Genomic DNA, 72,089 nt, shown 5'->3' on the forward strand with positions numbered 1-72,089 from the left:
GTGTCTCACTTCCACTCTTTATAAAATAATCTTTGTTTACAGAAAAACATCCCTCGCAATCCCAAACTTTCAAATTGTTCTTACTTCTAAATGCTCAAAACTAATCATCCTCAGCATTGCATTGTTGCAGATGTACTGAGAACTTTGCATAAGCAAATGATGTTGACTATACCGTCTGATATTTGATGCTCCGAACTGGAAATGGGCGGATATTTAAATCCATGCCTTCCAGCCAGTATGATAGTTTCACTATTGTTTTTCATTAAGAATGAAACAATTGAATGCTACAGAATAAAACATTAAATAAATGTATAAGATACGATGCAAACCTCAGGCGCCATCCAAAAAGCAGTTCCTTTGGAAGATTTCACATCATTTAATTTGGTTGTCTGAAGGCATATAACGATAAGTAAGCTGAGACTTTAGCAACAGCTTCAGGAAAAAAAAAATGAAGGATCTAACACGCTGAGGGAAAAAGAACCTTTGCCAATCCGAAATCCGCAAGCTTTACCGACCCATTTGCATCCACCAGTATATTGGCACATTTAATATCCCTAGGAGATGACAAAGAAGGCAGGATGCGTCAAAATGGTATCACAGAAGGTCCTTATCAAAGCTACTAAGTAAGTTGTGATTTTTTGTTTTCTTTACATTTCATGTAATCAGACAAAATAAAACTATGGTCCAGAAATGTTGATAAAGACAGCAGGACGAGTTAGAAATATGAATGAAAATTATCTTTATAGGTTCGTCTTATGACAATCAGAATACTTATCATCAGCAGGTACCGAATAGATTCAAATTCTTCAAATTTCCATTTAGTAAAAACATCCGAGCACTAGAAACTACATTTTGACAAGGTCGGTAACTTAAAGGTGAAATATAAACAGATTGTCAAAAATGTTCAAAGAAAAACTGGCTACAAGGACAGTTGTCATTTTGTGTTGGCTTTAAGGACATCATGCCTTTTCTTTCTTTTTTCCAGGACAAGTTCAAAGTAATATTTTGATCCAAGGAAACATGACTACAAATGTATGGCTAATATGCATACCACAAGCCTTAACATACCGTCTAGTGTGTATAATTTGCTCAAACTAAACGGGCTTAACTTTATGCTTTGCTGTGCATATGCCTGCATCAAAAAACCTCTTACACGCAAACTAAATCTTACACGTTAAATTTGCTCGTCACCACACAAACAACACTGTATATCCAAGAGAGCGTCAACCTTTTGTTGTCCTCCAGACCAATTCTCTCAAATTTAACTGGAATCACCTGTGGTGTTCGTCGATATCAATAGGGGATCTCTACTGGTTTGACATACAATGAGAAATTGTATATATAAAGAAGCCCACTTTAAATGGTAAGCCCGTGTTCTGCGGAGGACTTCTTATGAAGCCTGTGTGAAGGCTAGATAGGATTATGCCTGGTGGATGTAGTCTACTACTCTCGCGTACCCTAAGAAGATATTGGGAAGGTCCTCAAGCACGAACTCTCAAGGCCTTTTGACAGTAATCGCACACCCAACCCAGACCTTAAGTCGCAAAATTGTGCATAGCTAGATAGGGTTTTACAAATAATGATCACGGGGAAAACTGCAGAAGATTCTTAAGAAACAACTTCAAACAGCCAATACTTTCATACAAAGGATTCAAAATAGAATGTTAAGACTCTGAGTCTAACCAGATCTTCGAACTATCAACACTGAAGGCTGCAGCTTACTAAGACTAATCATAAACATATGGTTTTGGCAATGGACCAACATTAGAATGTGCACCTCAGGTTCAACTACAAATCAGTAGCTCAAGCACTACACTAAGGATTCGAAAGAGAATGTTAAGAGTCTGAGTCTAAAAAAGATCTTCGAAGTATCAACACTGAAGGCTGCAGTTAACTTAAATTAATCATAAACAGATGGTCTTGGCAATAAACCAACATAAGAATGTTCACCTCAGGTTCAACGACAAATCAGTAGCTAAGCACTACACTAAACAGTTAAGATGTATCACCTGTGAACCACGTCTCGATCATGCAGATACTTCAAACCATGGAGAATCTGCCTTGTGTATGAAGAGACTTGAGAATCTCTTAAATCATACTTTTGATACAACTGTGCAAGCGAACCTTTTGTAACTAGCTCGAGGAAGATATAAAGTTTACCTTCAGCCTGAAAAATTAGTATGTAAAAATTGCAACCAATTAACTATTTCTGGAAACGTAAAGGAGCATTTGGAATACCCTTATCCTCAATTATTTATAGCATTAGTTTTAAAATCTAGTTGACATATGTGAATATGTGTCTCTGCTAAGAATATCTATAGATACGTGGGATTGACGAGAAAGGTAGCTTGTTGCAACAGTTCTAAGACTGACAGATGACAAACAAACTTTAAAGTTATGCATGCAACAATATATGAGGTGTATAATGCACCCGGCAGGTGAGGTGATGTCACACCACCTTCCGAATTATTTTCCTAAAAAGAATTTAATATGAAGACCGACTATCACTACTTTGCTAATGCACCCGGCAGGTGAGGTGATGTTTATTAGTCTACTTAAGTTTATTTTTTAAGCAAAGGTGGGGTGTCTAATTAGAACAGAGTTTTTAGTTCCTTGGTACTTCAGTCTATCATTGCCTAGTACAACAGTATATCACATTCTCCTTAAAATAAATTAGTAAGTGCAAAACCTCGTTCAGGATGCCAGCTTTGTACAAATATATATGAAATAAAAGATCAGAAGCCAAAAACCAATTCAAATATATAAGAAGCATTACCTTGTCTGTTCCAAGATATTGAACAATGTTCTCATGCTCAAAATTACTTAGCAGTGCGATCTCCTGAAGCAATAAGCGAGAAGCTAGAGTGAGAAGGCGTTTAATGCGAGTAAAATTATCAGTTAAGTATCTTAAGCAGCAAGTACAGCCTGTATAGTGGCAAGGACTCTTCCCTTCATGAATGCAAGAGGCATGACAGCATAAGCTAATCCAAAAGTTTATCTTGTTAGAATTATCAAAATGTCTAACCTGCTCTAGCTGATATACACTTTTCTTTCCCTGGTTTCCTTGATCAAGTAAAGAGACCTCCTTCACAGCAAAAAATAACCCGTCACTGCAGACAAAAATTGGTGAGATGAGCTCTAGTTGCAAAACTCCTTCGGAATCATATGTTGAACGACCTTTTTCTTTTTCAGAGTAACGAAAATTATTTCAGAAAAACCTGGGTTAGAGAAGATAATGACTCTTGCTGCATCATTATTATTGCCTCTTTAATAAGGGTAAGAAAGGTACAAATGATGTGTGTGCGCGTAGAACTTAGACAGCTGTTCGAACTCTGTTAAATGGGGTCATGACTTAAGTCGTACCTAAAGAACAGAAATAGCCATTCAAGAACCTTTTAACTTTTAGGCATGGTGCAATTTGCCCGGTGTAAGCTTGGGGTGGCATGTTAAGAGTCATATGTACCTGGTGTTGAAAGCATAATATTATAGAATTGGCTACAAATGGGTCTTGAGCTGCACATGTAGAATGCCATGCTTAGCACCACATGAACTTATGCAAGTTGACACACGCAAGGTGGAGAGATATCTATCAAGTTATACAGTTACCTATTCAATGAAATCTAGTTTCCTTTTTGACTTTTTCTTATAGTTTATTTGTACTAGACTTTGACTTTCACATAGTATCTTCCGGTTTCTTCTTTACAATCAGATTCACTGCATTCTTTTTCGCTTTATGTTACATTAAACTTTACTGGCCTAGCTGATTTAGTAGAATAAATACTTATTTTCAGAACCTCTTTATAATAAAGAGGCTTGTTACCTACAGACCGCCGGTAGTTATGCGAAGAAATAAAAATAGAAAACTCCAACTCTGATGCAAGAAGGATTCCAATCCCAGACCTCTTTACTCTACTTCTCATAACTTCTTCCATTAAAAGAGCGAAAAAGAAGCAGAAGCCCAATGTTCTATCAGACGTCTACATAGATAACAGTGTCTAATGGCAATGCAGGCTATGCAGCAAATCTACTTGGTAAGCATATGCTACACATTATCTCATGTCAGGCTTCAATAAAATGTACATACATACTGAAGACCATTACAAAGGTCTTGTTAAGGGTAGAATAAAAAGAAGGAAAGAAGAGAACAGTCTACTAACTTGAGGGAACTGAAGTATTCTCAGAGCTACAAAGTGCTTAAAATTTGGAGGTATAAAGTGAGATTTAAGAAAATCAAGCAAAATGCAATTTTTATTAAAATAATGCACTATCTTCCTTAGCAAGCTGCGACGTCCATACACAAGTGCATTATCCCTTGTGAAATTACCATGGTACTGTAAATAAGCTTTTTGCAAGTATAGACAATGCATTTTATTTAAACAATGCATTTCGTATTCAAAATTCATATATGCCAGAGCAAACTATAGAATGACAACTATGTACGAGATAGTAAAAAAAAGAAAGAAAAAAAATAAAATTAGTTGCTAATAGCAGAATACTCACTCACTGAATCCTTCATACACTGTTCCCCAAGAACCGCTTCCTAGAAAAGTGCCTTTGGTCCACGACCTAATGTTTCGTCCGAACCTGCCATTAGGTGAAATAATGTCGTGAAATCCAATTTCCAAGTCTTCTTGTTCAACTCCAGAAGACGATGTTGTGTTGCCAATATTGTAGGTACTATCTTTGGGAGCAAAAGAACTAATCAGATCCCAAGTTGATCCTGAATTATCAAGAACAGGGCGGGACAACGAAGGTGGCGGAGGAGCGAGAAGAGGTGCCCGAACACCCTTAGTTCCTCCTCCTCCTCCACCTACTATTACTGCTACAGAAGCAGAACCAGGAGCAATAACAGTAGAAGAAGAACAAATCACATCATCAGTAACCCTAACCCTAGCTTGAAATTCACTATTAACTACATCATCAACAACCACATCAACCTTATTTATTTCCAATTGGGCATCAATACTATTACTACTACTAATTCTATTACTTACAAGAGAATTATTACGATAGAAATGAGAATTCGAACTAGAAAGAAGATCAGATGAAGAATTAGCTTCACTCTCCTTCCAATCGCTAGGAGAAATTGCAAAATCCTCAGGACCAGAAAGCCCTAAACTCAAACAAATCCTATCAATTTCACCAGCATGAAGAATATCAAGTGAATGAGTTTTTAGAATAGAATAATCTTCTTCTTCCAGTAAGGAAGAAGAAAATGTTGTAGAAGCATCTCTTCCTCTTTCAACGTCATACTCATCATCATCATTACTATGTTTTTCTTTACTATAGTTTTCTACAATTGTTCGATCTAGTCTTGGCCTTGCTTTTCTCTGTTGCCTCTGCTGCTGCTGTTTCCGATCCATTTTGTTTCTAGATAAATGATTTATATCTTCTTCTTCTGGTAAGGAAAGAGGTGTACGAACACCCTTAATTTCCACCACTTTTTGTTCGTCTTCATTAGATTTCACTTCTTCAGGAGCAGCAATTTCCTCATTGTTATCATCTGAATGACAATAACCAAAAAGAGACATGAAATCATTCAGAAAAAAATTCCAATTCTAAAGTAGAGAATCCAAAGGTAATCAGGTGGTAGAGGTTGCCACCTGCTGAGTCCAACTCCAAGGACTGGATGCTTTTTTGGATGTCGCCTACGGAATCTGGTAACAATTAAAACTTGCATAATCAATCAGCCTTAAATGAGAGAAGAGAAACATTTCAAATTAAAAAGACGGAATTAGAAACCCCCAAATCTGGATAACAAGCAAAAGAATCGGCTGAAAACAAGGAATTGAACAGGGAAAAACATAGATAGTGGTATCTTCTTACTCATCGTTGTTCAGAAATTCTTCTCTCTGCTTTCGCGATGAGGAAATATAGCGTGGTGGTGGAGCTCTGTAATATACCAATAGCGTGGAGGTGGTTACTGTTAGAGTCTTGTACTCTTGTAGATATTTTCCTTCAGAACAATGGTAGAGATTGGGACAGCCAGTGTTGTTCCTTTTTTGCTAGTTTGATAAAGGGTGTTCTAGGAAGTAAGAAAAAAATATAGTATTGTAGTGAAATAGAGAAAGATGAGAAGAAGACTCAAAGTAGAGGGGAGAAAGAAGGTAAAATCTCTAGATGTAAACGAAGCCTCAATGTATAGGGGTTAGACACAAGGATATCATGGTAATAAACGAGACTTAAAAAGGAAAAAAAATAATAATAATATGAGCGTCCAACTCAAAACCAATTGACAATCACTGAAGTGGCTTTAAAGATCATAAATTGTAGGATCTTAGATAACTCAAATAATGTGGGACTAATAATAATAATCTTAACACGCTCCCTCACGTGTAGCCTCATTGGGTCTAACAAGTGGATCCCCACTCACGTGCAACCTCGTTGGGTCTAACACGTGGACAATAAATCGGGTGACGCGGAGTAAAGGTGCGGTCAAATGACTCGGCACAAATAACCTGCTCTAATACCACTGATAACCACTGTGTCTAAGCAAATTGCCTCGTTAAAATCTTGTCAAGAAATCCCGACGATACCTGATCGAATAAAAAAAAATACAATTGTACACTTAGAACATAGTCGTACATGCATATGTTGCCTCATTAAAACGTTGACAAGGAAAATCTAATGGGACAAAAGCTTGACGAAGGAAAAAGAGTACAACGAGATAGTCAAGTAAAATACCTTTTATTATGAAGCTCCCCCTGATAAGTACTTCGGTTAAATCTTGATTTGCAAATCTTAAGTCGAGACTTCCCAATTTCGATGAACCAAACTTCTTGAGTGCAGAAGATTGTTGTCCTATCATGAAAAAAATTGCTAGTTGATGAAGTCTTCTTTTATGTTAATCTCTAACAGTAATGTTCTCGAGTCTTCATGCTTTTTGAGATATATTAAGGACTTATGTCATGGATTGTTAGCTTCTCGGAAATGATTTGTAAAAGTAGTTGATGTAGTTTTTTCAACATAGTGCCAAGATACGAATATATTATCATACGTGAACAAAAAACGTATTTGTAACTAAACCTTATGTGGTTTAGTAGAACATCCAAATTCCTAGGGAATGGTTATGTTGATTTTGTCTAATCAAATGTGGACATCCACAAAATAACCAAATTATACAACTCCCCCTTGGATGACCACATGTTGAATAAAATTGCTTCACCAAAACATCGACAGTATAATCCAAAGGGAAAATTTGGATGAAGGAAAAACAACACAACATCAACATTTTGAATGAAAATTCAACGTGAACGAGATGTTTCCTCTTTAAAACCTTGTCAGGAAAGTCAGACGAGACAAAACCTAATACAGAGGTAAAAAAGTACTACTTTTGATGATTTATGGATGCTAACTCAACTATATGAGTATTATAGAAAACAAGTACCAAAATCATAACTCTAGTCTATTTATAGACAAGTTTTAAGCAAGCATAATATTTAAACTGCATATTTAAAAAAGAAAGAAAAAAAATGCAGCTAAAACGTGGATTTTGATGTTTTTAAGTACTCCTAAAGCGACCTATAAAGTTGATATCATCAACTAATTAGTCCGTATTTTTGGATTGGTACCAAATTGCTAATGGCACATAAAGGATTGTTAACATGACATAATCAAGTCAGGTTTCTACCTGAATATAATTTGAATCCTCCAAGGATTACAAATTCGAATATGTTACCCTGCCACATTTCTTCCGTGAATGCAATATGAATCCTTTAAGGACTACCGCGCCAAACGCATCATATATGGTGAAGTATTATTGAACCAATCTTAAGGCTTGAGAAATAAAAAACCCTCGAATCATTTCAAAACAATCATATTTCTCGTAAAACGCATTATGACTATACCAACCTGTAATTAGTAGGCTTGGCAATCTTAAAGTGTTAAGTCTTGGATCCAGAATTGCATCAATCGGGAGATTAATCCAAGCTAATTTGGATTATATATTAACCAATACATATGTCAATATTCTCTGCAAAAGGGTTAACAACCATCGTTTTTTATTTCTAGTAGCTAATGTGAATAATCGATAATCATATTAGCTTGCTATGATGCCACATAATTCTCAAATGTATGGATATTTTGAATAATTCAATCAGTTACTGATACCGGCCCGCGGGAATTATAATATCATAATCTTGTAGTGAGAAAATATTATATTTGGGAATATGTATCTTTTTTTAACATACTCTATCAGAGCACCATCTGTAGCATGTACTAAAGCGCTACATGCTTGCTAGAAGTGATTGGATTTGCTTTTTTAAGCGACATAATCTTATGGAAAAGCTAAATGAGATATTTTGACACCTATTATTTAAAAGAAGCCTTTATCGACTTCATAATGATGTGAGAGAAATTAATATAACATTTTAAGTTAATTAACACCGGCTTATGATAGTGTATATAGTCTCCCCTTGATTATGGCGGGAATTTTTATCTCATATATGAAATCAAGTTTCGCAAAGTATTATCCTATTAATTCGAGGACATATACTCACAATAATTTATGAGTGATAACAATACCAGGTTGGAAAGTAGATAATGACTCCAATAGCCATAATAAATTGTCCTAAAATTGTAATCTACTTGAAATACAAACTCAACACTAAATATGAATTTTATTTGTTACAGCCAAAAGCATATAAAATATGCAAATAAATTTCAAATAATTGCATGACCACTAAAGCCAACAAGATAATGACTTAGAATGGGATTATGGACACTTTCTTTTTCAAAAGAAATTAAATCCAATATCAATTTAGTCGCTACAAGGACTAATGATATATAGGCTAATAAGCTGGGTACGCACTCATTGATATGTTATGTCCTAAAGTACTCCAATTACGACGAGAAAAAAATGAAAATATCTCAATATCCCATAGGAATGCAGCAATTTGTTGTTTCAATGTCATCGGTGTTTGCAATTGAGAATGTTGTAATAATGGTATTTTATCCTTTTAGGATCGATATGGAAAAAATAAATCTAGTTGGCTTATATGTTTCTTTTTAAGAAAAATATAAAGCAAATCATCATCGTTATTGTTTGTAGAGAAATATCCACTTAGTGATTGATGAACAGTTTCTTTAAAAGAATAGAAACTAGCGATTTATTATTAGGTAAAACCATATTTATCGATAAAGGTTTATTGTACCTGCGTCATTCTTTTAGAATCAACGAAAAATGTCAAGCCATATTAGATAAAAAAAAATATAATTATGTGAATGCCAATTTTTACACCTCATATTGCATAATCGATATATAAAATCAATACCAATTAATTTAAATTATATACCAAAATCATATCAACGACATGGAAAAACAATGTTGTTTTAGTCATTATACATGGAATCCATTTTATGGTTACGAATGGTTTCTTGTAAAACAAATAGAAACCGAATATAAAAATCACGTGATCTTCATCTAATGGACGAAGATACCAAACTTAATTGGTATTAGGTTTTGCAACCATGCACGTAATTAATTACTGTAAAGATATTAAACTGCGATAGTAGTACACTAATTTTTGATTATAGTTCTATTGGGGGAATAGAAACTATAAACCATCTTTCGATGGATTTTGTCTTCTTTTTATGATAAGAGTTAGAGAAGAAAAGAAAACAATCTTACTCAGAAAAATTGATCACCCAAATAATAAAATTTTATGTTCTGTAAATAAACATTTAAAATAAACCATTAGCGATAAACTAACAATTATTTCCTTCGTCCCATAATAAGTGACGTAGTTGAAGTTTGCATAACTCATAAGGCAAAGAGGGGAGAAGAGTATTTTTAAGTATTTTTTTACAATTAAATCCTGATATGATAATTGGTAAAATTTATTCGTGAACCTTATATAATTCGAAAGCATTTTATAACACCTATGTAACGAACAGAAGTATGACTATCAAATTATACATATTTCTTGTAATAATAATTATCAATTAAAATGGTAGTTTTCGAAATATCAACTTGTTGAATGATACATATCACATATTAGTGATACAAAATTTAAAAAATGAATAGGTCATCTATTGTGGGACGAAGGGAGTACATATTTATTGTGTAAAGATTCAAGTTGTCATTTTCTTATGCATTCTTGGACAGGAAAAGGGTAGATATACCTTAGGACGATTCTTATGGGGGCGACAAACCCAAACATATGCCATGCTAGGTGGCTTGGTAAACTGGTTGCGCCATTATGGTAACAAGGTTAAACGATGGAGTCTCTATTGGATGGTGATAAGTGCATAATTCATATGATTCTAGTACCCATTCCATACTTGTTTTAGCTATTATTCTTGCATGTATTCGTGTCATTACTATTATTTTCTATTATTTTCCTCTAATAGGTGAATCATCCAAAAATGAGCTACAAAGTGCTGAAAATATCTAAGGAGAGAAGTATTCCAAGTATCCAAGTGCCCAAGTCCAAGAGAAGTGGAAGAAGTGCGGCGAAAAGGAGCAAAACGCTCAAAATCAAGAGACGGGACAAAGACCAAGCTTAACTCGTTCAAACTGAGAATTTCTCATCACCATCTTGAAGATAATTGAAAAATAAAAATAATGCAAAAAGAATGAGGTCATTCCGAGTTCGTACGAAGAAGTTGTGGCCAAAACAAGCTTTTTATCGAATACCGAAGATAATAAAGTATGCAAACGATTACGCATACTTTAATTCCGAAAATTTCTGCTGGTACGCATACTTAGCAAGTAGGAAAACGTGTATTCATACCTTGGAAGGCCTAAGGTCACGTTTGGGGTCGTTATTTCATATTTTTGGGTCGGGTTCTTGAACCGAACTAGATATTTGATGGCCAAGCAATGTAAACCTATAAAAATAGGTATTATGCCTTTCACATATGAATCGATCATCTCATATCATAATCTAGGGTTTACCCCTTTAGGGGGAAACCACCATTATTCATCTTCTTTGTAATAGTAGCTAAATCCTTTGTTGATTAAGGATGAATTCAACGTTCTAAGCGTGAAGCTTTATTATTAATACAATCTATTGAGAGTTTTTATCATCATCGTTTGTATTTATCATATCTTGGGTTTATGAATGATTCTTAGATTGATTTGGGATGCATACTAGATTAGTCTATTGATTGTTCCATCGCTAGTAGAAGTTATGAGATAAGTAATCGTCGATTAACTCTCTACACAAGTAGAAATCACGAGACCTTACAGAGGTATTCTTTGGAGCAATCGTGTGTGAAGATAACACCAGCAAGTAAACCTTGATCTAAGAGTTTAACTACTGGGATCAACCTAAATTCACAAAGCTTAAGGTGTTCGATTGGATTACACCTTGAGTGATCTACTACTTGGTGGTTCATTGGATAAAATCTGGTAGTCGAGAACTTCCGTATCCAGTGATTGAAGGAATTTTGGGGATAACACTGATCTAGCTGTTATTCTACGGTTGGTGATGAATGATTCTTACGAACGATAGATAAGTATATTAATCATGTTAACGCTTGGTAACGGCGAATGATTCCTTGATCATCTATTTTCTTTATTATTGTCTTTATATTCATTTTACAACCAATCCCCATTGTTATTTACTTTATTTTGCTGATCAAATAACCTATCAATTGTTAGATATTTTCAATATTGTTTGCCGCTAGCAGAGTCCGAGACAACATCTCGTGGAAATTTTTTCTGGTTTTGAATTTTGAAAACCTATTTTGGTTTCCAGAAATTTCTAACGACACGTCTCTTCCCTTAGGGTTTTCTTCCCAAGAGAACCATTAATGGATGCCCGTTGAAAGCGTCTGTTGGAGATGAAACGACACCTCCAAAAGGTATGAATTCCTCTTTAAATAGTGAGGCTTTCTCCCATATCAATCATCAAAAACTCTTTCTCTCTAAGCATCTGCAGAATCAATTACAGTGTGTTCTTGGTTGGGTCAAGGGAGTACAACCTTTGAATCCAACTACGTTGTTAGGGTTTCATTGTATCCTGACAGCAATATTTGGCTGACCGATTGTACTCGCCAATTTATTGGGAAGGGTCGGAATAATTGCTGAAAAGAATCGCAAGGCCTTGAAGCTCCAGTGATACACCATTCTTTTCGTCCTTTGTTTTCATCCTTACCCTGATTTTTCCAACAGTTTTCAGCAATTAAATTTCAATAATGGAGGGTGAATCTTCAAATTCGAATGTTACTGATCAATCTCTGCAAGTGATGAACCAAACCCTAACTCGATTGGAACGTTTTGATGGTGATAATTTTACTCGTTGGCAAGAGACTGTGAAGTTTTTCCTGATCACCATCAAGTTGTGGTACATCCTTGATAATGGTTTGGATGAAATTCCTGCACCATCAGAAAAAGACACTGATGATTTGAAGGCCAAAAGGAAGAAGCGTCAGGAAGATGATTTTATGTGTCGTTGTCATATTTTGAATGCCATGGGGACTAGTGCCTATAATTCCCATCGAAGTATTGCGACTGCAAAGGAATTATGGACTAAGCTTGAGAACAAATACAAGATTTCTGAAGCAAGCAACAAGAAATTCCTGATTTCCAACTTCATGGACATTAAAATGGTTGACAGTAAGTCAATATTTTCCCAGGTCAGTGAATTTTTACTCATTGTTAATCATCTTAAGGATGCTGGATTTGAACTTCTGCCTGCCTTTATTGTCGGAGTCATTATTGTTCGTCTTCCTCCATCTTGGAATAGTTATAAGAAGAAACTTATGCATGCCGAAACTGACTATGATTTAGAAGGTCTACAGCGTCATCTTCGTATTGAAGAAGACTCTCGTAAACGAGAAATTAAGGATAGTCAGCAAACTGAAAACCATTCTAAGGTTAATTCTGTAGACGCTTTGAAACCTAAGAATGATACTCAGTTTAAGAAGCAACATCCCAACAAGAAGAAGAAAGGAGATTGATACTTCTGTAAGAAACCCGACAATTTTGCTCGTGATTGTCGTCTCAAAAAGAAACAACAAGGACAGAAAAATGAGGTAAATATGGTCGAAGACAAACTTGTTATTGTAGTGCAAGCCGCCAATGCCGTTTCTAATAATGAGAGTGGATGGTGGTACGACAATGGTTCAACTGTCCACATCTGTAAAGATAGACATCTTTACAAGACATATGAACCAGTTATTGGTGAAGGAAATGAAGTTGTCTCAGCAAACAACTTACACATCAAAGTGATTTGCAAAGGCACTGTTGAACTCTCGTTTACTTCGGGAAAGACTGTTACTCTTACTAATGTGTTACATGTCCCTGACATTGTGAAAAACCTTGTTTCTGGAGACCTTGTTATGAAGGCCGGATTCAAGACGACTTATGAGTCTAGTAATTTTGTCTTGTCCAAAAATGGTGTATTTGTTGGACAAGGATATGCTTGTAATGGGATGATTAATCTTAATTTAATAAATAATGGTTCTTCTTATATTGTTGACTCTGTTGATTTATGGTACGGTAGATTAAGACATGTGAATTATGGTTCTCTTAGAAACATGAAAAGATTAGGATTAATTTATGATTGCAACTTTGATAATGTTTCTAAATGTGAAATATGTGTGCAAGCAAAGATACATAGAATATCCTTTAAATATGTAGTAAGAAACTCTACCTTGCTTGAATTAGTACATAGTGATGTTGGTGAACTCAAAAATCACATGGCTCGTGGTGGAAACAAATACTATGTTACTTTTATTGATGATTATACTAGGTATGCTTATACTTACTTGATGAAATCCAAGGATGATGTCTTTGACATGTTTAAAATATACAAAGCAGAAGTAGAGACACAATTAGGACAGAAAATTAAGATTTTACGTTCTGATCGTGATGGTGAGTATTTTCCTAATGAATTTGTAGGATCAGAATCTCGCAACAACGACATGCTTGCGAAATTACTATCAATACATCATGAATACATCGCAGTATGATTTCAGAAATGACATAACAGATGACATCATCTTAAACGTGAGAAAAGTATGATGATCGTGCGGAATTTAGGATGTTTGCGAAGTTAACATTTGTAAGTTTGCGAAAATACCGCAAGCCAGATCCGAAATTAGGGGAAATGTTAGTTGTACCCCACCATATATGAGCTGTCATCCATTATGTAAATACCTATATAAAGAGAAAGGAAAGAGAGAGAAAGGAGGATAATCAAAAAAGAAAAAGGAGAGAGACACTTTAGGGGGAAGAAACACTTTGTAGAGAGACACGTTTTGTAGAGAGAGAAAGGGAGGTCAACCTTCTCTTTTGTATTCATCTTCTTCCCCAAAAACTAGATCTAGAGAGCTCCAAATACTCATTAATGGAGTCTCAATTGTAATCCATATGTAATTACAAACAATCATAGTGAAGATCCCTAACCCCGTGGATGTAGATCACATTGATCGAACCACGTAAATCTTGTGTCTTATTTTCTATTTTCATTATCTTTATCTTTATTTTCATATCAATTAAGTTTAGATCTAGAAATCATAGTCATGATAATACAAGGGGTGTTTTGTAGGATTTCCTGCAACTACATTTTGGCGCTAGAAACAGGGAGGAGTAAAGGATTTATCCCTCCTGTAGCTTGTTGGTTCAAGAAATTTTCATGAAGATTAGCTACTGTTCATATTTTTCTAGATCTACAAAGTTTAGGTTCAAAAATGGAAATTTTATGGAAGAAATCACACTTTCAGGGAGTAAACATCATCAACAATTCAAAGACATGAAAAGAGGGAGAGAAAAAAATTAGTTGTTGTGGTGAAATTTAAGGAAAAAATGGAAGTTCCAGTGGAAGATTGTCATGTTCAGGAGAAGAAACAAGGGAAAGACGAAGATAAGATAAGAGGCAGGCGCTGTAATTTCTGTCACAAACAGAAATTCGCACAGATGGTTTAAGGTTGAGCGAACAACAAATAGGTCACAGGTTCGAATTCACAGAGACACATATTTTTCATTTTCTTCTCATTTGCATGGGAGAACAAAAGAATAAGGAAAAAAGTTATGCGGAGAGGTTCTTGCACAATTGGTCCAGAGAGCAGTATGTCCGTTAGTGGTCGCAAGTTCGAATTCGCCTGCGAACATAGTTTTATTCTTTTTTACAGAGAGCGAAGAAATGAATAATTTCGCAATATTGTTTCATTATTTCGCAAACAAGAGGCAGCACAATTGGTCATCTGCGAAGTTAATGAGTTCATGGTCGTGTGATCAAGTCCCAACACCTGCGTATTTTTTCGCACAGATATTTCTTTGATTATTTCGCACAGAAGAGAGTTGATGATAATTTTGCAGAGATATTTCGCAAAGAAGAAGCTTGCACAGTTGGTCAGGAGGCATGAATGCAAGCAGCAGGTCGCGGGATCAATTCTTGCTTCTCGCATGTTTATTTTTGTTACGCGAAATTTATACAGAAGTGCCTCTCACACAGTTGGAATTTGATCACTTCGCAAGAACTTTGATTACTTCGTAAGAGAGGCTTAGCACAGTTGGTATGGTGCGAGAAAATCCGAGAAGCAGGTCAAGGGTTCAAATCTCACTTCTCACACTTCTTTTTGCTGCGTGAAATTCATACATTTCAAGGAATTTATTCACTTCTTTGACAACAACAGCGACTCACATGAAAGATAAGTACCACTTCCTTGAACATTTTACTTTATACTAAGAACGAATAAAAAGATTTTTGATTTGATTTACAAAAAGCGATTCAATCGCACGATTACAAAGATTTCAATATCTCAAAGATTATAAAGATTACTAAGATTTCAAGATTACAAAGACTTCAAAATTACAAAGATTGCGAGATTTCAAAATTACAGAAAACTGAGAAAATTCAATTTATATGTTTCTCTAGAATATTTCTTTTGCAGAGAACAAATTTTTTTTTTGATTTGATTTACAAAATGCGAAAAAATCGCAGAATTACAAAGATTTCAGAATTATAATGTATTAGAATTTCTCTTGAATATTTACTTTGCTTCAAATGATATGATATTATGAGAATGAAAGAGTGGATGAAAGAAATGACAGAAATGAAAGAATGAATGAAAGAGTAAAGAACCGCGAAAATTTCGCAAGAGACAATCTAAGATCCATAAAAATCTAAGATTAGAATGGGGCGAACCTTTATGGCGTACACCCTAGTTTGCGAATAAAATTTCGCAAGAGGCAAATGTAAGACCTAAAGTGCGTCATAGAAGGGGGTACATGTTGCATGGCTCAGGGAAAAGGTTACACTGCCCCTAGAACCTGAGTCATGGAGATTTGGGGTCAATAAAACCCATCCAGGAGAGGTACCTTGGATTTTCAACCTAAGATTTTGCTTTAGGTTGGACGACTAGGGGTCTCTTCTAAGGAGTGCATAATCTGATCAAGGCGCCGAGGTACACGGTTGAGTCAAGAGTGCCAGGGGCGTCTGGAGCGTACCTTGCCATTCTTGACAAGTCTTGTCTTATACTGCACTCGGCCCGAAGAAAACCCCACTTAGGGTGTAGTCTCGTAACCATAAGACCTATAGGTTAAAGGGACAAGAGGCTGCGAAAACAACTGGTTGTTGTTAAGACCGGATGGGAGGAGCTAACCTTGTATGGTAGAAGTACGCCTCCTTGAAGGGGAAACCATGGGGGAGATAAGGGTGGCACCCTCCATTAGGGAGCTGATAAGTGTCTTAAGACGTAAATGTCATGATGCTTTTTACTCGTAATGGTATTAAGGCTTGTCATATTTGTGCGACAATACTGAAGAGGCAATAATACTAGAGAAAAAGATAAGACGGGATCAATGGGTCATTACATGAAAGTGTGAAGACGTCCTGCGATTTCGTCGCAAGACGGAAATGTCATGGGGCTTTATTTTCACACGAATATTTAGGCCTGTCATATTGTCGCAACAATCCTGAAGACGCAATGATACAAAAGAAAAAGTTAAAGCAAGATCAATGGGTTTTTGCATGAAAGTGCAAAAACGTCCTGCGATTTGTCGCAATGACAAGAGGTGGAAAAGAAGACCTTTAACTAGGAAGGAAAAATAAGACTACATAAGAAAATGAGTAAGCAAGTAAGCTTGCGAGAATGATTATATGTAAGCAAACAAGCTTGCGAATATGTACATGGAAATGAAACTGAGGCAGTGAAAATACCGCAGACTTGATATTATGATCATACTGTTATGAGATACTAATAGTGCAGGAAAGAGGGAAAATGAAACACAAGTAAGAACTTGTGAAGAACAATAACTACACGAAGAAGAATGCATACACTAAAGAAAAAGGCAGAGATATAAAGAATGGAAGCAATTTAAAGCTACATCAATTTTAGACGGCAAAATGAGCTAAGTAACACAGACCTTAACTATACATTGCAATAGATAAGCATTCTCATCATACAAGCATCATAAAAGCATTGCATAAGCATTTCATGGCATAAACATCGCATACACATTTCATAACATAATCATCACATAAGCATTATGTTCGCATAAGTACTTTACAAAACTGTACGGAATAATATTGCAGAATTTCGCAATAATATCGCAGAATTATACAGAATTTCAAAGGATTATTCAAGAATTTCATAAGATTATTCAGAACTTCACAGAATGATTCAGAATTTCGCAGAATGATTCAAAATTTCGTAGAATGTGTCAGAATTTCGCAGAATGTGATTCTTCTGAATGATGTGATTATCTCGCTCAATTATTTTGTAGAATTAAGTAACTTGAAGATATTATACTATTGCATGAGCACAAAACATGAGACAGAGGCAAGATAAGAATGAAGAAACAACTCGTACATTCAACATTTTCTCAAGGATTCTACCCTCATAGATAAAGCACAGAGGCAACTATGGATTACCAAGAAAATATTTTATGTTCTTTATCTCCTCGGCAAGAATCATTTCCAAAGTGGACGTTCACTAATGAACAACAAGAATCCTCACCAAAAATGGAGTAATAATTTCGCACGAATAGAGACAATACTTGTTATTCTCATTCAAGGACGGATACTTCTTATACTTCATCAAGGATACTTCATGCTTCTTATACTTCATCAAGGATACTTCATGCTTCTTATACTTCTTCAAGGATACTTCATACTTCGCATACTTCGAAAGATGATACTTCTTATTTACTTCGCAACATTCCGGAACTTCATAAAAGAATAGAGGCAAGTACGTACTTTTCAAGTCCAGTATTCTTTCGCTCGTTCCTTCATCAACAAAGATCAAAGACTAGTCCAACAACACGTATCTCGCTCCAACAATTACAACAACAGATTTTTTCCTGAAGATCGCTCTTCAAGCAATATTCAAGAAAAAAGAGGCAAGATGTAGGATCAGAATCTCGCAACAACGACATGCTTGTGAAATTACTAGCAATACATCACGAAGACATCGCAATATGATTTCAGAAATGACATAACAGATGACATCAGCTTAAACGTGAGAAAAGTATGATGATCGTGCGAAATTTAGGATGTTTGCGAAGTTAACATTTGTAGTTTGCGAAAATACCGCAAGCTAGATCCGAAATTAGGGGAAATGTTAGTTGTACCCCACCATATATGAGTTGTCATCCATTATGTAAGTACCTATATAAAGAGAAAGGCAAGAGAGATAAAGGAGGATAATCAAAAAAGAAAAAGGAGAGGGACACTTTAGGGGGAAGACACACTTTGTAGAGAGACATATTTTGTAGAGAGGGAAATGGAGGTCAACCTTCTCTTTTGTATTCATTTTATTCCCCAAAAACTAGATCTAGAGAGATCCAAATACTCATTAATGGAGTCTCAATTGTAATCCATATGTAATTACAAACAATCATAGTGAAGATCCCTAACCCCGTGGATGTAGATCACATTGATCGAACCACGTAAATCTTGTGTCTTATTTTCTATTTTCATTATCTTTATCTTTATTTTCATATCAAATAAGTTTAGATATAGAAATCATAGTCATGATAATACAAGGGGTGTGTTGTAGGATTTCCTGCAACTACATAATTTAAATTCTTTTGTCAAGAGCATGGTTTAATTCATCAATTTGCTGCACCTTATACACCTCGACAAAATGGTCTTGCTGAAAGAAAAAATAGAACTTTGGTAGAGATGGTTAATACTATGCTTATTAGTTCTAATTTTCCTAATTCTTTGTGGGGTGAAGCAATGTTATCTGCATGTTATATTTTGAACAGAATTCCTTTGAAAAGGAAGAATATTTCTCCTTATGAAAATAGAAAACCGAATTTAAGAATACTTAAAGTTTGGGGTTGTTTAGCATATGTTAGGAAACCTGATCCTAAAAGACCTAAGTTAGGAAATAGGGCGTATAAATGTGCTTTTATAGGTTATTCACTTAACAGTATTACTTACAGATTTTTAATCCTTGAAACTTTTGAGATTATAGAATCTGTAGATATGTAAATTTTTGAGAACTTGAATAGGAATAGTTCCCAAATGCAACCCATAGAAAACCCATTGTTACCTAGTCTAGAATCTGTAGAGACTAATAACAATGATGAACATTCTGCTCCGACTCAAGACATGGAAGATACTTCTGAAATTGTAGAAAATATATCGAACCTAGAAGAAGTAAGAGAGCAAGAAAAGAAACAAGCTTTGGTCCAGAATGGGTACAATATCTTGTAGAAGGTGGTAAGAATGAAATTCTTAGTGTTACTAAGTATGGTATGCATGTTGATGATGACCCTAAAACTTATGCTGATGTTGTGAGTTCCAGATATGCTAGTTTCTGGAAAGAGTCTATCAATGATGAAAAGAATTCACTTTTGACTAACGATACTTGGATATATTGTGATTTACCTCTAGGCGTAAAGCCTATTGGATGTAAAGGAATATTCAAAAGAAAGATGCATGCCGATGGTTCCATTGATAAGTTTAAAGCCAGATTAGTTGCTAAGCGTTATAAGCAAAAACATGGAATTGATTACTTTGATACATATGCTCATGTTGCTCGCATCTCATCTATTCGTTGTTTGATTGCAATTGGTTCTATTCACAAGTTAATTATTCATCAAATGGATGTCAAAACTGCTTTTCTAAATGGTGATTTAGAAGAAGAGATATATATGGAACAACCTGAAGGTTTCATATTGCCAGGCCAAGAAAAGAAGGTTTGCAAGTTGGTTAAATCTCTCTATGGCTCGAAGCAAGCTCTCATGCAATGGCATGAGAAGTTTGATAAAGTAGCTTTGTCATATGGTTTTGTTGCGAATGATGCTGAAAAATGTATCTATAGTAAGCATGATAGTTCTGGATGTGTAATTCTCTGCTTGTATGTTAATGATATGCTTATTTTTGGATCTGACATATCTCGTATTGAAGAAACAAAGAAGTTTCTTAGTTCTAACTTTGACATGAAGGATTTAGGAGAGGCTGATGTGATCTTAGGAATTAAAATTCTAAGAAAGGGGAATGAGTTGGCTTTAACCCAATCTCATTATATTGAGAAATTTCTCAAGAAGTATGGTCACTTTGATGACATCCCAGCCGTCACTCCTATGGATCCTAATGTAAAGTTAATGAAGAATATTGGGCGTGCTCATAAGCAACTTGAGTATTCCAGTGTTATTGGAAGTCTTATGTATGCGATGCATTGCACAAGACCGGACATAGCCCAAGCCGTGGGAGTACTATGTCGTTTCTCAAGTAACCCAGGAGTTGAACACTGAAGAGCAGTTTCAAGAGTGTTGGCTTACGTAAAGGGAACCATTGATCATGGTTTGCATTTTCAAGGCTATCCCGATGTATTAGAAGGATACAGTGATGCTAATTGGAATAATGTAGAATCCAAATCTAAGTCCGTAGGATCATAATCTCGCAACAATAATGTCTTAGCGAAATTATTAACAACACAACACGACAGTGTCGCAGAACAACTTCAGAAACGACATAATAAATGACATCAGCCAAATCATGAGAAAAGTGTGACGGTCCTGCGAAAATAAGGAAGTTTGCGAGATTGATATTTATAAGGTTGCGATAATGTCGCAAGCCATTTCCGAAAATAAAGGATGGATTAGCTGTCATCCACTATGAAAAACTCTATATAAAGAACCGATCAGCTGTGAGGAAGAGAGAGATCTTTTTTGAGTGAGAAGCAAGTAAATAGGAGAGACAAGAGCAACGGTTATTCTTGATTCCTTTATCTTTTCTTGTAAGAGTTTTAAGATAATTAATCAATAAAATTGTGATGGTTAGCCTTAAAATGTGTTGATTATTAATGGATTCTTATGAGGGGTGTGTTGTAGGATTTCCTGGAACCACATAATGGCGCTAGAAACAGGGAAAGATTGAAGATTGTTCTAGAAAAAATTGAAGATTAATATTGAGATTTGTGAAGATTTTGAGTAATTGGTTAAGAATTTTACATAATCTCTTGCAATTCATTAATATTGAAGAAATGGCTAGAAGAAGAAATACATCAGAACAACCAACTACTGTTAGAAGAAGCAAGAGAGTTGCCGAAAGGGAAAGAAGTGAAATGGGAGAATCTACTAGAATGAGAAATAATGGAGAAAATCAAATTCAACCACCAATTCAACCAACACTAGTACAAGGAAGGAATATAGATTATGATAGGGTGAGTATACACACTTGGCAATCAAATTCAGCAGAAGAAGTAGAAAAAGAGCAGCAAACCAGGAACCATAGACAGGTAGAGAGAAATCAAGAAGTAGATGAAGGAATAATTCATGGAGATGAGGAAATTGGAGCGTTAGAAACTTTGAGACGAAGAATACATGAAGAAAGAAGAGCTGAGGCAGAAGAACGTGCAAATTTAACAAGGCAAAATCACGAATTGAGGATGGAAAATATGAGACTACAGAGTAGAACATCGAGAAGTACTACAAGATCATATTCAAGATCGACTAGAAGAGAGATGAGGCGAAACTCACCCACAGTTAATGCTGGAAATAATATTCGAGAAGAAATACCAAATCCTAATGAAGAACATTGCGAAGATAGAGAAATAACTGATGATCGCTACGTTCCACAAAATGAAACTTTTGGTGATAGGAAAAATGATAGAAATCAAGAGAATGGACAACATCAAGGACGAAATAATCAAGATGGCGAAGGGAATCGAGAGGAAGTAAGGAGAATTTTACATGAGAGAGAAGCTCAAAGAAATCAACAAACGATTGAAGAATAAATTGAAAGACACTATGCTGAACAAGCACGTTTAATGCGAACGTGAAAGATTGAGAGCGAAATGGAAGAACAAGAGCAGGAGGTGATTCGCAGAATAATCACGACAATCGAGAAAGAAGGCGTACACAAAACCGGAATAACGGTAATCTCAATGAAGAGTATGATAGAGTACAGAGGAGGCTGAAAGACAACGAATGGAATTGATAAGAAATGAACAAAATGGAGGGGAAAATGAGAGACATCATCATATGCGAATTCAAGATAGAGATGAGGAAGAGAATCGCAGGAGAAGACGAGATGAGGATGATGAAGAAGAAATGCAAATTTCGCAGAGAAGAAAGACATGAACGTAGAAGAAGGGAGCGAAATTAAAGACCAATGGATCAAAATTCAGACGTAAATGACAAATCTTAAAAGAATTGGAAGAAATGAGAGGAATGCTAAAATAGAGGAGAAGTAGGCAGAAGACAATTAGATGAAGCTATAGAGAAGCTGCGAAAACTCCATTTACAAGAGAAGTACAACTAGGAGGAATACCTCCGAAATGCAATTTTCCCGCATTAACCAACATTTTTGATGGAACAACTTGTGCAATTCAACACATTAAAGCCTACGTGAGGTGCATGCCAATGGGAAAATCATGATGCCGTATCATGCAAGTATTTTGCATCCAGCTTAACAGGGGAGGCGTTAAAATGGTTCGAAGGTTTACCAAAGAATACAATAACATCCTTCAATCATTTGCAGACTACATTCCTGGGGGCATATATAAGTAACAATTCTTCGCGACCGTTCTTCGCGACCTGGTATTGAAGACGTGTTTGGATTAAAACAAAGGATTGGCGAAAGTTTGAAGCACCTAACTAAAATATGGAGGACTATGTTTAGCGAAATGGCTGGCCGTGTGGATGAGGGATATCTTATCTTATCATTTATCAATGCTATGTTTGCAACCAATCTATTGTATATCCAAATTTTCAGAGTCAAGAATACGGTCACAATGACTGAGTTGCGAGAACTTCGGGAAAATATATTGCTCTAGAGGAAAGGCAAAATGAAATGGAATCATACACGGTTGCGAACACCAATTCACAAACAGCGAATGCAAGCTTATTACCCAAACTAATAAACACAGTGGCGAGCACTTCGCAAGTACAACAAGAAAAGGTGACGGGCAACAATCAACAGAAACTGGTGTCTATGGGAAGTCGGGATCAAGAGGAGTATGAAAGAGAAAGAAATTTCTACAATCTTGGTGGAAATAACAAGATTCAAAAATTCGATCAGCCGCAAGAAACTTATGGAGGTCAAAGACAAAACTATAATAGAGGACAAGGAGGTCACAAGGTAGTATGGGAAGAAATAAAGATGCCACCTCTAAATGCAAGTGTGGAGAAAATATGAGAAGCTATAATTTTGATGGAGAATATACCAACACCCTGGAACATGGGAACGGAACCACCTCCAAACCACATAAGTCATGAGTTCTGTTCTTATCATCATTTTCATGGACATACTACAAATGATTGCAGAAATATAAAAAAAATTATTCTGAGAATGATAGATCAAGGAAAACTAAACCACTTTTTGGTAGGTCACCCACAATCTCAACCATTTCCACCACCACCACCAGAGCATCACAGAGTAAACACGGTGAAAAAGAATGAAACATTCTTCATAGAAGTTGGTGCAAAAGCAAAGAATCTTTTTTGTCACTCTATCTTACATTCATACAAGACAATTGAAGAGTTTCATGACAATGTTTTGAGTAGAGTGTTTGCAAGAGACAATGATGGAAGAGAAATTAGAACATTGCGAAAATCTCGCCACTAGAGGAATGGCAGAAACAGACTATTTCTTTTACCGCAGAAGAAGTCCCCGAAGGTGGAGAGGTACATGACAATCCATTGGTGGTAAAATTAGATATTAATCCAAAACCAAAAGAAGATGAGGATGATGAAGCTGAAGCTGAAGATTCATGGGAAATTAATAGGATTATAATCGATACTGGAAGCTCTGTGAACATCTTATTTTATCATACTTATAAAACTATGGGAGGAAGAGATGATGATCTCATACCATCAACATATAAGATATATGGTGTTAATGGTACTGCCAACAAGCCTAAAGGGGAGGTTACTATGCGAATTCCATTGAAGGGAATATCTTCTGAAATCCTGTTTTATGTCGTTGACGTAGAATCACCCTACAATGCATTAATTGGTCGACCTTGGCTACATGGGATTCTAGGTGTAGCTTCAACTTTCCACCAGTGCATAAAATTCCCTCACCCCAGTGGTGTAGGAATCATAAAAGGAGAGTGGGTTGAAGGAAACAAGTGTTACGAAACTGAGGTAGAATCCTGCGAAGGAAGAGCAAACAAGAAGGAAAGTTGGCGACACAAAATCAAAGAGACACAAAGAAATGAGAGATTGATGGTGGATGCAATCGAACAAAAAGAATAAGAAATGTTGCGAAACTAATGCTAGCTCAGAATAAGAAATGGTGAACATACCACTACCAAGGAAGCAGTAGCATAAAATAACAAAGAAGCAGAGAATGGCAAAGGTAACAAAAATAAGAAATGTATGAATGATTGATTTGTTGCGACACTCTCGCAACAAATAAAATTCTCAAAAATACATTTTATTGAATGACAAAATTGAGATTGCGAAATGCAAATACAATATGATGATGTGAGAGAATCTCGCAGAGATAATGAATTCTACAAAAGACAATCAGAGAACAATGACAAAAGAGAAAGGGGCGAACCTTTATGACGTACACCCTAGTTCGCGAATACAATTTCGCAAAAGGCAAATGTAAGACCTAAAGTACGTCATATAAGGGGGTACATGTTGCATGGCTCAGGTAAAGGATACATGATTATTGATTTTTCGTGGGGTTGTAGTAATGAGGTTCAAACTCTCGGACTTGTGAAGGATAATTTTTAGATTTGATAAAAATATATATACAAAAATATTAACAAATTGGTAGAGAGTTACCGGGACTAAGGACTTGGCCAATTCTCATGCATATGGTACATTTTATTTATCCTTAACAATTATCGCTCAAAACATAAAATGTACGGACTCTTATTTTGCCAATATAGATTCTCAGAATATTAGTTATAAATCGTAAGAATGGGACATCAAACATTTAAGCAAGCATGCCGCATCAAATAAAATGATAACTAATTGATCAAAATCATTTTTTCAATTTTAAATCAATGCAAAAGTCATAAAAAGAATAAATTAAATTTACCAGAATGACGAAAATCGCCTCCTCCGTTGTCCCAATGTTGGGTTTAGCTCATCATGGTGAAATACCTCTCAAAATATTTTATTAAGCTCAATTGGTATTTACAAGAAGAGAAAACAATGAAACAGGAAATCTGCAACAGCGCATATGCGTTACAGACCAACTGTTTCAAGTCTCAACTGTTATGCTGAAGATAATCGTTACAAATCTGAAGATAAATGTTGCAAACGAGGATGAAGAAACTGTTACAATGGAGATAAACGTTGCAATCCAGTTGAAGAAACTGTTACGACGGATGAATAAACCGTCGCCGTTTCCCTGTTCTTCACGAGCAGCAGGAGCAGCAGCAACAGAGTTCTGAAAACTCTTGATTCACGCCTCCTGAGCTCTCCTATCGACCCCAAACTCTCGACACCCCTTCTAGGACTCATGTATCTCCTATTTATACATTCCAGGCGCATCAAATCTCGCCGTTAATTCCTCAAAATCTTCACAGTAAAGGAAAATTATTCTTGGGAATAATTTCTTTTTTTCTTTCTCTGCATGCGTTAATTGTCTTGATAATTTCCACAATATGTTGATATGCAACCTAGGAGAATATCTGCACTTAAATTCCACAACCCATGCAGCATCTTTACGTAATTTTCTTTCCAAGTTTAACCGATATCTCTTCTTTCCTGCTTTAATCGAGAATCGATTATCTGGCCAAATTTGATCGATCCCAACCACCAAAATATCTTCTTATATCCATGTCACATATACCCATTAAGTTTCAGCGATTTAATCTCCTTATAACACCTTCAAAAATCGATTGGAAAATCTACCAGTGTATAAAGAAACTTTCCCGCCAAAATTTATTTTTGAAATTGAGAAGAAGGGTGCCCCTTAACCAGAGCTGGGGTGCGAATAGCAATTGGGGTGGAAATAGTAATTTTCCTAGGTTCCTTAAGTGCATTTCTGGGGTGCTTCCGGTGCATTTCTGCGGTGCCTTTAGTACTTTGTCCTGGGGTGTAAAACACTACTTTTCGAGCCCGTTTTGCCGCAAGAACTTATTTTTCCAAAAACATCTACAAAAACATAAAATAACACAATAAGTATTTAATCGAGTCTAACAATACAGAACATTGAGAACAAAATAGACACATAAATGCGTCTATTACTACACCACCACCGGAACCTGAGTCAGATTTGGGGTCAATAAAGCCCATCCGGGAGAGGCACCTTGAATTCTCAGCTTAAGCATATGACTTAGGTTGGGAGACTAAGGTAATAAGGACTCTCCCAAGGAGTGCAGAATCTGACCAAGGCGCCGAGGTACACGGTTGAGTCAAGAGTGCCAGGGGCGTCTGGAGTGTACCTTGCCATTCTTGACAAGTCTTGGCTTATACTGCACTCGGCCCGAAGAAAACCCCACTTAGGGTGCTGTCTCGTAACCATAAGCCCTATAGGTAAAAGGGATAAGAGGCTACGAAAACAACTGGTTTTTGTTAAGACCGGATGGGAGGATCCAACCTTGTATGGTATAGGTACGCCTCCTTGAAGGGGAAACCAGGGGGAAGATAAGGGCGGCACCCTCCATTAGGGAGCTGATAAGTGTCTTAAGACGCAAATTTCATGAGGCTTTTTACTCGCAAGGGTATTAAGGCTTGTCATATTTGTGCGAAAATCCTGAAGAGGCAATAATACAAAAGAAAAAGATAAGACGAGATCAATGGGTTTTCGCATGAAAGTGCGAAGACATCCTGCGATTTCGTCGCAAGACGATAATGTAACGGGGCTTTATTTTCGCAAGAATATTTAGGCCTGTCATATTGTCGCAACATTCCTGAAGAGGAAATAATACAAAAGAAAAAGTTAAGGCAAGATCAATGGGTTTTTGCATGAAAGTGCAAGGATGTCCTGCGATTTTGTCGCAATGACAAGGGGTGGCATGATAAGACCTTTAACTAGGAAGGCAAAATAAGACCACACAAAAATGAAATTTTGAAAAAATCAAAATTCACTTCGCATATGATTGCGAAATTATACAAAAACAACTGCGAAGCTGAGGCACAAAATAAGAGAAATCTGCAAAATCTCTCATTTGGATACAAATAACAGAGGCAAGTATGGGAATGAATGAAATCAGAAAATGTTATTTGTCTCCACATGATAAATTTACGCAGAAAGTTAAAAATTAATGATTATGTTGATTAACCATATTGCAAGGAAGAATTGTCTTAATGAATGCAGGTCAAAATAAAAGAAACTTATATATTAAGGAATATGGGGAACCAAGAGAATTCGCAAATATACAAAAAGAAGGAATAAATGTACAAGTATTACAGAAGATCAAAGAAAGAAACAAAGACTACTTCTTAGTTGATCCTTCATCATCTTCATCAGTGTTCCCTTCTTCGTCTGCATCAGAACCTTTATCTCCATCAGAACCTTCATCACCATCAGATTCTTCATCATCAGCTTCGCTATCAGAGATGGTCAGACTAGGAATGTTCTTTGGGATCTCCTCCAAGAGACAAGGATAATCAGAGTGAGGAATACTATGGTCATCACAAACCATTTGAATAGTTTGATTGCGAAAATGCAGAGCGTCGTTCTTAAAGTTCGCAACAGTGATCTTGATTTGATTCTTTAATCTAGAATATTTGTCGTTGCGAGAAGAAAGATTCTTTGCGAGTTCCTCTTTTTCAGCTTCAAGTTCCTCAACTCTTTGGCGATATCTACTTTCAGATCTGCGAAACATATAGCAATTAATCTAACTTGATAAAAACTCGTGAAAAACCAAAGATTATAAAGGAAAACAGTTAATGACCTTCTCTCTAGAAATCATATCTCTAATCAAGGCTGTATGCTCAACTTGGAGACTAACATTTACACCTAAATCTTTTCTGGCGTTATCCAAGATTGTCGCGGCCCAAGCGAACTCATCATCACTATTTATAAGGAGACGACAACGGACTTGTTTTCTCTTTCGCAGAGCTCGTATTCTTGCGGTTAGCTTCATCTCGTTCAAGTTGAACTCAAGAAGGGTGTCTTGGAATTTCGCCAAAGCCTTAACACCTTGATCAGAGTACGATCTTATCATCTATAAGTTTGCTAATCTTGGTTCTTAATTTGTTGATTTCTCTTTAGAATTGAGAAAAACGTTTAAATTGGTTGGCTAAACCTAAACTAGATCTATGATCAATCTCTAAGAGGCGAAATTTGGATTAAGTTCATTCAAAGACAGAGATGAAATTTTATCATTAAGAAACTATTAAAGATTTATTAAGATGTTCAAGAAGAGTGTCATTATCTAGGCATCGGGAAATGAACGAAGAAGAGTGGTTTCATCAGAAAGACCATAAATGTCTGCAAAAAGGATTAATCAAATAAGAAATACAATAGGATGAATGAATGAAAGGAAAGGGAAAATTGCATACCATAGAGCTGATATTAGCTTTTGAAGAGTATAATTTTTTCCTTTGAAAAGAAGTGTCGGTTTCAGTTTTTGTTCTTCTCACGAAGACCTTAGCTTCAGTTTCCAGTTCTTCATTCCTCGTACGAAATTGAAGATTTTTCTTTTCAAGAATTTCGCGTCTCCTCTCCAAATCTGAGGCAACAACGAAAGAAGCTTTTCCAGCCCGCGAGAAAATGTAAAAAGTATTAAAATAGAAAGAGATTTTGAGTTACAATAATGAAGAAGTAAAAAGACGAAAGCATACCAGACTATTAAGAGAATGCATGAAGTTTGGAGTCACCGATCTAGAAACTCCACGAAGAGAACTATCACCATCCAATAAAGGAACATCGCAAATCGTGGCGAGAGCTTTGCAGGTATTAGCGAGTTGACTATCTCCCATTCCTTTCCAAGAATCAGAAAAGATGTCAGAGAGCTTAGCCATAGAAGATTCAGATGGAGAATCTTCATTTGTAGCAGGGTCATCATTATCCTCATCATCATCATCACTCTCGGAGTTTTCATGAGAAGGAGTATTTGAAGGAGAGGAAGAACGGATTTTTCTCTTCTTTGAAGGAGGAGCAGTTGGTTTTCCCCTGCGAAGAGCACCTTTTCCTTTATCACCAGTCTTCGAAACATTGGCAGGCTCTTCTATTTCAGCAATAACCTTCACACACAGATAGAAATAAGAAATAGATGCAACACTATATTGTTTAAAATCATAAGAGAATATTTCTTACCTCATCTGTGTATGAGCGAAGAGCTAACAAGGTACTAGTCTTCCCAGTCCTGTGGTAGCTATCTTTCAGTTTCTGGATCTGTAGAATGCCGCAAGAATCAGCGAACAAAAGAATAAAGATAAATAAAGAAATGTAAAGTGGGAGAAACTGGAAGAAACATACCTCTTTCTTCTTCTCGGCCAAGAGAATACCCAAGGTTGATAAGTAGCGAGATTCTCAGGAAGAACATTTGACCCAACAATGTAAGGTCCTTTCAGCATCAAGGGAAAAACACACCATTTATCATCTTTGGATTGGAGAGGGGTTGTGTTCTTACTAGAGTGCCAATCAATATCTTGGATGAGTATTTTATCTTCATCAATATTATCTTTCCTTTTCAATCGAATACCCCAGCGAGTATTCTCTTTCTTCATGGATATTAATTCATAATTTTCGAAGAAATTCGCTACTGTATACTTCTCAGCGACTATCTCTAGATCTACGAATCTAGGATCCCTAAGATCTTTGAAATAAAGAGATCCTTTATCAGCACCACGGTTAGCGAACTCCAGCATCAGACGGATGAAATCCCCACTCACTTGGAAGATAGCTCGCGAAAATCCCGAGTGAGCGAGAATTTCATGGAACAAAGGAATATCTGGGTCATAAAGAGGAATGGGGAGACCTGCGAGAATTTGACCCAGCGAAACTATGATTGATTGATCATCACAATGTTGATCAGAGAAAAGTTTGATAGAAAGAATTGAATTGGCACTTTCACCAGGAATGGTAGAAAGTGTGAAACCTTTCTCGGCAAGATCTTTTTGAATGTCCTTTAAGGTTTTCTCATGTTTTTGACCACTTGGAGGCATATCTGAATATAGAGTATGGAATGGACGAAAATTAAGAAGATTGAAGAAGGAAGATAGAAGAAAAATTACAGCAGTGGAATTTATGGAGAAAATGATGAAGTTGCAGAGAAGATGAAAAAGAGAGTAAAAAAGAAGAAAAGGGAGAGTAAGAAGAGTATATATAGAGGAGATTTTCGAGAAGATAAACACAATTAATGCGAAAAGACGTGAGCGGTTGAAAAGCAGTGGTTACAAAAGACGTGTCAAGAAACAGATGGGAGAAAGGATAGGTGTGATAAATGCAGAATATGAAGTGATAGATAGCTGCGGCATTTCTCACATCGTTCTCTACTTCGCAGAGAAGATATGATAAGAGGCAAGATGTAGGATCAGAATCTCGCAACAATAATGTCTCAGCGAAATTATTAACAACACAGCACGACAGTGTCGCAGAACAACTTCAGAAACGACATCAGCCAAATCATGAGAAAAGTGTGACGGTCCTTCGAAAATAAGGAAGTTTGCGAGATTGATATTTATAAGGTTGCGATAATGTCGCAAGCCATTTCCGAAAATAAAGGATGGATTAGCTGTCATCCACTATGAAAAACTCTATATAAAGAACCGATCAGCTGTGAGGAAGAGAGAGATCTTTTTTGAGTGAGAAGCAAGTAAATAGGAGAGAGAAAATCTAGAGCAGTGGTTATTCTTGATTCCTTTATCTTTTCTTGTAAGAGTTTTAAGAGAATTAATCAATAAATTATGATGGTTAGCCTTAAAATGTGTTGATTATTAATGGATTCTTATGAGGGGTGTGTTGTAGGATTTACTGCAACCACAAAGTCGACTAGTGGATGGATATTTACATTAGGAGGTGTTGCTGTGTCTTGGAGTTCCAAGACGCAAACCTGTATTTCTGATTCAATAATGTTGTCAGAATTGATAGCACTTATGGATGCATGTAAGGAGGCCGAATGGCTTAGAAACTTACTTGAGGAGATCCCATTTTGGAAGAAGCCAACTCCAGCAGTCTTGATTAATTGTGATAATCAGGATACGATTTTTAATATCACTAACAAGACATATAATGGGAAGTCAAAACATGCAAGTCTTAGACATCAAATTGGGAGACAACTACTCAAGAGAGGAGTAGTTTCGGTTAGCTTTATTGAATCAAAGAAGAACTTGGCAGACCCATTCACAAAGAGTCTACCAAATGCAATGTTTTCAATAAAATGTGAGGAAATGAGACTAAGGTATGTAAAGGAAAGTTTATCACCTATAGCAGAAACCCAACCTATGTTTTGAAAAAGATAAACAAGGTTCAATGTGGTATCAACAAGTTATGGAAGTGATCATGGCGCACTAATAATAAACTTCCCATTTCAAATTAGTGCCATGGTTCTGCAAGGAAAAAAGGATGCATGAAAATCCTTAATGAGTCTATAGTTGTTTACAGGTATATCGCAGAAGCACCTTAGAGACTTACCTATATGAATATGGAAATCAGGTCGTTTCCTAAGAGAAAAATACCGCTCTCTGGGTGACTCATGAATTCAGGATAAGCACATGGTCATTAATGTGCTGGCTACAGAACACACTATCACAGAAATCAGTATGTGTAGAGATTCTGGTTTTATCACATGGGGTACTTGGTTCAAGACTGGTTTCACCACTGAACCCCGATAAGACTTTGAATTTCTTACACTAAGTGAAGGTTCAAATCCAAAAGATACATATCATTTATGTATTGATTTCTACGAAGATGCTTATTTCTCAACTAAGCGTGAACTACGTTGGCTTGATCCCACTTGGGTACGTAGGCAGTCACTTTGGTGATGCAACCACTCTGATTTAAAAGTTTTTTACTTTGTTTTTGTGTGTTTTTCAATTTTGAAAATAGGGGGAGAATGTTAGATATTTTAAATATTGTTTGCCGCTATCCGGAGGGGGGGAGGGATTCCGGGGGGGGGGGGGGGGGGGTGGCGTAGCCCCTCCCAGCTGTGTTTGACACTCTCGTGGAAATTATTCTGGTTTTGAATTTTGAAAACCTATTTCGGTTTCCAGAAATTTCTAACGACACGTCTCTTCCCTTAGGGTTTTCTTCCCAAGAGAAACCATTAATGGATGCCCGTTGAAAGCGTCTGTTGGAGATGAAACGACACCTCCAAAAGGCATGAATTCCTCTTTAAATAGCAAAGGCTTTCTCCCATATCAATCATCAAAAACTATTTCTCTCTAAGCATCTTCAGAATCAATTACAGTGTGTTCTTGGTTGGGTCAAGGGAGTACAACCTTTGAATCTGACTACGTTGTTAGGACTTCATTGTATCCTGACAGCAATATTTCGCTGACCGATTGTACTCGCCAATTTATTGGGAAGGGTCGAAATACTTGCTGAAAATAATCGTAAGGCCTTGAAGCTCTAGTGATACAACATTCTTTTCGTTCTTTATTTTCATCCTCTATTACCCTGATTTTTCCAACATCAATTACACATCTGTCTGTGGGAACGATCTCTTACTACCGCTATATTACCAGTTAATTAGTGGGAAATATCTTTATTAATTTGTTGTGCCTACGACAGCCCATAAAAATTTTGGCGCCGCTGCCGGGAAGCAGTCGCTAATTGATTTGTTATTTGTTTAGCTTGTTTTGCTTTTGTTTTTTTTTATTTTTTTTATTTTCTCCTTATTGTGAGTCTCATGTTTCCTTACGGAAATAACATGTATGGAGCACAAGATTAGACGTATAATAGTGGTAATCAATATGATTTTCAATCTCATACATATGACAACTACCAACCATCCTATGGGTATAATCAAAACCAATCTTTTGGGTATGATCAATATCCTACGGAACTTTATGGATATTCACATATATATCAACAACCTTATGACGGGTATGTAAGTGAACAACCACGAGGATGGGAGGATAGTTATGCTTCTAATCGTTTCTCTCCTGAACTTGAACAGAAGTTTGATCAGATTATGCTTCATTTAAAGGCCAGTATGTCCTCATTGGAGGCATTCAATGAGCAACTAAGTGCGGAGAACAATATGCCTCCTGTTCGTTTTTATGATCATTCACCTATTCAAAAAGGGGAGACTTGGTCTGGAAATAATGTGGTGAGTGAAGGTGTTGGTTTTGAAGAATGTATTGACGAAGTGATCCAAGCAATGACGCAACATCAACAAGGGTTGCACCAACACATTCAAAAGATGGAATAATTTCAACAACAAGGGGAAGAGTCATATCGAGAAATTCGAAGGAATTCAGAGAAATTATACGAACAAATTGCTCAACTCGGTAAAAATAGGAATGAAGAAGAAGTTTGGCCTCAAAACCAAATTAATTCTGAATTCCTATGGATGACAAAGAATATTTTGAGGATGAGAAACCTTTTGAAAGTCCTTGCAACAGTGATACGATTATTCCAACTCCGGATCATAATAAAGATCCTTCGCCTATTCAAAAGGAGGAGGTTGGGTATAACATATCTATTGTTATAAATGGTGTAGCGTACTCAAACGAAGAAATTAGGAGTTGCATCAATGAACTAGACGTTTTAGAGGAGGATTTTGATTCCTATGACGAGATTGTTGAAGAGATTGAGATTGAGAACGAAACCAAATTGATTAAAGTCGTGGAAGACCCAATTGAGCTAGATAACAATAGTTTGATAGAGGACCACAATATACTTGAGGCAAATAATTCACTGGAGATGATTAATGAGGATCCGATACAAGGTTTGTCTAATCCTTTTCTTAATTCTATATTTACTGATCCTTTCCATCCAATTGAAGAAGCTTCTCAGTGAGTTGTTAACCCAACTTTTAAGAAAATACCTCACTTAGGATTGGAGTTGTGTGCTTCCAAAGTATTAACAGATTATTTTTCTTCTAAGTATCCACCACTTGATGTGTTTGATTCGAGTATTGTGCAGGTTCACCAAGCTGAGGAACCTTTTGAAGTTCCCGAATTCTATGTTCTCTATCCATTTTCGAGTGTAGAAAGGACTAAGTGTGGGGGAAACTTCAATAAAGTGATAGCTTCAATATTTATATCTTGTGATAATATTTTTGTGAAGATGTTAATGGAATTGCAGATTGTTATTTGGAAGGATTACCAAATTTTCAGATTGCTGGTGTACGGACGATAGCAATAACATCGGGCTGACGACGTTAAACCAAGCGCTGCGTGGGAGGCAACCCATCGGTTTTGTATCTCTATACCTTTTGTTTTTAGTTTTCTTAGTTTTGAATATCATATCTTGCATTCCCATCTTAGATTTTACAAGTCTTGTATCTATAATGAAAGTTTTGACGAATTCTCGTCAGAAAATTCTGACGACGCACTTGTCACGAAAATAGCTCTCGAGACTTTATACGGGGTCCGATTTGAGTGTTTGACACCAACTTTTAAAGAGGAAAGACTCACCTTTCTTTTCAATAAAGAAAATTTGAATTTGGAGTCCATTAAGTTGGAGCGATTGGTATGGACATTTGAGTTTCGGTATTTTTCCAGAATTTTTTCAGATTACATGTCTGTCAGTCCGGAGGCCGTAAAAGTCAGACCGTTTATCGAAATACTGTTCCCTTTTGAAACTTTATGAAAAAGATATAGGCGAACAACTTTTGTTTAGGATGTTTTTCCTAGTTCCCTACCCATTTGTACAGTTTTTGAGTTTTTCAGGGCTGTTATGTTAGAAATCAGAATTTTCGGTTTTGAACATTGAGGACAATGTTGAGTTTAAGTGTGGGGGAGTTGTTAAGCATGTTTGGCTTGCATATAAAATAAAATAAATAGTCTTTGATTTCTTGCATTCTTGAGACTTCATATTTTGGAATTAATTATGAGCTATTTAGGATGACACTCTAAACCTTTTTAGGTTGAAACAAGTTCTTACAACTATAGATTGAGTTCCGCTTTATCATTCTACAATCCTTTATATATATGTTCATAATTGAATGTGAAACTCAGCTATGGTAGTCGTTTGAAAGATTCATCCTCGCAATTAATCATTACTGAATCACTTTCTTTTTATTTTTGCAGTTATATGTTTCTCTAAAGTGATTCGGTGGGATCCTGATACTGCAGCGGATGTTGTAGCAAGGTAATCATTGGTTGAGTATATAAAAGCCCCATAGACAATTTTCTTACACTCATAAAGAGTGAGCCGGAAATATATATATATATAAGGCTCCTCTTCATTTATCGACATTAATAATTCTATGATAAGTCCGGAATTGCGGACTAATCATAGTCTATGAAAACAAAAACCTATCATCATTATACAACAAGTCAAAAATACTATTGATGAGGTTCTTGACACTTGGATAGCAGTTTGTGTGAAACGTTGTCCCTGTCTTCGTCTCCTAAACAAGCATGGAATGTAGGATCCAAGGAAACTATCACGTACATGCTGGAAAAGAACATGCGCTTAGAGTATCTGATCATGTGGTCGAGTTAAATGGATGCTTCTCTCAACTATTGCCCTATAAATATATATCCTTTAACGACATTCATACAAGTATTGTGGGTAACATCTTTCACTTTAGTCAACATTTGCACACTTCACTTTTTTATTTCCATTTTCTTATCTATCCATGTGATTTCAGTATGCGAGTGTTGTTACAAATATTGCAACAAGTACGATGACTATCTTAGTAGAGTTTTGCAATCAGGTTGAGTGTCACATGTAAGTAATTGCTTATGTGTGATGATTGGAATGTATGTGAGAACTTATGCAGGATAATTATTTAGATATTACTTTGTGTCTATCGTTAGTGGTTCTTCCAAGGCGAGAAATTGGAGTAGGTTTTGTGGGTATACCTCTTGTAAACCCTCACGAGACTGTAACTCGTCCACTAGGGACACCTAGGGGTTTAAAGGATTGTTACACATGCTAAGTGTAACCGTTTTCTCAACGACATGGATTTGTTGTATTTAGGATTATTTTTATTTAGTTTGCTCGAGGACTAGCAAAGGCTAAGTGTGGGAGAATTTTATAAGTGCATAATTCATATGATTTTAGTATCCATTCCATACTTGTTTTAGCTATTATTCTTGCATGTATTCATATTATTACTATTGTTTTCTCTTATTTTCCTCTAATAGGTGAATCATCCAAAAAAGAGATACAAAGTTCTGAAAATATCTAAGGAGAGAAGTATTCCAAGTATCCAAGTGCCCAAGTCCAAGAGAAGTGGAAGAAATGCGGCGAAAAGGAGCAAAACACTCAAAATCAAGAGACGGGCCAAAGACCAAGCTTAACTCATTCAAATTAAGGATTTCTCATCACCATCTTTAAGGGAATTGAAAGATAAAAAGAATGCAAAAAGAATGAGGTCATTCCGAGTTCGGACGAAGAAGTTGTGGCCAAAACAAGCTTTTAGCAAAAAGAATTGTTGATCAAATAACCTATCAATTACACAGCTCTCTGTGGGAACGATCTCTTACTACCGCTATATTACCAGTTAATTAGTGGGAAATATCTTTATTAATTTGTTGTGCCTACGACATCCCATCATACGGTAGAGACTAAACCGCTGGCGATCGAGACTCGGTCTTTAGAGGTTAAGTTTCCACTGTTCGGTGGGTATTCCATATCCAACGACTATTTCTCTATCGCCATAAATATGTGAAATTCAAACACAAATTTACCCTAAAAGTTTTACACAATTTTTTTCTCTATGTCTTCTACCAAAAGAATTCAAATGACAGAATTCGAAAGCCAGCTTGATTAGCAACCCACCTTGATTTTTATGGAATGGTGCTTGAAGCCATTGTTAGCAAGATATGTGACAGTTACAAAAAAATAGGTAAAAAGCAAAGAAGTCTACAAGTTTTGGATATTAACCAAATCAAACCTGCAACTAAGAAAAGGAAAAGAACAAGGAAAATTTGAAGGCAAAAAAGAAGATAAACAAAGGAAACTCCGTTCATGAGCGCATCGATTGGAAGTTATGTGAAATGAAGAAGATAAACAAGATAAAGAACATTGTCCCTGATTTTTATTTTTAAAGTCTTTATTTGAAGTTATGATTGTCTAGTTTATATCTTATTATCTAGATTTATGAAAGTCGCAATAATGTAAATTAATTCGAAAATTAGATTTATGAACAAGAAGTAACGTTGAAAATTAGATGTTACGTTTAATTTATCAGCTAACATAATGATATCTTTAAATTATACTTAATTAACAAGATGCATACTTAACTTACTTATATTAACTTAATTAAATGCATCGGATAACACTTTTTAGATTTGATAAAAACTTTCGAATTGAATTTTTTTTCCCGTTTTTGTTGTGCCATTCCACCCCACACCTTTGCTCCACATCAATTTGGCTTTCATCATTTTCTCAGTTTCGATTTCCCATAGAATAAGCAAAGCAAAAAACAAGTTTACATCCTTATTGATTAGTTGGAAGAGACCACACAACTTATTTGCATCTCGATTATTGAGGTTCAATGTTTCTTCTTGAAATCTCTATAATATATTTTTCCAAAAAGTGATTTGTTGTTGTTGTTGTGCGTGATTGATATTATCAGGACAAAAAAAACATAATTCCTCCAAAAATAAATCACACAGAGCTATTGGTTGGCAACCTAGTAACAAGCTGGGCACCAACCCCCTATTAGTTTTTATTCCTCCAAATGCATTCATCTCCAGCTAAGATAAATCTACGACCCTGAACTGTCATATTGAATTTGTATAGTAAAAAAATAAAAATTGGAGTGAAAGAATTAAAACTAGAGTGAAAGTACTGTGAGTTGCATGAAATTGAGATTGAGTACTTATAGGGTGATTAATTCAGAACCGTTGGATGGGATATACTGGAGGGTCAAGTCTTCACCACCGGTAATCGATACTTGACCGCTTGGTAGAATTTCAATCGAGCGGTCGATACTCCACCGCTCGGTAGAGACTCGACCTCACCTGGCTAAGTGGAAAATTTTCCACTTAGTCAGGTCTGCTGGTTTGCCAGCTCCATAGTGGGTGCAAAACTGAAAAACCATCCAGTTTGCAAAGCCCATAGGAACCGGCCTTACAACACCAGTTTCATAAAAGTAAACATTTTATGATTTTGTTTTGATCGAATTAATACACGGAAGAAAAAAAACAGATGTTAGTATATCACACCATAATATTTGTAAATCAGATGCTATATCAAATCAATATAAACCATTAATTAAATTGATATTGAACAGTAGTCGGTAAAGACAAAATTAATTAGCCCAACAAAACATATCGATCATATTTTTTAGAATGTAGAGTGTACTGATTACGAGTTGTGGATTAGGAAAAGAGGAGAACACAAAGTAGAGGGAGAAAGAAGAGAGAATTTTTATTAGATGTGATAAACATTAAAGTCTTTATTTATAAGGCTAGACATAAAGGTATCTTGGTAATAAACAAGATTCATCTTAGATATTCTTAGCATAATTTCACCTTTATAACAATTATTATCTTTTAGTTTTTAAAATCAATTTATTTGGGTGCAAATCCTCTGTACCCAAAAATCCTTGTACCCCATGTACCGGCTATTCAAATATTGACTCGTATCTTACCTTTTTTTAACCATAACAAATTTCATATATTCCTTTTGTTAGAGCATTGCTCAGTCGAACTCACAAGTGTTGCTATATCAAGCTTGTTGTCAAATTTAGTTGATCAAAACTATATCTTGATTTCTAGTATACATTTAGTCAAGTCTCGGATTAGGATTAGAAATGTGTAGTTGAGTATCATACATCACTGTGTTCTACCGTTTGAAAGCGAATATCAACTGAAGACATTTGGAGAACTTCATCGACAAAAGGTATGTGAAGGATGAACCAACCTATTACTCAACTTTTCACCTTTCTATCTATGAGACTAAGTCGCGTGACTAAGTGGACTTTAAATTGCACAATAGAAATTTCGAGTAAAGTTTATCTTGTTAATTATTCTCGAAATATGAATGACTAAGCTTAAGAACATTTTTTTCAAAACTTGATGAATTTGTTTAAGAATAATTTATTGTTTATGACCTAAATCATGATTCAAGGTAATCATTTGAAAATAGCCTGGAAGAGTGATATGTGGCATTGATGTTATTTGGGAATGTTTCAAATTGATTATTAGATAGATATAGAACTACTGTGAATCTGGATACAGGACAGTACCCATACCAGTTCACGTATTGGCGTAATTGTTATAGGTCTGAAGCCGTAGTAAATGTACACAGTACACGTACCGGCGTAGCCATAGTTCGACAACGATCTTAGGTACACATTCCCAGTATGGATACCAAAAGTTCCTTAACTTTTTTTTGTCTTAAGGGTACACAAACCCAGTACACGTACCATGAAAGAAATAACTCACAAACTGGAAGTAAGTACACGTACCAGTACACGTACTTACCTAGTCGAATATCTTCAAATGCATTATAATTATTTATATGAGATGATCAGGATTTGAATAACTCTCTAAAACACCTCTAGATTTATTTGATCACATTATAACCTATGGTTGTGACTCAATATTAAAGTCTAAAACTGTTATATAAAAATGGTTAAGCTTATAGTTCGTCTGGCTAGTTTCGGCTAACCTTCCATGAACAAATCATTATACACGGTTCAGTTATGGTTTTTCCTAACAAGAGTGTATATTTTTTTGTGTTTATCTCAAGTCGAATTTTTATCTTACGGTGGAAAAAGTTTACTTGATTCCAAAGATACCTTAGCTTAAATCTAAAGCAACTTTCGATCTTGAAAGTCTATAAAAAGAGAACCTCAAGCAACTGGGATTTTGGATCCCTAACACTCTTCTTGTGTGTCCTAGTTGTAAACTATAGTCGTCCTCTCCTTTAAACCTTTATAGGTTTAGCTACTAAAAATACTTCGCTTAAGGATTCCTGAAGCCAGGTCTGACTATCTTTATCTTGATAGTTCATGTATCCTGATCTTGCTACTGATTGTTGAGTCTCACTCCTATCAGGCAAGTTAGATAGAAATCGCAAAGTTCTTCATCTTAGACTTTGTGATTCCACAAGTATATTCCTCTATAACGATTCTTTGTTGAAATTGTAGTAGGTTTTACTTGTGAGATGAATAATAATCTAGGATGCTTCTTGGGATTCGTAAGTACCGGATTTTGAGGTTTGGTAGACCTGGTCTACCGTAAACGATTTCGTATCTCACCTTGATATAATGATCAGAATGGAAATCACATGCTTTTCTGTGGGAGGCAGATTGGTTTAAAATCTCCACTTAGGTTGAAGCAACTCTTACGCTATAAAGGAACTCAACTAAGTGAATCAATTGTGCAGAGTCTTGCGAGATTCAAGAGGCGTAAGGAGCGCGACTGTAGCTGAATTACTGTGACCGTGGATTCGGTCTCAACTACATGTCCGAAGTTTTGATAGTAGGCTAGAGCATGTAGTGGCTTAATACAGTTTGGTGTTCAAGTATGGACAAGGTCCCATGGTTTTTCTGAATTTGTGGTTTCCTCTTTAACAAAATTTCTGGTGTCTGTGTTATTTGTTTTTCGCATTATATTTTTTATTTGTATAATTGAAATATCACATGTTGCACGTAAAATCAATCAAAGTAGATATGTCCATCTTAATTGTTGGATACGACTTGATTGGTTTTGGATATTGATCTTTGAAATTGTCCAAGTACTCTCGCGTATAATCAGGTTCACAGACTTGTTTCCGTTTACACATTGATTGTGAGAGACAAAGATATAAACTCTTGATATAATTCCTGATTGAGATTCATTAAGCTGTAACTCTCATAATTGTATTTAGGTTTAGTCCATACAGGTTGCCTAAGAAAAAGTTGGTGGCGTATTTTGATACCCCTGCATTTTCACCTTCCATATATACCTCGTCTACATCTTTATTTATTTTTTCATGTCTTCATCTTTATTAAGAATGCGCGATTGGGGGATACTTGATATGAATTACTAACCCCATCCAATAGTGTCCGCTAAGGGGTGTTTTTCGGGGGTGGAAATACTAAAACACCCTTCCATCTAAATTAAAATTTAAACCTAAAACTAAAAATCAAAATCAATCCTAACAAGTTCTTAAAGATATGTTTAATTGAATTGTTGTCGAGCAAGAAGAAGAAGAAATAGCTTCATTGAGAAGGTACATGATACCCAATCATATTTAAAGTGTTGTTGTTGTTTTAAAACTTCGTTTGGGTTAGAATCATAAACTGAAACTTTTCAGTTTCATTTTCAATCTACTCCTGGCTTGTGTTCATGATGAATACCCTATAGTTTCTTGTGCCGGCATGGTTTTTAGGATGAATACCATGCCGATATCTGGTGCTGGCATGGTTTTGAGGATGAATACCATGCCGATATCTAGTGTCGGCATGGTTTTTCAGGATGAGTACCATGCCGATACTTGCTATTTAAGACAGATCTTCTGTATGTTTTTGTTCTCAAACCAGCACGATACACTTGGGAATCGACCATGCCGGCACTACTACCGCCATGCTCGATAATGAACTTTCTCTGCCGGCAGTGTACTTACAATTTCAAAATTGGGGGATATTGTGTATCGGCATGGTGAAAGTATGAATATCATGCCGATTTGGTCCCTGCCGGCATGGTATTCATACTTTTACCATGCCGGCACTAAGTTTTTCAGGCGTAACAATGGCGAATTCAAATTTCAATACATTAATACCTATATATGACTAATTTCAATACATTAATACCTATATATGAAAAAAAATATCAAATTTCAATACATTAATACCTATATATGACTAATTGGAGCACTTGTATATTCAGCTTGTTTACTTTCTTTGGTTGGTTCTTCACCGGAACCTTCATGATCATAAATATCTTGATTTAATGTTGTTGCATCAACAAATTCAATGATAATGATTTATTCTAATGATTATCAAACTAATCTATTAACTTACCTATTATATTTAACCACTAAACATGATTAGTGAGGGATATATTAGGAATTATTTAAAATACATGGATAAAGGGTGAATCTGATTTACTATTTATATCCCGTTTTTGTCTTTTTCCTCTTTCCCCCAATTAATATAAGTATCCCCCAATTGCGCGTTCTTTATTAATCACGGAAAAAAAAAAAAAAAGCAAAAAAAAATTAAATTAAATATTTGCTTACACCGTTTTCATCTTTAAATCATGCATCATCATAAGCAAACACCACATCATAAAAATCACAGTAAGTAACTGCTCGTCCTAATTCTACCATATATTCAATCCAATAAATCAAATTTACTCACACCAAATCTTCATAAATTTAACATTATCTATCTATTTCTTCCACCTTTATCATCACTTTACTTACTTCTAATTTCATAGATCCCTTTGATGCACAGATGCACAATTATATGAATTGGAATCACAACAATAAATATTTGTTCATATGTTGCGACATTGGATGACGAGTCGGATGAAGATAGAGAACGAATCAACATTATGACGATGTTACATTCAGGGAAGATACCTAGAGCTCAAGTGCCAAAAGAGGTATTCAGAAGAAAAAGCTAATACACAATTATTTTCATCTCGATTGCGTCTTTTCTGATCAAGATTTCCAATGTCGATTGCACATATATCATGACACTTATTGATAACGATTATTAATGAGCTTTGCGAGGAATAACCTCAGTTTAATTAAAATACTAAGATCATTTACGATGCTAGAGATGATAGTCTTAAAAGACATGCCATATAGAATCAAAGACTTTTTCTAGGAGGTTTCATCTCCAATAGTATTAAGAGGTATCAAGGAAAAGTTCATGGATTATTTCTTAATTTTTGTTTTCTTATTTTTATTTATTGATTTGAGGAAAAGAAACTTATATCAGCTACTAAAACGGTTACACCGGTAAAACTTTAAAAAAACAAAAAAAATCCTATCGGAATGAAACCCTGAATTACTAAATTGTTTGCATTTCTAGCAAAACTTGGTAATTTTTTGGAATAACTTTTAACTCAGCAATTCTTTTTTATTTACACGTGAATAACCCAACATTAAGACCTCCAGCCAAGATTTTTTTTAACCTTAACCATGGAGATGCTTTAAAGAAAATAATGACATACAAGTGATCTCTTGCATCACAATACCGGTCGGTAGAATTGCAGTTGTAAATCAAAGATGAAATTCAGATTTCTGACCAACACTAAGGAATTAATTAGGAATTAATTTATTTTTTTTGCTATATTGATTTTGAGAGAGGTTGAATTCAATTCAGCATACCCAAATGAAACTCGAGGGAAAAAAAAAACACTGCACTTTTTCTCAGAATATGACTATAAGACAGCAGTAAGCTTTTTATCTCCTCAATAAATTCTGCCCTTTACCCAAAAAAGAAAATGTAAAAAGAAAAAGACAAGAACAAAGACAGTAAATGAAGACATCCCCAAACTGCCATTTTTTTTCATCTCAGCTTTAAACTTGGCAGATTAAAATGGCCCCTATAGCTATCCCCCACTTTGTTTTGTTTTTATAACCCTTGAAACTTAAAAGAGTAAACCTAAATTTTGGCAGCACCACATCACGTCTGAACACCAAAGAACCTAAGAAGTAACCCACTATCCACCCCTCTTCTTTTCGCTAACTTCTCGGCCTTCCATCTCATATATCAATGAATAATTTGGAACAAAAATGAAAAGAAAAGAATCCTCCTCTGCCATCAAAATGTGCGCATTTTTCCAGAATTGTCAGAAGATGGCAAATCAGTCTTCCTACTCTGAGTCACATGAGCTCGATCCAAAAGAAGCACTTCTCTCTTGCGGCCCAAGAACTAACTGGAGCCGGCTTAGTTTCAAAGATGGCGTCAACTCCTTGCACTGCACAGTCTAAAAAAGTAAAAGAAATAAGAATGTGTACATTCAGAGAGTAAGCAAACAGGGATGGAAAACAAAAATTAGCATCACAAACCAAAGAGGTACCAGCAGGTTGGATTCTGGACTGGATACCAAAATAACCAAAACATTTTGGGATTTTCTCTATCCTAAATTCCGTTACTAACAAAATTAGAACACAGTAAAAATGGAACTAGGGAAACAAAAGAATCTGATTTTCATTGTACACCAGAAAATCAGCACGCCCCATGAACACCCATTATCAGAAGTACATGAAAGTAAATGAAAGCCGAGAAGGAAAAAGAAGGCTACCTCATAGAAACTATTGATTTCTTCTGCCGTAAGACCCTCTTCTACTGCATTTTCATCCCAGCCAAGTGAGCGAAGAAACGCAACCTCTTTGTCATCTGCATAAACAAATGCATCAAGGCTTGAGGGCTTCTCAACTCCTCCATTGTCAGCATACCCCTGATTAGTCTCTTCACGACAGACATTTCCATTGATCCTCGTATCATCTCCACCATTCTCAGTAGCTGCCCACTTGAGACCGTTGGCATCTGATAGATGGATGGCATGATTACTACCCTGAGGACTAGCAACAGCAGCACCACTCTCAGTGATCAGCAGTTCCTCGGACTTCTGCGGAGACGTCGACGACGCAATAGGGTCTGGATTAGGGGTGGTGGAAGATGAGTTTGCAGTTGTTTGCTTCTTGATGAGATTGAAAAAATCATTTCGGCTCCGGGCTTGAGACGTGATTCTCTTATCTAAGTGAGACCGCTGAGGAGAAGCTTTACGCTGAGCAGAAGAAGCAAGTTTAGGATTGTTCGGCGCTGAAGGGGCAGATGGAGGAGCAGCAACAAGAGGATTATTTGCAACAACTCTGTTGGCATTAGTTGGACTTGATCCTTCTTTGGTGGTAGGTGAGATCCCATTCTTCTCTCGTGTTGGCTTGAGAACAAGAAAAGAAGTTTTTGCGGCATCAGGTCTGGTCGGTCCTGCTTGTAATGGGGCGTGGACATGATGGTTGGATGCGAGCTGCTGCTGTTGTCCAATCTTGTTAGCCATAGTCAATTCGATTCTACCTGTTGCCTTAGGTTTCTGTTTCTCTGAGTTAAGAACCTGGAACGGAAAGTCAGGAAATCTTGTGTTTAGTCAAACATCAACTACTCTTGAAGATGTCAAAATGATTTGCTAATTAACAAAAAAGGACAAAACAGAAAGAATGTCGTAAGCAATTTAAAAGAGGCTAAGAAACATTTAAGAACTTGAAACAACCGACTTCAGCATCACATAAGTCATTCTTCCTCCTTTTTGACATATGAGACCCAGGAGCTAAACTTATTCCAAATTCAATGCACACCACGCTATTTGGAGACGTAAACATCTACATGTTGAATATTCAAAAAAGAGAGACAAAAAAAACCACATGTTTAAGGGAAAAGGCAGAGTCTAAGAACTTATTCGGTAATCAAAGCTTTGATTTATCATGTGTTAGGATTCAATAGCGCCCTCAAGACAGATGCATCTACATTGTTAGGTTGGAGCTCGGAGTCTTCAGACCCTCCCCAAATCGTTTTTTGGTTTTCTTTGTTTAAGTATTTCTAAAGTGTATGCAAGGGATACAAGAGAGACCATGTAAAGAGATAGGATATACTAAGCCAAAAAAGTAGAGAGACCATTTAAAGCAGCAGTTATATATTCGTATCCAAGAGTTCAGATAGACAGATAGTCACCCAGAACTCCCAAGCCACGTAATCGTGTAGATAATTCCCTAGATATCTCACGCGGAGAATGTCCTGAGACGACTCTTTAGACGGTGTGGTACTGTTGAGTTTTTGTATTTTTTGTTTGGTTCTAAAATTAGCAATTTAGAATAGCTGAACATGCACAGCTTGATATTAGTACAATTCCGACTCTACTCAGATCAACACAGTAAATGAATACCAAAATTATAAAGCTGTTCAAACACAAGTTCAATAACCAAAGTTTCTAATGTTAACCAGTAACGCGGAACATGATGCCTAATTAGAAACTAATCAACTGCCACCAGAGTTTGTTGCAAGTTCATGATGTCAAAGGAATACTAAGAATATGCCAAGAGAAAAAGCTTTTCTCCTACAAGCAAAGCAGAAACGGTCACGAGTGTTTTGATCTCATGTGAACATCATAGTATAATGATGATTCTTCTTAAGCAAACTGTGTGAAGCCAACTTTCGCAAATTATGTCTATTACTCCTTCATAACCATTACAAATTGGTGACGAGAAAAACATATGAATCTCACATCAACAATTAACATAAATCTATCAAACTAGCTCACCAATCTGTTTGACACTCCTCATAAGTTACAGAACCTTAAATGACATAGACAGCAAGGCTACTCAAAACTCATAAGTTACAGAACCTTAAATGACATAGACAGCAAGGCTATTCAAAACATCTCTATGTACATTTTAAATATATAATGTCTAAACAACATTAGGCATAGGATAGCAAGGCTTGAGACAAGGGGACCAGGGCAGAGCTGAGTCAGAAATTAAAGGCAGGTCATCATTTTAATTATCTAATTCGATAGACACCATCTAGCTTACCCTTTGCAGGCTTATTAATATTTATACTAGTACTACTCTTGCGATAGAGAATTGTTAAGAGGATAAAAAGTTAAGCCACATCAAAGCTTTGTGTGAGAAGAAAATATTATTATGGTAAGGCATAGAAATATAAAAAAATATATATTTCATCATAACATCTTTCAACAGAGGGACATAGTGAAAATCTCGCATCAATTTGGTCTGCTTGCTTAACCATGAGTTGGTCTCTAGTAATTACCTTCCTATCTGATGCCAGCGTACATAAGTAACATTGCATCAAACAAACTAAGCCACTTTATGACAGATAAACTAGAGACCAACTCATGATTAAGACCACGGATGGACCATAAGAGGGTAATAGAAGTTGACACCCTGAAGAAAATACCAGCCACGAGAGCATTATAAGGAGGTTGGGACAGCTCAAATGTGTACTGTATCAGAACTGCGGTCTAAAACAAAAACATCACACCTGACAGCACAAATGCTACTGCCACAGACACAGCTACCCATACTGTCAAATTAGATTAAACAAGAAAAGAAAAACCTATGATGAACCTTTAATATGTAGGTTTAAATAATGATACACCATCGACTTCCTATCTAGCATCTTCATTCAAACAGACCAAGAAAAATTCACTAGTTGTTGTAGTCACCCTATAATGGTCATATAGACTGCTTTATCGTGAAAACAGCATAGTTGTCCTAGCATCTTCTATAGTTGCATTATAGAAGACCAATAAGATGTGGTCGAACAATACAAACAAATAATAGTATGACCTGTTCAATGTTGAAGAGCCTCCAAGTTCCAAATGCAAATAGAGATTATGAAAAACAACAACAAGAGAATGGTCTTTCCTAGAAGATTGAAAAGGGAAAGAAAAATATCTTACCAAAGCTTTAGGCATAGAAGGTGTCACCGGTATTAATTGCCTAGATTGTTTGATAGCCAATTCCTCAAGTCTTTGAGTCTCCACAGACAACTGCAATAACAGAGAGTGTTATAGGCAACCAAAACTGTAAACAATGATTTCAACAAACAGATGCAAACTAAGGTACCTGAGGAGCAGCACGAGCTCTGGGAGGGGCTTGTGCCACTGTTTCAGCCATATTACGGGCAGTGGATAAGCTAGTAGGAGCTTGGATAGATAAATTCACTGTCGAAGATTGTTGAGCAGAGCTGAGAACTATATTATTACTTCCAACTGTCGGGGGTGGCTCCACCAAAGCCGAGGTCCAACAATCAGTAAGCACCGCCGAAGTACCCATTGCCAAACTTTGCGCCGCACTTCCCAAGCCAGGAGAAGAGACTCTTCCTATTTCAGGAACTCCTTGTCTTTCTTCAGCTCCAAGAGACGGAAAATCTCTATCGAATGTGGTCTTGTGGATGTTGTTAAGGACAGTAGTTCCACCAACATTAACACCATTACTAATGATATGACTGTTGGTTTTGCTATTGTTCAAGAGTGCAGTCGTCTTTTTTGGCCACACTTCACCTCGCTTTCCTGATATCATGGACTGAGAACGTCTTAATGTGTCCTTTTCAATCCTACTAGACAACAAAGTATGAGATATACCCATTGGATCAGAATAGTCACGAATCCTGTGGTCCGCTAAGCTAGATCTCTCCCTGTCATGAAAATCCAGGAAGTCCTTATCATAATCCTTGTCTCGGGGACTCTTAAAACTACTATAGGACCGTGGAAATGAGGATGAGTCTTTCCCATGCAAACTTGAACCATTACTGCTTATACTCCTATGGAAATGAGAGGACAAATTTCGCTCTGAATGACGAGGACTATCATAATCACCAATGCTGAAAGATGATCTATTTCTCGAGGATAATATACTAGCATGATCATCTACAACAACATACACCAAAAACGAATCACATTTCTGCCCAGTAGATATAACAAAAATATTAGAATAGAACAAGTAATTAAACTGAATGAGAGTCTACCTGAATGTGACAAAGACGACGCAGGATGGTGACTTGTATTGCCACCCCCAGATATATTTCCAGTACCCTTTAACCATTCTGGAGCTAATGCAGGTTCACTTTTTTCCATAACGAATATTGAACATGATCAGAGAACCAATGAAACTAAGAATACCAATACGATTCACCCCTTTCACACTTTCTCAATAAAATTGTTCGTCTTCGAGGAACTAATTCTATATCATACGAAATTATTGTTTCTTATTTCCCAAGTGAAAAAAAAACCTTGTAGTTCCCAAGAAACGTCACTACTACTGATGTCAATTCAAAATCAATTCCAAACCCAAAACACTAGGGTAATTCTTAGGCTGCTGCTTCTACTCTTATATCTCCATCTTTTGAATTACGCCGATTAGCATTCAGCTATTCAGCAAACAAAAAGCCCTCACCAGACCCTCATCTTCTATACGAATAAACTCAACTGAAATATCAGAAATACCTATATATATTCGGCTTCTGAAAAACACAATTACTAACCCAACCAAGAAACCCAAGAATCACAAAAACCCGAAAAAAAATCAATCGAATCAGGAAAAATAAAAACCTCTGGAAACTTCCAACTGACTAGGGTTTGATTATTAAAGACAGTAAGGGAAAAAAAATAGAAGTAATAATAACTAACCCTACCTCCCAAAAAACGCTTTTGTTTAGGGGGCGGCAACCGTAACCCCAGGATCCACTACTCAAACCCTAACCGTTCTTTCAGTATTTTCCCAATATCTGTTATAGTTGTCTCTGGTTTTCAGATAATCAGAAGAGGAGAAAAAAAAAACTCTTACCAAGAGAACAACGGGGGATAACGAAACTCACACAGAAAGACAGACAATTGAAGTTTTTAGGGCTATTCTTGAGAGAGCGAGAGAGATTTTTAGGTGTTAGACTTTGTTTCGGCCGTGTTTATGGAGAGAAGAATAAGAAGAAGAGGAAAAAACGAGGGTTTTATCCGAGCGGAAGAGAGAAAGAGAGATAGTTGTTGTTTGTGTGTAGAGAGGGAGAGAGAAAGGGTGGAGTTTGTTTTGTGTTGTGGGTGCTTGGTTTTGGGTTGCTGAAACAAAACGTATGAAGAAGAGGCTCTTCTTCTTCTGTGCTTACTATTAATTAGGAAAATTAATAAATTAATTATGAAAAAAACCGATTTTTTTTTTTTATTTTTCTTCCGTGGTTTTTATTATGTGAGCCAATGAATGGACTCTAACGAAAACCAACTTGCCTTATTAGTAGCCGTAACGTGCTTTGGCACGGGGGAAGTTCACTTCCATAATATTTTTGCTTGATTTGGATGTACTAGGCCTACTGGGGTATAACTGTATGTCGACATGGAGGGACAAATGGTAGTAATCAATAAATGAATATCTTTCTGAGATGGAGAGGAACATAGATTTCGAGGAAAACATAGTTATGTGGAATTATTTTCGTTCATGCGGCGCGTTGAATATTTTTTATCTAGTAACTAACTGTTTTATATGGTTGTGTGAATAGAAATAAAATAATTTTACTACAATCAAAATTGGTCACACAGCATAGCCGAGAAAACTTTAACATTTAATGATGAGTTTTAAAATTAGAATTCATCGATATAAAGCTCCTGACTTAATTTATTCACCGTCAGATGTAAGTGGATGGATGATCGATACTAACTCCGTCGTTTTCTAAAATCGTATTTTGATCTTCACCCTCCATACACTTGCATCTGATGGTGGAGAAAATAAGTAAAAAATAAAGTAAAGAATTTTAAATCAAGAGACACATTCCTTCAAAAATTACTTTTACAATAAGCAAAAATGAAAATATTGATAGAGAATGTGTCAAAACCTGTTGTAAAAGTGTGTTATAGCATTGCTCGGTTGAACTCAATAAGCGTTGGTATGCCAAGTTTGGTTGTCATATTTTAGTTCCAAAACTCGAAACTGCTTGATTTGATTACTAGAGTCAACTTCGTTAGGTTATACTAGGAACATAGAAATGTTGAGACTCGCTCTTGTTACTCATGAAGAACCTGCAGAAGTATCGGCATCAACGAACACATCATCCTTCGGTACGAGGTCAGTAACAACAAACTGGGCTTGTTCCATTTCTATCTTTGTCCTTTCAAGTTAGTATTTATTGAAAACAAAATATACGAAGTCAAGTTTGTTTACTTGTCTCTAGTATCGATGACTTGGTCATTATACTATGATCAAAGTATTAAGGATAGCTATACTAATTGTATCTTGCAACTTGATCATATAGAGTTACGAAGTATAGTTTATCTATGGACTTCGTGAATCGACGTAACACTAATTGGTAATTTGTTATTATTTAGTGTATTGAACTTCCAGAATGAATTCAACCCTTGGGATTTTATACGAAGGAATATTATAAAAATAATCTGGTGAAGTAGACTTGCAAAATTCTATTTCGAAGTCAAAATAAAATTCAGGACCGATCCCGAGACCAATCCCTTGTGCAAGGACCGATCTCAAGTACATGACCGATTCCTGACCGATCATGTTTGTAGTTTAACCAAGTTTACATTTTCAATATGTTTGGTGATATTCAGGTTTGTACAAACATCAAGATGTACATGGATTGGACTTGGAATGTCAACATAGTAATTTGAACATGTGTTAAACTCTTATATCTTAATGTTCAAGTATTTTTATTTGGTATCTGTATATTTTAGATATCATACTAGGGAGATTTGGTTTGTCCATCGTAATGCTGAATGTTAGAAAGCTGTTGTGATTGGTAAAGATACGTGATGCCTGAATTAGATAATTGATGTCTGGTTTAGAACTATTGCTTCCTGCTATTGAAATTGTGCACTCGTTAAAAGATTCCACATACAACTTATAGATAATTTAGATGAAATTTGGTTCTAGAGATATGGCTTATAGTTGGAGACGTGGTGCGCATGCTATCGTCATCTCATGTCATGTAAATTTAATTATCAATGCATTTTGTTTATGTAAACATTGATAAAGTTACAGAAATTCTAAATAATAGGTATAAGAAAAATGTTGGTTAATACAATACAACATTTATGATGCATATGTCTAGTTCTTGGGTTTGGGATTAATACAGTGTTGGGAACTCATCTTTCGATCGATACTACTTCGGGTTAGACAGTCATACTCACCATTATTCAGGATCTTGTGCATGGTTTAACATTCAACATAATCCAAATCACAACACAACCTAAACATCAGGATTAAATAATTGGGCATATTCAATAATGAACATCGTTATATTCAAAGATTTATGTTAAAACCACACCATTCATACAAAAAGGTTATGAACAAAGTAACTTAATGACTATCTAACCAAACCATCCAAGTTAGAAAAAGTCCTCTAACTTGGAAACCCAAAAGGTGGAATGCTCTTTAAGAAACATACGTAAGTTAGCGTAGAAAAATAGATAAGCATACAACTTTCGTCCATTCCATGTTAGTGCAGCATCAGTTGCAATCCCATTGGCCATGGAGGGTTCATCGTTGTCCCTTACAACACAAAGTTAGATAGACAAAAAAAATGTAGTACTCAAAGGAACCTCAACAACGGTAGCAAAGAGTTTGGAATCAGCAGCAAGGTGAAAATTTGTGAGGTTGATTTTGCCCGAATGAACTACATAACAATTTTAGGTTTCAAAAGTTAAAACATACCAAGTATTTGTATACATTGTTAAGGATGAACTTCCGCTTTGCCGACTCACCCTGCGAGAACTTAAAAATCATCCATATTCCATTTTGCAGAATCGATAAAATATCATAAAATAACCCAGTTACAGGATGAATTATAAAAACAGACCCATTAAATCAATGAAAAGAAATGAGTAATTCAGAATTTTAATTGAGAAAAATCGACGTCAACTTTGAATGATCAAAGCTCAGTATTTTTAGAAAGAGTGATTTGAGCCAGGCACACCCAAAAGAAACTTCCCTCGCTGCCGAAGTTATCTCCGCCGGAATGGAGTGACCATTTTGTTCATAGATTCCGAAACAAATAACCTTTACAACCACATAGATCACACCCAAATTAAAGTTGTATAAACATTTCACATCAACAACATTCTTTGTGATATCACCATTTACAACATTTGTATTAGCGGTTTACAACAAAAAATTAAGGATGTATAAGTTAAAGCTTAAAAGTTTTCTATAATTTTTAGACCTAGATTACACTAAAATATAAAGTAACCCATACTTCCACAGAGAAATCTTCAATGATAATTGTAACACGGTTTTCAGTTTCCGTGAGTGCAGTAACATGCCAATCCTACTACATTATAACAACCTGTCTTTGATCCACTTAAAAAATATACTTAATGACAACAAACTAAAATGTTGCATAACAACAACTTCATAGACCACAATATGTATATGCACCTTCTTGATACCCACTAAGAAACTTAACAAAAAAGATGACATCTTGATACAGTTTCCTATTGTCAAGTTAATTAAGTTACAGGAAAAAAAATGATATCATTTTTACGGTTTTACCTTCGGTTTTAGTATGGTCACTCCATGAACACTAAGTTTCTTAAAAGGAAGGTCACGAAACAACATTACTCTTGAAAAGACTCCATATCAACCTTAAGAAAAAGCTCTAAAACACTTGCTTCTTCTTATTCCTGTAATCTGAACCATATGTAAAAATTGGAAATTATAACTATGAAAACCAAAATTAAGAGAATTTTTTGCCGCTTATCCAAAACTAAAACCCAACATACCAAATGCTTTTTCCTGTAACCTAAAGGCACACTGCAGTAAAGGGTTTGCATCGGTAACTTTAATTGTCCATTATAATTTGATTCATAACTGGCAAAAAGTGTACTCAGTTTGTGCTGTAAATGAAAACATTAAGAAGAAGGAAAACCTAAAAATCTTTTTACCCACCTTCTAGTGTAATCAGGTTGAGATATCGAGATACATATCCATTCCCCAAAATCACAATTGAGTTGGTGTTGAGATATAAATAATGTTTTCATCACAACTCAAGCAGAGAGCACTGAGAGACAGACAAAATGGATCAGATGTAATGATTTTAACTGGCGTACGTAGTAATTGAAAAAATAGTCTGAATCAAAAATGATTCACAAATGATATTCAATTTTTCTTTGATTACCTAAGCGTAACGTCTCTGCTGCGAAGGAAACTATTAACTCCAAGAGTTCAATGCGATGAGTAACAGGTTAGAGATCATATAGCAATATTGATAGCATATTACACATAATGAGAAAAACAGGAAGGGAAAAAAAGGAACTAAAACTAAAAGTTCAACAGGCCACTAAAAACAATATCATTCCAGTAACCAATATCAGAACCAAATGTCGGCTAACAACTAAAACAATGTAAGATTTCATACCAACAAAGAAGTACCATGTAAGACTCCAACCAACCAATTCAGGAATGGGAAGACAATCGTTGAGGAGGCCCCAAGTCCAGCTTCCTATTCAGGAATTCCATCAAACAAAATTAAGGTAAAAAACATTAAAAAAAGAAAAAATATTGTGAAAGCCTTAACTTTGTCTGCGGAATAACCCAAATTTTATACAACGTTCACAATTTCATAACACCCTCTTAAATACAAATATTACAGAAAAAAATCCCTAAATCAAATTGAAGTTTGACTCAATTTTACCTGATTGGTCTGACTTAAAATCTCTTCTTTTTGAACAACTTCTTCTTAATAATCGTAAGTAGCAAAGGATTTTAATCTTGACGTACATGAAACGAAGAAAATAAAAATCAGCATTCCACCATTGCAAATAAATTAGTCTCAAATCAATATTAATTCAAAAGACAAAAACCTAAGGCCACCTCATAACATTTGGTAAGAATCCAAAAAACAAAATGAACAGACAGAAACCATGAAAAATGGCGAGCCTTTGGAAGAGGAGTGAATCAAACCTTAAAATTGTAGAGGTTCGGAAAACACTGAGATATATTTTGACCATGCAGCTGTGACGATTAAAACATTTAGATATTTAATTTCACATTAAATTTTGAGAGAGTAACGGTTTCGAGTTTGAATGGGAAGACTGAAGAGTAGTAAATGTAGATCTCCGTCCAATGGCAAAAACATAGCTGTCCCATGTAGCATATCAAGCAGTGGTTCGTTCTAAACCGTCTTTAATGAATCCAACATATCAACATATATATCACCTAATACGATTCAATCTGAACCGTCCTTTATATGCCCAAAATGTAGATAACCGTCCATATGGAAAAACACCATTGTCCCCCCTTATAATATAAATTTATGTGCTTACCATATCCTAAAGGTTTGTATATCTCTAGTTACTATATTAGTAAAGTATATGTGTGCATGCTAGCTAATGTTAGTTATTTGGTATGTTGGTTGGAATACATTTCAAATTTTTCAAGACCAAAAATATACATTTATTGCATATCTTTAGGATTTTCGGATTCAATAATTCTTTGTCTTCCAAACAAGCCTTGGTCATAACACTATAACAATGAGCCTGTATTCTTACATACTCATCCCTTGACATACTGCCTAACCATTTGTACGGGAAGTCAACTTGTTGATAGAGGAGAGTGACGGGGAGGCACATGTGAAAAACCGGGGGTCTAACAACCACACCCAATATTTCGATTAACAATCTGTATGGACTAACTCCAATATACTTTCTAGAGAATCAACTAGACATTCAGACTCAATCTAGATAAAAGTATATCAAAGAGTTAATAATATCTCAATCTCTCGATTTGATCTATACTCAAGCAAACAGAAATCTGCGAGTCTTTATCAAATATTAGAGAGATAAACTTGGATGGTACCAAAGACCAATATCCAAGTGTCAATCAATTTAAATCAACAACCAAAGGTTGGATATTCTAATTGATTGATCTTAACGCACAACCTGTGATGTTTCAATTATATAACAAAATATAATGCGGAAAAGAAATAACACAGACACCAGAAGTTTTGTTAACCAGGAAACCGCAAATGCAGAAAAACCCCGGGACCTAGTCCAGATTGAACACACACTGTATTAATCTGCTACAGATACTAGCCTAATACAAACTAACTTCAGTCTGACTGTAGTTGAACCCCAATCAATCTCACACCGATCTAAGGTACAATTATGCTCCTACGTCTCTGATCCCAGCAGGATACTACGCACTTGATTCCCTTAGCTGCTCTCACCCACAACTAAGAGTTGATACGACCCAAAGTCGAAGACTTTAATAAACAAATCTGTATCACACAGAAAAGTCTACGGTAATAAATAAATCTGTCTCCCCCAGAAATACCTACAAGTTTTTGTTCCATCTTTTGATGAATCAAGGTGAACAAGAACCAATTGATAATCCGAACTTATATTCCTGAAGAACAGCCTAGAATTATCAATCGCCTCACAATAATCTTAATCGACGCGGCGAAAGAAGATATTGTGGAATCACAAACGATGAGACGAAGATGTTTGTGACTACTTTTATATCTTGCCTATCGGAGATATCAATCTCGAGCACGATAGAATCAGCAAGATTAGATCACACAACTACAAGAAAGTAGTATCAGTCTGGCTTCACAATCCAAATGAATTCTTCAAGTCGTTAACCTATAGGGTCTCGAAGAAACCTAAGGTTAAAGGATAATCGACTCTAGCTTATACAACTAGTATCACACAGGAGGTGTGGGGATTAGGTTTCCCAGTTGCTAGAGTTCTCCCTTATATAGTCTTTCAAATCAGGGTTTGCAATCAATGTTAGCTTAGTAACAAAGCATTCAATATTCACCATTAGATGAAAACCTGATTATATTCAAGCTAATATATTTCAACCGTTAGATCAAAAACTTAGATTGTTACACACAAATAAAATGCACGTTTTAGGTTTTTGTAACCGTACCCAAACTTATACATTTGTTGGTTCAACAGTAGTTAACCAAATGGTTAGCCATATGAGCAATTTCATATCAACCATATTCTTCTTCACCATAACTAGTTCAAATGACTCAAATGAACTAGTTAGAGAGTTGTTCAATTGCTTAGATTTTATATAAGTATACAAGACACAATCGTAGCAAAAACGATTTGATTCACTCGAATCGATTCATGAACTTTATAGCCACGGTTTGCAAACTGCATTCCTTAGTTAATATAAATATAAGTTCACAAATAATCGTCTTTAGATATAACCAACTCAAGTACGCGGACTGAGTAAGCGGACTTAAGTTCCCGAAAGGAGTTCACAAACTCCAGCAGATTTTCTCGGGATGAGAACCTCCGCCAGTTCGCGGACTGGGTTCGCGGACTGGTAACAAACTCCAGCAGATTTTCTCGGGATGAGAACCTCCGCCAGCTCTTGTTACGGTTTTCCTAATCAACAAAGTACGCAGACTTTGGTTTAAGGAATAAGGATTTATACATATATGTGTTACCACACAATGCTTATATCCAACAATGGTTATACAATATAAACTCTCATTTCAATCATTGAAACATTCTTAGAGGACGTTATATAGTTGTTATTCACAAACCATTTTTCGTCAAAGCCATTTTCAAGTGATTGAAACATATCATGACTTTCGTCACTAGGTAAAGATGAACTTGGCCAAAGCGAAAGCTTACCAACACATATTTAAAGAAATAGATAGGCGAGAGAAACTCGGCTCGAAATAGAAAATGTGTATAATCAAAGTCTATAAAGCAAAACGAATTTTGTCTCAAGATAGGAGATAAAGTATATAGACTTTTGAGTGATAGATAAGTTCAATTATCCACATACCTTTTAGTCGATGAAGTTCCACCAGTTCCTCGAGTAGTCCTTCGTCTTGTATGATGATCGCCATGAATCTCTTGAGCTCAACTATACTTTCTATCCTAGTCCGAGACTTAGTTATAATGGACTAGAAATCAAGACTTATAGTTTTGATCACTAACATTGACAAACATGCTTGAGATAGCAACGCATGCGAGTTCGACCGAGCAGTGCTCTAACAACATGAAACAGAGCATATGATCTCTCGATCATTATATGATTGTTTCAACACCTTCAAGGAGATTTTCCTCTTCATTACTCATACATTTTCTATCCATAATTGAGAATCTGATTAAAACGATAGTTAAGATTTTATGATGATAGTGTCTACAAGTCGTATATGTGTAGCTATTGTTGAAAGGTTTGAAACGAGCCAAAAATCACTCATTTCGGGCATTGAACGCAAACATTATGCTCACAATGGTATTTTGTGTATGTATTCGTACTTGGTATTTCTACTAGGACCGTTCCTAATAAAAATCCTTAGGATCGATCGTAATAATTGATCTTAAGTATACATGAAGGAGTGTAAAACTATCTTACTCATAACTTTTTCGTTCGAAATCGGAATGACCTCATTATTTTTTGCGTTGGTTTCACTATTCTCGTTTCTACAAGATTGAGATATTTGTAATACTTAATTCTCTATTAATTTTTTCTGGTACATTGTGCTTGAGTTCATGGGAAAACCATAGTGTTTCAGTCTTATATATTGACTCACTTTCTTATGGTTATTGACTTTTGAGTATATCCGATCTCCGGATCATGTCCTTGTGATTGCTATATCAATATCATAAGAAATTTGTGATAGTTTAGCTCATATGTGAATCACATATACTAATGTTTGTTTATGTTCTATAAAATAAAGATTTGGTATACACATGAGTGCTTTTAGTATATGAGATAATTATGGTTTTCATTAACCATAAGTTTCGGTCCCATATTAGCTTGTCTTTTTAAGTGGATTTCATATCTAACCTTTAGGGTTGCTTTATCATAGAATCTTAATAATATGATGTTGATTAACTAATGTGCGAAGACACAGATAAACTAGTATTGATTTATATTCAATAAATTGTATATGTGGTATACATATGAATTGTTTCGGTTTTAATCCTTCTGTTGTGGCAGGTGATGGCAAAGATCGTCTGACCTTTCCCTGGTAAAGGTTGTTCTCGTGTTAGTCTTTTGTTTTGCAGCAAATAACATACAATGGAGGAGAAATCTACTTTGCGTTGGTGCTTAATGATATATTTTTGTGGGGTGTGTGGTTCTGAAAATGAAGGAAGAATTATTTACGATGAGCAACTAGATCGATTCAGGTTATATTTTTTCTTATCAAAGTGAGGAACGATATTTCTGTTGATCTTTTTCGGGTAATTATTCCTTAGTAAGAGACTGAATCTAGATTGCTTTGGTATTTTCGGTTTATTGTTGCTTACTAAAAGTGGTGTATTAGACCTCCATTTTACTCAGACTCTTATAGGTTGTATCGAGTTCTTATGAACATGAGGGTCTTTTTGAAATACTTATTGCATTTTACGTACCTATTTCATTTTTGTGATAAAAATGAGGAGAAATAGATGAAGTATATAATCACTGAGAAAGGATTATATATGCTAAAAAGTATATATCATAATGGAAAAGAGTAAGGAATTGATCAAGGGGGAGAAACATATCAGGTTGTGTAGTATTACATACTACAAAAGTGAAAAACAAATATGTTCAGATTGAATATATACCTAGCTCGTTGTTAGGGGGAGTAAAGCTTTTTGTTATTCAAATGCTTCAGCAATGACATTAATTATTTGTTGAATATTGCAGGACTTTGTGTTGTTGAAACTTGGAAGCAAGCATATGAAGATATAGTTAAGAGATTGAAATGTATTAATTGTATTCTCCACATGTAAGGAGTCTTGTCATTAAACTTGACAAAGGGGGGATATTGTTGGGGAATTATTCGGTTGAACCCACCAAGCGTTGTGATGTCAAGTTTGGTTGTCATATTTTAGCTCCAAAACTCGAAGATGCTTGATCAGATTACTAGAGTCAAAATCGTTAAGGTTAGACTAGTAACAATAGAAATGTTAAGACTCGCTCATATTACACTGAAGAACATGAAGACGTATCAGCATCAACGAACACATTATCCTTCCTTTCGAGGTTAGTAACACAGACTTGACTTGTTCAATTTCTATCTATGTTTTTTTCAACTCGTTCACATTGGAAACATAACATACGAAGTATACTAATGAATCTCTACTATTGTTGACTTGATCATTTCATCATGCATATACTAGTAGGTTTACACAACTTTGGTATATTGGATTACGAAGTATATTTTAGTTATTTCGACTTCGATGTATTCGACATAACATTAATTGATAACTTGTTGTCAGTTAGTGTGTTAAACTCTCGGGTTGATTCCATGCCACGTAGACTATGTTTACTTACACGAGTTTAAGAAAATAGACGTATGAAACTTGTTTCGTAGTTGAAAGGTATTAAATAATTTGTTCTATGACCGATCCCTTAAACAAGGATCTTTACTATGACTGATTCTAAGGATCTCCAATAGGACCGATCCCTAACCAAGGATCTCTACTAGGACCGGACCCAAGGATCACTACTAGACCGATCCCATGGATCCCTAGCTAAATTGATCCTTTGGTTAACCAATATTAATGTTTTCGGTTTATCTATTACTTTTACATTAATAAATAATAAAAATAAGTAATCTCAGAGGACAAGATAATGGTTGGAAGCCGAGCCACAAGCTAAGCTCCAACCCCCTCTGAATAGCTACTCCTACTCGATGAAACAAAAAATTACCTACTTTAAAAGTCGTATCGTGCCTAATGAGAAAATTCTTCAGTCTCTTTAGAAAAATTCTCCAGTCTCTTTAGAAAAACCAAAAACTCCTCACTAAGCTCTCCTAATATCGTGAAATCCAAGGTACCAAAGTAATAACCATGTCTAGAGAAGATGTCGATATATTTGTTGCGCTTACGATCAACAACACGAGAAATAGCCACACCACGCAAAAAAAATGCACATCATTGCTTGTGAAAGGAGAAACACCTGTAACGTCAAAACAAGTATCCCAGTTATACACCAGAATATATGCATGTATAGCTTCACCACCATCACTAGTAAGGAAACCAAGAGAAGCCTATGTTTTAGCTTGTACTCCCACTCGAAAGCACATATACGACATTGTGTCACGCATGAGATCATGGAAAAATTTCAAGCCAACTTCATATGTACAATGTATAGCGCGTAATCACCAAAAACATCCATGCTACTCCCACAACAAGAACAAAGACTATCCTCGACAAATAAAGGAACACCCAGCCTATAACCAAGTATTGCGCTAAATTTTCGAGGCCCAATTTTTTGACCCAAACCCTCTATAGGAATAGCCATCAGGTAGTCTTGACTCTTGAGTATTATTGATCTTATTGTTATGCCATATAGCAAGATCTCGTTGCCTCATACCGTATTTAGTGGGCATTTCCTTCGTCACGTGATCAAAATACATATCTGCCAATTTACTCATGGGATGGGGGCAGAAGTTTCAACAAAGAGAGAAGAAGAACCTAAACTGCAAATACGGTTAGGCGCATCCAAAGCAAGCATACATGAAGGGCTCATACCTGTGACACCAGAATTGCGCAAAATATTACCTTATAACTGTTGAGTTTTCAAGAAAGAAGCAAGGTAGCAATATACTGCATCGTATCTTCCATCGTGTATAAACCCAAACCACCATTTTTAATGGGCAGTGAAGCCACACGCATCTGTAAATTCCCAAAACCAGGACCATCACATGTAACCAAAAAAAAAATATAATAAAAAAATAAAATAAAAAAACTATTATTTTAGGATTTGCATAGATATTAAAAATGTGTTTGGTTAATATGGAAAGTTCAAAAGATGTCGGCATAATATTTGAACATGTGCTAAACTCTTATTACTATTACTTATTGTTCAAATATGTTGATACTCAAGGTGAGATCCCGAACAGAAATATTCTATATATCTTTTAGATATTCAGAATTTATATGTTATTTATATCCCAATGGATAAGCATACGCTTGTGACTATATTAGTAAATTATTTGTTGAATGTTGGATTATATTAGTTTTCATTAAATAGAGATTGTGATGTATGAGTTGGATTACAATCGGAATTTTAATAAAACCGAATATAAACCTTTATTTCATATCTTTAGGATTTTTGAATTCAGTAGTCATTATAAATAGCGAAGCTTGTAATTCTTACAAACTTATCCCTTGGACACAATGACCTAATTGTTTATGTAATACCCGCTTAAAATGAGAGTATCCTAGTTAGGTGAAATCTCTTATATGCACTGATAAGTGCATCATCTGCATGATTTTAATATCAAACCCATACTAATATTTGCTATAATTTCTGCATGATTTTAGTATCCTTATTAGTTTTCATTAAAGAGAGATTTTGATGTATGAGTTGGATTACAATCGGAATGTTAATAAAACCGAAAATAAACCTTTATTTCATATCTTTAGGATTTCCGGATTTGGTAGTCATTATAAATAGTGAAGCTTGTAATTCTTACACACTTATCCCTTGGACACAATGACCTAATTGTTTATGTAATACTCGCTCGATATGAGAGTATCCTAGTTAGGTGAAATCTCTTATGTGCACTGATAAGTGCATCATCTACATGATTTTAGTATCAAATCCATACTAATATTTGTTATAACTTATCCCTTGGACACAATGACCTAACTGTTTATGTAATACTCGCTTGATAGGAGAGTATCTTAGTTAGGTGAAATCTCTTATGTGCACTGATAAGTGCACTATCTACATGATTTTAGTATCAAATCCATACTAATATTTGCTATAATTTCTGAAATTTATCTTACTATAACTCTTGTTTTCTTTTATTTATTTCAATGTAATGATTCATCCCAAGAAGAGTGACAATGTCTACAAAGATCTAATAAGTGAAGTACTCTAAGTATACAAGTGTTTAGAGCCAAGGAAATTGGAAGAAGTGTGATGAAAATGAGCAAAAAACGTTGAAAACATATGGAATAACATAAATTCAGGAATTGTACCTTCAAATAAAGAATTTCTTTCATAATATTGTAGAGAATTGAAATACTAAGAAACGCAAAAGAATGAGATCATTTTGAGATCGTACGTAAAAGTTATGAACAAAATGGTGAAACCAATTTGGATTTGGTTTCTATTGGGCCTATTTTAGGCCTGCGAGGTAAGAAAATGAAGGGATGTGTTTGGGGCTTGCTTTGGACATGAAAATTAGGGATTTTGGTGGATTTTAAGGAGGTCAGGTTTCCTAGTTGGATGAGGATCAAGAAGAGGTTACAAAAGCATATATAAAGGGGAACCTAAATACACTTTTACACATTCCATTTTCTCTACAACATTTTCTTTTTCTTTTTTCTTCGTATTATGTCGAGGTAATTATTTCTTTGATTAGGGATGATTTCAAAGTTTGAATAATGAAATTATAATTACTTTTACAAGTCTATTTTAAGTAGTTTTCTTGTTGATTGTCTCTATTATTTCTAGTGTATAATATTTATTATTTGGTTATTTAATTGGCCATTTAAACCAACCTACTAATAATTCTTCTACACAAGTAACACATCGCAAAATCTGACAGAGGGATTCTGTTAAGTGATTTTGTATATGGATGACACTAGTAAGCACACCGAGCTTATACATTTGATGCTAGTTAGAATCAACCTAATTCACAAAACGTAAAGTGTCCGACTAATTTACACCTGGAGAGTTTTTCTTAGTGGGTTAGTTGGATAAATTTTGTTAATCGACTGCTTTCATATTCAGTGTCAATAGGAATTCCGGAATATCATAGCTTATTATTATTCTACGGTTGGCGAAAATATAAATTTAACAACAAATAACAAGTATTTTAATTAAGTTTATTTTCAGTGATAACAGAGGATTCCTTAATGGTCTTTCTTCACATTGTTTTCAAACCAATTTTTATTAGTTCCTTTTGTTTATTTATATTGTTCTACAGCCAAAAGTCCCCCCTTTGATATTTTTAACAATTAGAAACTCCATGCTCTTCGTGGGAACGAACTCCATACCATTACCAGTTAATTGTGTAGAAAAAAGTGAACTAATTTGTTGTATAAATGACGCGCACCAGATTTTGACGCCACTGCCGGGAAGCAATCAATAGATTTTAGTTGTTATTTTTCTTAGTTTGTTTAGAATTTTTGTTTTTCGATTTTTTATTTTTTTTATTTTTTAGGTATCATTAATTTTTTTTTCTTTCACAATGAATTAATAGTAGTCATAGCTCGTCTGGAACGGGAAGTAAATTCTATGGTGTTGGTGTTTTAGCTTTTACCACTTTAGGTGAACTCAATGAAGATTTTATTTGTTTTTTTAAGCGTCTAAAGAATTGTTTAGTTAATAATGATGCTGGTTGTGGTCTAGGTAGGTTTATTTTTCATAGATTGAGTGTTGCTATTCCAAAAGGAGTTGGTGTCAGCTTGTTGCTCGGCTGCCAACTAAAAACTCTGTTGTTTAATTAAATACAGATCTTCGTAGTTAATTTTAAATTATATAATTTTTTATCATCGTCATGTTTCCTTTTGGGTATAACATATACGGTGTGCAAGATCAACCATATCACATCGATAATCCGTTTAATACTAATTAATGTGGTTTTCAATCTTAATCTTATGATAACTACCAACTATACCATGGGTATAATCATAGCCAATCTTTTGGCCATGATCAATATCCCAGATAACCTTCTGTATACTCTCATACATATCAACAACCTTGTGACGGTATGTAAGGGAACAATCACGAGGATTGGAGGATATTTATACTTCTAATCAATTTTTTTCTAGTAATATGCAGATATCAGAGAGTTTGAAACTCAAAAATTATGATAACGAATCAAGACTTTCTCCTCTTTGTCGTGTTCCTTCTTCACTCATTCACAATTTTTTTTTTTGGAAATGCTAAATATGACCATTTGGAAGAATCTAGAGAATCATAAGAGACTCTCAAAGAAATTAACATGGTTATACGAACAGAACTTCAACGTTGTTGGGATATTGAAGATTATGAGGTGGAAGAAGATTCTGATGAAGATAAGCAACCTTTGGAAAGTCCTTGTAATAATGGTAAATTTATTTCCAAAAGTTATAAATGGATATAAAAGAGCTAATAAGTAAAGTACTCGAAGCCTTTAAGTGTCTAGACCCAAGGAAAGTAGAAAAAGTGCAACAAAATGAACAAAGAACGTCGAAAACACATATAATACCATAAAGTAAATAATTGAAACTTCAAATAAATAATTTGTTTTCATCATCGTGTAGAGAATTGAAATACGAATAGAATGCGAAAAGAATGAGGTCATTCCGACTTCATATGAAAAAGTTATGAGCGAAATGGTGAAACCATTTTGGATTTGGTATTTGTTGGGCCTATTTTGGGCTTCAACGGGAACAAAATGAAGGGATGCGTTGTGGGATTTCTTTAGACGTGAAAATATGTTTTTAGGTGGATTTTGAGAGGTTAAGTGTCCTAACTGGTAAGGTGAGCAACAAGTAAAATCTGTGGATTTGGTGTCATCCACACATGGTCCATCTAAATGGTGGGTTTTAGATTTTCATCCAAGACTAGTCCATCACTTGCGGGTCTCACATCCATGGGTGGACGGGTGAATCGGTTGGATTCGGATAAATTGGCGGATTTGTATTTAAAAAAATTATCTAATTAAGATAAAAGCATAACTGATAATTTTTTTATTTAACTAATGATTTATAACATCCTAAAACATTCATATCCTTACATGTGTAACTGAACCTTCTTCGTCGATCTACCGACATCATGTAAAGATAAAATTTTCATAGATGAAGAATATGAAGTAGATATATACTACTAAGTAGAAATTACTAAATTTACCTTCAAACCTTGCATAATTCTTAACCTAGCGGGTGCGAGTGTCCAATGAAATTTTAGATATGCACCCGCACCGATCTAGTATTTAATAGATTTTTAAGAACTGATCCATGTCCAATTCATCCATGAGCGGGTTGGTGTCTACCTGCCAAATTTTCGGGTGGATTGGGTTGGATTGTACTACCCATGCTCAGCGCTACTAACTGGATAAGGATCAAGAGGAAGTAGAAATACTTTTTAGTTACCAGGTTTCCTAGTTAGATAGACATCAAGAGGAGGTTACAAAAGCATATATTAAGGGGATCCTAGATACAACTTTTACACATTCAATTTTCTCTACAACTTCTTTTTCTTCTTTCTTCGTACTATGCTAGGTAAATAGTTCTTTGATTAGGGATGATTTCAAATTCATGAATAATGGAACTAAAATTATTTTTACAAGTTTATTTTGAGTTTTAGTTTTCTTTTTGGTTGTCTCTCTATTATTTTCAGTGTCTAAGAATTATTATTTGGTTATTTAATTGGCAATTTAAACCAACCTAATAATAATTCTTCTAACAGTATGGGTTGTGTGATACGTGTAACAGTCACTCAATTCCTTACATAAGTAATCCATCGCAAAATCTGACCGAGGGATTTTGTTAAGTGGTTGTGCATAGAGATGACATTAGAAAGCAAACCGAGCTTATGCGTCTGATGCTAGATAGAATCAACCTAATTCACAAAATGTAAAGCATCCGACTAATTTACACCTCGAGAGCTTATTTTTGGCGACTTAGTTGGATAGAATCTGGTAATCAGTCGCATCCAAATTCAGTGACAACACGAATTCCAAGGATATCAGAGCTTATCTAGTTTATTTACTTTGTGATTATTTTTCTATGATTTAAGGTCACTCGAACTAGTTCAAGTATCAACGACTTCAAATTTTATATTTTGATTCAAGATTTGAAGATATGACTTTCGTTCCATGCGTGTTCGATCATTAATGGATCTAAGTTGTTTATGCATGTACTTTGAAGACTGAAGATTCAAGACTAAAAATTTCTTTTTGGTATTCTGATCTTTGTGATAACTTCGTGCACACTTGATTGATTCTGATCCGAGAAGTTTGTTTATCTCGTATAAAATTTTAAGCTTGTTATATATATCAGCAATATGTCTAGGTGTTTCTCCTTGAGATCTACTCTGGCAGTTTGCAAACTAAGATTGATTATTTCGGTAATATCAATCTTAGTTGATCTAAACGAACAAATAAGTTTATATTGATTAAACATAAGAATTTTTGTACTCAACTATATCTGTGATTAAGTTGTTGATTTGGGAGATTGATAGAGCGGTTACTGAAATAGATTAGTCCTTTGTTGTTTTAGAATATGACCTTAAGAAGTTGAGTGATTGAAGTCTTCACGACAGCTGAAGCAACTCAAGATAGTATATTATATCTTAGGATTCACATACGTAGACCAGATTGGTTGCGGGCGTAGGGATACTGAAGGAACTGGGTAACTTGGATTTAGTTTACTTGGTCTCAACTATACGAAGGTTAGGTAGATATTTGTTTTTGTTTTCAATCTCAGTCTTATTAAAACTACCAATCATACTAGAGGTTAACCAAAATCAATATTTTAGATATGCCGCTATGGTCAATATCTTCAGGAACCTTATAACCATTCTGATACATGCTGAAAAAGAAAGGGTACCAAGTACACCTCCAACTTTTTCGTTCGGACCTATAAGACAAAACATAATACTATTAATAAGTAGATATTCAGAAAAGATCCTTGTATATGATTGTATATATGGTTTATCTTTTTTCACAATCAGTAGCATAAATCAAAGATTCATGTGCTTTTTATGTGTTAGAGCACTGCTTGGTCGAACTCGCAAGCGTTGCTATCTCAAGCTTGTTAGTCAAGTTTAGTTGTCAAAACTATAAATCTTGATTTCTAGTCTACTTATAACTAAGTCTCGAATTAGGATAGGAAGTGCAGTTGATCATTAGACTTCACGGTGTTCATCAATTGAAGACGAAGAACTACTAAGGGGAGCTTGTGGAATTTCATCAACAAAAGGTATGTGGAGACTTGAACTCATCTATCACTCAAAAGTCTATCTACTCTATCTCTTATTGAGACAAAAGTTGTTTAAATATATATACTTCATTATACACATTTGATATTTCGAGTTGAGTTTAATTGGCTTACATATTTCTCGAAATATGTGTTGGTAAGCTTTTGCTTTAACCAAGTTCATCTTATATTCTTGGCGAAAGTCAAAAGATGATCATGTGAAAATCTCATGGTAACATCTTACATGGTTTGTGTGAGACGGTCATTTGGTGTAGACTCGGAATAATTCGTATTGATCTACCGATCACTTGAAAATTGCTTAGAAGCTAATAGTTTGTGTGAGACAACTATTCCCGTCTTCTGAGGATGTTTCAATGATTGAAATGAGAGTTTAGAACAAATTAACCATGATTGGATATATCACAGTATGCGTACTTGTATGCTAACTGTTGCAAGTTATTCCAAGTCCGGGAACGATGGTATGCATACCCGTATGCGTACTGGTTGGTTAATGAATGTCCGGGAACTGAGTATGCATACCCGTATCGGGGCATTAAAACTATGGTTTTCCGAATGGAAAATAAGTAATGGTTTGTCATTTCCTAACACCGAGGCCTGATGGGTTCACTTGACTGTATTGTGGGAAAACTTCTCAGTTGAGCGTGCTCGGCTGAGAGTAGTCACATGATGGGTGACCTCTCATGAAGATGCTGCTGGATGACTGTTGCGGTACCCGTTAAAAACCCCACATCGCCGGATATCAATAATGGATAAGTGGGGACAATATCGGTACATGGTCGGGTCATTACAAATGGCATCAGAGCCGACGACGGGTCACTTATCGAGGGTGAGAGAGTACGCTAGAAGGATTGGGTCATGTCCTGTTCTCATGAGGGGCAGGGAACGTCGGAGATCTGGGTTTGAGTATATTCCGAAGCCGAGGACGGCTCCAATTTAAGGTGGTGGTATTTTCATACCCCGATTTCGGCTATAGTTCACCGAATTAAAAATAAGTAATAATTTGTCCTTTCCTAACACCGAGGTCTTATGAGTTCACTTGACTATGTCGTGAGAAAAACTTCTCAGTTAAGCGTGCTCGGCTGAGAGTAGTGGTGCCTGTTATAAACCCCACATGCCGGATAACAACAGTGGCTAAGTGGAGACAATATCGATGGAGGGTCGAGTCATTACAGTACCATAACTATACACGAACTGAATTCCAACATGAACAAGTCTGTAATCTATATTTTAATATAAGAGTTCACGGAAACAAGCGTTGTATGTTATATACAATTTAAGTTAAAACTGTATAGGCTGGTTATCGAATCACTTGCTTTTACTTTAATTATAACACACAATTATAATGGGAAAGTAAAATGTAAAGAAAGACACAAATAAAAAATTTAACGAGGAGTACTGCACTGGTAGAAAAACCACTGACAGAAAAACCTTGAGACATCGTCCAACTTGAACACCATATTGTATTAAACCGCTACAGACATTAGCCTATTATCAGACTTCAGACTAGAGTGTAGTTGAGACCCAATCAACCCTTCAAGAAATTCAACTGCATTCATGTTCTTTCCGCCTCTTGGATCTTGTAAGATATTGCGCACTTGATTCCTTAGATGACGTCCTTTACAGTCTAAGAGTTGCTTCATCCTCGATGAAGACTTTTGATACTGATCCGTCTCTAATAAACAAGCATGTTTGATTTTCCTTTCGATCCGTTTCAACCTAGGTTTCAGAATCTGTTTGGAGTGGACAAAGTCCAGCGTAACTAACAAATCCTAAACACTAACTCTTAGTTAGCCGAGGAGCCTGGATTACCAGCCACCTCTCAAGAACAATCCAAAAAAAAAAAATCAAAGAAGAGTTTAAATATCTATCTTGAGGAATCACAAAGTTTGAGACCAATAAAAATTTGTGATTTTTATCTATCTCATTATAGATCAATAAGAAAAAGATTTGGATTCAAAAAACTATTAGGTAAAACATAGTCTAATCGGGCTTCATTTATCCCTAAGTAAAGTCTTCAAAGTCGTAACCTAATTATGTTTCTCTAATTAAACCTAGGTTTTAGAGGGTGACTCTAGCTTAAAAACTAGAACAAAAGACTGTCATGGATTGAGAAATCCTGTTGCAAGAGTCCCTCTATTTATGGATTTTCAAGGCTCCAGATAGATTAGAATTCAATCTAGGGTTGCTTGGAATTCAAGCAAACAATTTCTTAGTTTTGATGTAATTCTTATTAAGAATTCATGTAAGCATGTAAGAAGTCTTCCTTGAAATTATACAGAAGAATATGCATTATGGTCCAGGGTTTAGGAACCATGCACAATAATGGTTCATATCGGCTAAGTAGACTTTGAACTTAAAAGCATATATCGGCGTTCAATAACTGCAAAGGCTAATCAATGATCCACAAACACAAAGTGGTTTACTAATTAAAGTTAATTATCTTAGAAGTGTCTATGAGAGTCTTAGCAAAGTCAAACATACTTGTATAATAGTTCGTGGCCTTTTGCTAATACTGAACTGGGTAGTTTTGCAAACCGTCAATTCACGAAAAATAATCAAAGGGTCCGGGTTTTCAACCTTGTCAGTTCGTTACCAAAAGACCTGAAGGTTTGCCAACCTATCTAATTCCTGAACTCAGTAGTAAATGGTATGCAAACCGGGTTCGAAAACCTCTGTAGTTCTTTGAATTCAGACTGAGTTTTGGTAACACAAACTAATGTTTATTAGTTCGTATATCTCATAATTGATTTGAAACTTCCCAATAGCCATTAGTAGTATATAATGTTGCTTAGGTAATTTCCAAATGATCAACTTGAAATAAAAATAGTTTGTGAACAATAAACTGTTCTTACTAGTATTATTAAGGATCTGTGAACATCCATTAATTGAATCATATTTTGAGAGTTCAACCAAGACAAGCTTGAACTCAAATTTCTTATTTGTAAAATTAAATCTACTAAATTTTCTTATTTGTAATATTAAATCTACTAAAATCAAGAATGGTAAATGTCATGAGTAAATAGGATAGATTAGTTCCACATACTTATTTGTTGATGAAGGTCTCGCAAATTTCTTCGTTTATTCTCCAGTCTTCAATCTTCGAGAGTTACTCAGTGATGTTTGATACTCAACTGCCATACTATAATCCTATTCTGAGACTTGACTTTAGTAGACTAGAAATCAAGATATAAGTTTGTACTTTTAACATTGACAACCAGCTTGAGATAAAAAAAGTTCCGAGTTTGACCGAGCGATACTCTAACACATATTAACAACCTTATATTGGGTATCTAAGAGAAAAACCACGAGGATGGGAGGTGATAAGTGCATAATTTCCTATACTTTTGTTATCAATTCCATCCTTTTATTTTCTATGTTTCTTTCATATTACCTTGTATTATTCTTCTTTTTTTGTCTTATTTAGGTAGAATCATCCAAAAAGAGCGAAAAGAGTGTTGAAATGGACACAAACGTGAGCGTGGACTGAGGACCAAGAGGAAATCGACCAAATTTAGGAATATTCAACTTTATGTTGTATAGAATGAAGAGATGAAAATAGCGCAAAAAAAAATAGGTCATTCCGAGTTCGTATGCAAACGTTATGAATAAACAGTTTGAGGAGCAAGTATGACCCAATCCCTACCTATTTCGGGATCTATCTAGGGTAGGGCCGATCCCCACCTCCAAAAAGTGACGAAAATACTTGCAAATATGGAAAACTTAGTTCCGAAGTATTCCGAAACCTAATATTCTTATGGATATTTAAGGATACTTCCATATACTTTTCAAGGAGAGTCGAAACACGTTTTTATCAAGATCCGGAGACGGATAAAAGAAGAAAAAGAGTGAAATCTAGGGTTTTGTATTCTTCCATCACCAAATCCATTTCTCTGATTATATCTTATGTATATTACAGGTTTCACTAAATTCATGAGTAGCTATAGTCCTATTTGACCGAGGATGAATTCTAAGTTCTAAACATGATTTGATTTAGTATATGAATCTATTTTGATTCTTCTTATGATTATCGTTTGTTTCTACAATGATTAATATTTATGATTAATTAATTGATTTACGAGGCCTACTAAACTGATACCTTGATTGATCTTTTTCTAGTAATTAAAGGGTTAGGATATCCGTAATTGTTGAATAACTCTTACACAAGTAGAAAACGTGAGACCTTGCAGAGGGATTTTCTGGAGCAATCGCGTGTAGAAACAATACTAGAATGTGGACCTTGCGCTAAGAATCTAACTACTAGGATCAACCTAAGTTAATAAAATATAAAGTATTCATATGAGTTACACTCAGAGTGCACTACTTCTAGGTGGTTTAGATGAATAAAATCTGATATTCAAGCGCTTCGGTATCCGATTACACAAGGGACTTT

The 72,089-nt window shown here is 35.5% G+C and overlaps 3 protein-coding genes across 5 annotated transcripts in view; 1 reads left to right on the forward strand and 2 right to left on the reverse strand.

The window, feature by feature from the left end:
• Positions 1 to 6,082, reverse strand: part of LOC113356278 (mitogen-activated protein kinase kinase kinase 1-like) — a 7,279-nt gene extending 1,197 nt beyond the window's left edge. Inside the window, exons 1-8 of the mRNA XM_026599372.1 lie at positions 5,827 to 6,082; positions 5,604 to 5,657; positions 4,501 to 5,503; positions 3,026 to 3,110; positions 2,777 to 2,839; positions 2,010 to 2,167; positions 482 to 554; positions 330 to 389 (exon numbers count right to left, since the gene is read on the reverse strand). Of these exons, the coding sequence (XP_026455157.1) occupies positions 330 to 389; positions 482 to 554; positions 2,010 to 2,167; positions 2,777 to 2,839; positions 3,026 to 3,110; positions 4,501 to 5,503; positions 5,604 to 5,657; positions 5,827 to 5,830 (1,500 nt within the window). The 5' untranslated portion in view covers positions 5,831 to 6,082. The remainder of the gene's footprint in view (positions 1 to 329; positions 390 to 481; positions 555 to 2,009; positions 2,168 to 2,776; positions 2,840 to 3,025; positions 3,111 to 4,500; positions 5,504 to 5,603; positions 5,658 to 5,826) is intronic.
• A 6,470-nt stretch (positions 6,083 to 12,552) lies between these two features.
• LOC113359491 lies at positions 12,553 to 33,642 on the forward strand. Its single transcript, XM_026603113.1, has 3 exons — positions 12,553 to 12,822; positions 12,958 to 13,347; positions 33,388 to 33,642. The coding sequence occupies exons 1-3, from the start codon at positions 12,553 to 12,555 to the stop codon at positions 33,640 to 33,642; spliced, it is 915 nt and encodes a 304-aa protein (XP_026458898.1).
• A 9,956-nt stretch (positions 33,643 to 43,598) lies between these two features.
• On the reverse strand, positions 43,599 to 49,926 carry LOC113356279. 3 transcript variants are annotated; one of them, XM_026599375.1, is made up of 6 exons: positions 48,826 to 49,926; positions 48,443 to 48,727; positions 47,925 to 48,370; positions 47,759 to 47,848; positions 44,588 to 45,397; positions 43,603 to 44,269 (listed from the first exon to the last, which is right to left on the reverse strand). In XM_026599375.1, exons 1-6 carry the CDS (start codon positions 48,932 to 48,934, stop codon positions 44,156 to 44,158), a joined length of 1,854 nt encoding a protein of 617 aa, XP_026455160.1. In that variant the 5' UTR covers positions 48,935 to 49,926; the 3' UTR covers positions 43,603 to 44,155. The 3 variants fall into 3 exon arrangements, with proteins under 3 accessions (XP_026455159.1, XP_026455160.1, XP_026455158.1); XM_026599374.1 differs by having other exon boundaries at positions 43,599 to 44,260; positions 47,925 to 48,727; XM_026599373.1 differs by having other exon boundaries at positions 47,925 to 48,727.
• Positions 49,927 to 72,089: the final 22,163 nt, after the last annotated feature.

The sequence above is a fragment of the Papaver somniferum genome, chromosome 3 (genome assembly GCF_003573695.1).
Source record: "Papaver somniferum cultivar HN1 chromosome 3, ASM357369v1, whole genome shotgun sequence".
Classification (NCBI taxonomy): Eukaryota; Viridiplantae; Streptophyta; class Magnoliopsida; order Ranunculales; family Papaveraceae; genus Papaver; species Papaver somniferum.

Excerpts from the sequence above, each read along its gene's own strand:
- LOC113359491 (XM_026603113.1), top strand. The coding sequence starts at position 12,553 with ATGGTTGACAGTAAGTCAATATTTTCCCAGGTCAGTGAATTTTTACTC. Across the intron at positions 12,823-12,957 it reads AAACTGAAAACCATTCTAAG|AAACAACAAGGACAGAAAAA; the intron begins GTTAATTCTGTA and ends CGTCTCAAAAAG. Across the intron at positions 13,348-33,387 it reads TTGTCTTGTCCAAAAATGGT|AAGTTTGATCAGATTATGCT; the intron begins GTATTTGTTGGA and ends GAACTTGAACAG.
- LOC113356279 (XM_026599373.1), bottom strand. The coding sequence starts at position 48,934 with ATGGAAAAAAGTGAACCTGCATTAGCTCCAGAATGGTTAAAGGGTACT. Across the intron at positions 45,398-47,758 it reads CTTCTATGCCTAAAGCTTTG|GTTCTTAACTCAGAGAAACA; the intron begins GTAAGATATTTT and ends TTTCCGTTCCAG. Across the intron at positions 44,270-44,587 it reads AAATCAATAGTTTCTATGAG|ACTGTGCAGTGCAAGGAGTT; the intron begins GTAGCCTTCTTT and ends TTACTTTTTTAG.